Source organism: Ochotona curzoniae, unplaced genomic scaffold (assembly GCF_017591425.1).
Source record: "Ochotona curzoniae isolate NIBS_2020 unplaced genomic scaffold, NIBS_Ocur_1.0 scaffold_4506, whole genome shotgun sequence".
Taxonomy (NCBI): Eukaryota; Metazoa; Chordata; class Mammalia; order Lagomorpha; family Ochotonidae; genus Ochotona; species Ochotona curzoniae.
In genome coordinates this window covers 71,261,977-71,334,065 of record NW_024467119.1, presented here as the reverse complement: position 1 = coordinate 71,334,065, position 72,089 = coordinate 71,261,977, and the positions used below count along the sequence as shown (strand labels likewise).

The window sequence follows — 72,089 nt, the reverse complement described above, 5'->3', positions numbered from 1 at the left end:
GAACATGTACAGGAAAGGAAGGTAATGGAAGATGGAACGGAAGGGAAGAGAAGAGATGATGGACCGGATGGGAAAGGAAGAGAAGATGGACAGGATGGGAAAAGAAGGGAGGATGGACCGGAAGGGAAGCAAAGGAACTCAGACTGGAAAGGAAGGGAAAGTAACTTATGGGAAGATGGACCGGCAGGGATGGTAAGAGATGCTGGACGGTTAGGAAGGGAAAACAGAAGTGAGGGAAGACGTTCAGGAACAAAAGTGGAGGAAAGACGGCCTGGAGAACAGGTTAAACTGAATGGGAGGAAAGAAAAGACAGACGGCAAGAGAAGAAATTGGAGCACGGACCAGAAGCGAAGGGAAAAGAAGGCAAGGCGGACCGAAAGGAAGGGTAAGGAGCACAGAGCGGATGGGAAGGGAAGGGAACATGTACCAGAAAGGAAGATAATGGAAGATGGACTGGATGGGAAAAGAAGGGAAAATGGACCGGAAGGGAACATATGATGGAACGGATGGGAAAAGAAGGGAAGACGGAAGGGAAGAGACGAGATAACAGACAGGATGAGAAAGGAAGGGAGCATGGACAGGTTGGGAAAAATGGAGAAGATGGACCGGGTGGGGAAAGAAAGGCAGGAAGGGAAGGGAAAAGAAGGGAGGATGGACCAGATGGCAAAACAAGGGTAAATGGACCGGAAGCAAAGAGATGAGGGACCTAATGGGAAAAGAACGGAGAGGAACGTGAGGGGAAGGAAATTGAAGATGCAACAGAAGGGAAGACAAGAGATAACAGACCGGATGGGAAAGGAAGTGAAGATGGACAGAATGGGAAAAGAAGGGAAAATGGACCGGAAGGAAAGAGATGAGGGACCGGATGGGAAAAGAAGGGAAGATGGACAGGAAGGGAAGGATATTGAAGACGGAACAGAAGGGAAGAGATGGACCGGATAGGAAAGGAAGGGAAGATGGACAGGAAGGGAAAAGAAGGGAGGATGGACCAGATGGGAAAAGAAGGGAAGATGGACAGGAAGGGATGAAAATTGAAAATGGAACAGAAGGGAAGAGATGGACCGGATGGGAAAGGAAGGGAAGATGGACCGGTTGGGAAAGATGGAGAAGATGGACGGGAAGGGAATAGAAAGAAAGGAAGGGAAGGGAAAGAAGGGAGGATGGACCAGATGGGAAAAGAAGGGAAGATGGACAGGAAGGGAAGAAAATTGAAGACGGAACAGAAGGGAAGAGATGGACCGGATGGGAAAGGAAGGGAAGATGGACAGGATGGGAAAAGAAGGGAGGATGGACCGGAAGGGAAGGGAATGGAATATTGACCGGATGGGAAGCAAAGGAACTCAGACCAGAAAGGAAGGGAAGTAACTTATGGGAAGATGGACCGGCAGGGAAGGTAAGAGATGATGGACAGGAATGGAAGGAAACAAGGAAGCGAAGGAAAACAGGAAGGCAAATGGGGGAAAGACAGCCTGGAAAACAGAAGAATAATCTGAATGGAAGGAAAGAAAAGACGGACGGCAAGGGAATTGAAGGGATGGGAGCACAGACCAGAAGCAAAGGGCAAAGAAGGAAAGGCAGACCAAAAGGGAAGGGGATGGACCACAGACCGGATGGGAAGGGAAGGGAACATGTACAGGAAAGGAAGGTAATGGAAGATGGAACGGAAGGGAAGAGAAGAGATGATGGACCGGATGGGAAAGGAAGAGAAGATGGACAGGATGGGAAAAGAAGGGAGGATGGACCGGAAGGGAAGCAAAGGAACTCAGACTGGAAAGGAAGGGAAAGTAACTTATGGGAAGATGGACCGGCAGGGATGGTAAGAGATGCTGGACGGTTAGGAAGGGAAAACAGAAGTGAGGGAAGACGTTCAGGAACAAAAGTGGAGGAAAGACGGCCTGGAGAACAGGTTAAACTGAATGGGAGGAAAGAAAAGACAGACGGCAAGAGAAGAAATTGGAGCACGGACCAGAAGCGAAGGGAAAAGAAGGCAAGGCGGACCGAAAGGAAGGGTAAGGAGCACAGAGCGGATGGGAAGGGAAGGGAACATGTACCAGAAAGGAAGATAATGGAAGATGGACTGGATGGGAAAAGAAGGGAAAATGGACCGGAAGGGAACATATGATGGAACGGATGGGAAAAGAAGGGAAGACGGAAGGGAAGAGACGAGATAACAGACAGGATGAGAAAGGAAGGGAGCATGGACAGGTTGGGAAAGAAACAGAAGATGGACCGGAAAGGATAAGAAGGGAGCATGGACCAGATGGGAAAGAAAGGGAAAATGGACGGGAATTGAAAAGAAGGGAGGATGGACCAGGTGGGAAAAGAAGGCAAAATGGACCTGAAGGGAAGATATGATGGACCGGATGGGAAAAGAAGGGAAGACGGAAGGGAAGAGATAACAGACAGGATGGGAAAGGAAGGGAGGATGGACTGGTTGGGAAAAATGGAGAAGATGGACCGGGTGGGGAAAGAAAGGCAGGAAGGGAAGGGAAAAGAAGGGAGGATGGACCAGATGGCAAAACAAGGGTAAATGGACCGGAAGCAAAGAGATGAGGGACCTAATGGGAAAAGAACGGAGAGGAACGTGAGGGGAAGGAAATTGAAGATGCAACAGAAGGGAAGACAAGAGATAACAGACCGGATGGGAAAGGAAGTGAAGATGGACAGAATGGGAAAAGAAGGGAAAATGGACCGGAAGGAAAGAGATGAGGGACCGGATGGGAAAAGAAGGGAAGATGGACAGGAAGGGAAGGATATTGAAGACGGAACAGAAGGGAAGAGATGGACCGGATAGGAAAGGAAGGGAAGATGGACAGGAAGGGAAAAGAAGGGAGGATGGACCAGATGGGAAAAGAAGGGAAGATGGACAGGAAGGGATGAAAATTGAAAATGGAACAGAAGGGAAGAGATGGACCGGATGGGAAAGGAAGGGAAGATGGACCGGTTGGGAAAGATGGAGAAGATGGACGGGAAGGGAATAGAAAGAAAGGAAGGGAAGGGAAAAGAAGGGAGGATGGACCAGATGGGAAAAGAAGGGAAGATGGACAGGAAGGGAAGAAAATTGAAGACGGAACAGAAGGGAAGAGATGGACCGGATGGGAAAGGAAGGGAAGATGGACAGGATGGGAAAAGAAGGCAGGATGGACCGGAAGGGAAGGGAATGGAATATTGACCGGATGGGAAGCAAAGGAACTCAGACCGGAAAGGAAGGGAAGTAACTTATGGGAAGATGGACCGGCAGGGAAGGTAAGAGATGATGGACAGGAACGGAAGGAAACAAGGAAGCGAAGGAAAACAGGAAGGCAAATGGGGGAAAGACAGCCTGGAAAACAGAAGAATAATCTGAATGGAAGGAAAGAAAAGACGGACGGCAAGGGAATTGAAGGGATGGGAGCACAGACCAGAAGCGAAGGGCAAAGAAGGAAAGGCAGACCAAAAGGGAAGGGGATGGACCACAGACCGGATGGGAAGGGAAGGGAACATGTACAGGAAAGGAAGGTAATGGAAGATGGAACGGAAGGGAAGAGAAGAGATGATGGACCGGATGGGAAAGGAAGGGAAAATGGACAGGATGGGAAAAGAAGGGAGGATGGACCGGAAGGGAAGCAAAGGAACTCAGACTGGAAAGGAAGGGAAAGTAACTTATGGGAAGATGGACCGGCAGGGATGGTAAGAGATGCTGGACGGGAAAGGAAGGGAAAACAGAAGTGAGGGAAGACGTTCAGGACAAAAATGAAGGAAAGACGGCCTGGAGAACAGGTTAAACTGAATGGGAGGAAAGAAAAGACAGACGGCAAGAGAAGAAATTGGAGCACGGACCAGAAGCGAAGGGAAAAGAAGGCAAGGCGGACCGAAAGGAAGGGTAAGGAGCACAGAGCGGATGGGAAGGGAAGGGAACATGTACAGGAAAGGAAGATAATGGAAGATGGACTGGATGGGAAGCTTAGGGAAGATGGACCGGATGGGAAAAGAAGGGAAAATGGACCGGAAGGGAACATATGATGGAACGGATGGGAAAAGAAGGGAAGACGGAAGGGAAGAGACGAGATAACAGACAGGATGAGAAAGGAAGGGAGCATGGACAGGTTGGGAAAGAAACAGAAGATGGACCGGAAAGGATAAGAAGGGAGCATGGACCAGATGGGAAAGAAAGGGAAAATGGACGGGAATTGAAAAGAAGGGAGGATGGACCAGGTGGGAAAAGAAGGCAAAATGGACCTGAAGGGAAGATATGATGGACCGGATGGGAAAAGAAGGGAAGACGGAAGGGAAGAGATAACAGACAGGATGGGAAAGGAAGGGAGGATGGACTGGTTGGGAAAAATGGAGAAGATGGACCGGGTGGGGAAAGAAAGGCAGGAAGGGAAGGGAAAAGAAGGGAGGATGGACTATGTCAATCAGTGGATTTTTCAAAGACCTCATAGTGCTTGGAGTGGCGAGATTGACAGCGATTCATGACTGTTGCAACATCAAAACCACTCGAGCAAGAACCTCAGAGCATGCCCTACATCCGGGACTTGGGGAGGGTGGGAAATTGGGTGGGCCTTCTCCCTTAATACCCCCCTTTTAAACATGAAGGTAACAATATGGAAAACATACTAGTATTATCCACTTTCCTGTAGCCCTTGAACCTTCTTACTCTAACTAAGTATGTAAAGAATATAAAAATAAATTATATTTAAAAAAAAAAAAAAAAAGAAATGAACCTTGTAAGCCTTATATATAATTGGCCATAATTTTAAAGATATTATTATAACATTGTTTAAGTTTTTAACGTTAATACTTAATACATGCTGATGTTAGAATTGATATCTGTTCAAAAAGTTTTTTGAAGTGTGTATACATAAAAATGCTAGTAAATATCTAAAAATAAAAATACCTGTATCTCTAATTTTGAAAGCTGTTAAAAAATTGAAGCATTGAATTTTAGATAATCTCTGCTTAATTGGTAACTTTGTCAATTGTCTATCCACCTTCAGTAAGCTCTATTTTTGTTCCAACCACTGAATTTGTTACAATTCTTAAAAAGTTATATGATTTTATCAAGAGCTATATTTTCAAGGGTATTTTCTGATATGTATTTACTTTGAAATGTTTGGGTGATCATTTCTAAGTGATAAAAATTTCTTAACATGTTAGCATTCAAATCAGTCTGACTAAATGAATGAACATTATAATGATGAATCTTCAATTAGATGTTTTAAGGCCTCTTGGCATATTAAATAGGCTTAATTCTTCTGGTTTTGGGATTTCTAGATGGGCCCCTAGCAGCCTCAAAGTCAGAAGAATGTGTTTCAAAGGTTGTATCTTTCAGTTGGTAAAGTTATTTAATGGTAGGACAGACAACTGATCTAAAAAAAAAAAAAAAAAAAAAAGGGGGGCATTGCTAAAGTTTGATAGTAAACTATAGGTATGGTTTATTCATATTATTAAAAGCAAAATGTAATTCTAAACGATTGGTAATGTTAACACACTCAAGAGAATTGTCAAGTAGCTGTTACAAAAGTTGTTTTGTTTTATGTGTTACCTGATACACATGTACATGTTTATGTGGCAAGCTATGTAGTCTATTTTAATTGGGTTATAGATGAAAATATTCATAAATGTGAATTGCTAAGTTGAATCATTTTGAGAATAATGTATGGATATGCTATTAAAAAAAAAAAAAAAAAAAAAAAAGAAGGGAGGATGGACCAGATGGCAAAACAAGGGTAAATGGACCGGAAGCAAAGAGATGAGGGACCTAATGGGAAAAGAACGGAGAGGAACGTGAGGGGAAGGAAATTGAAGATGCAACAGAAGGGAAGACAAGAGATAACAGACCGGATGGGAAAGGAAGTGAAGATGGACAGAATGGGAAAAGAAGGGAAAATGGACCGGAAGGAAAGAGATGAGGGACCGGATGGGAAAAGAAGGGAAGATGGACAGGAAGGGAAGGATATTGAAGACGGAACAGAAGGGAAGAGATGGACCGGATAGGAAAGGAAGGGAAGATGGACAGGAAGGGAAAAGAAGGGAGGATGGACCAGATGGGAAAAGAAGGGAAGATGGACAGGAAGGGATGAAAATTGAAAATGGAACAGAAGGGAAGAGATGGACCGGATGGGAAAGGAAGGGAAGATGGACCGGTTGGGAAAGATGGAGAAGATGGACGGGAAGGGAATAGAAAGAAAGGAAGGGAAGGGAAAGAAGGGAGGATGGACCAGATGGGAAAAGAAGGGAAGATGGACAGGAAGGGAAGAAAATTGAAGACGGAACAGAAGGGAAGAGATGGACCGGATGGGAAAGGAAGGGAAGATGGACAGGATGGGAAAAGAAGGGAGGATGGACCGGAAGGGAAGGGAATGGAATATTGACCGGATGGGAAGCAAAGGAACTCAGACCAGAAAGGAAGGGAAGTAACTTATGGGAAGATGGACCGGCAGGGAAGGTAAGAGATGATGGACAGGAATGGAAGGAAACAAGGAAGCGAAGGAAAACAGGAAGGCAAATGGGGGAAAGACAGCCTGGAAAACAGAAGAATAATCTGAATGGAAGGAAAGAAAAGACGGACGGCAAGGGAATTGAAGGGATGGGAGCACAGACCAGAAGCAAAGGGCAAAGAAGGAAAGGCAGACCAAAAGGGAAGGGGATGGACCACAGACCGGATGGGAAGGGAAGGGAACATGTACAGGAAAGGAAGGTAATGGAAGATGGAACGGAAGGGAAGAGAAGAGATGATGGACCGGATGGGAAAGGAAGAGAAGATGGACAGGATGGGAAAAGAAGGGAGGATGGACCGGAAGGGAAGCAAAGGAACTCAGACTGGAAAGGAAGGGAAAGTAACTTATGGGAAGATGGACCGGCAGGGATGGTAAGAGATGCTGGACGGTTAGGAAGGGAAAACAGAAGTGAGGGAAGACGTTCAGGAACAAAAGTGGAGGAAAGACGGCCTGGAGAACAGGTTAAACTGAATGGGAGGAAAGAAAAGACAGACGGCAAGAGAAGAAATTGGAGCGCGGACCAGAAGCGAAGGGAAAAGAAGGCAAGGCGGACCGAAAGGAAGGGTAAGGAGCACAGAGCGGATGGGAAGGGAAGGGAACATGTACCAGAAAGGAAGATAATGGAAGATGGACTGGATGGGAAAAGAAGGGAAAATGGACCGGAAGGGAACATATGATGGAACGGATGGGAAAAGAAGGGAAGACGGAAGGGAAGAGACGAGATAACAGACAGGATGAGAAAGGAAGGGAGCATGGACAGGTTGGGAAAGAAACAGAAGATGGACCGGAAAGGATAAGAAGGGAGCATGGACCAGATGGGAAAGAAAGGGAAAATGGACGGGAATTGAAAAGAAGGGAGGATGGACCAGGTGGGAAAAGAAGGCAAAATGGACCTGAAGGGAAGATATGATGGACCGGATGGGAAAAGAAGGGAAGACGGAAGGGAAGAGATAACAGACAGGATGGGAAAGGAAGGGAGGATGGACTGGTTGGGAAAAATGGAGAAGATGGACCGGGTGGGGAAAGAAAGGCAGGAAGGGAAGGGAAAAGAAGGGAGGATGGACCAGATGGCAAAACAAGGGTAAATGGACCGGAAGCAAAGAGATGAGGGACCTAATGGGAAAAGAACGGAGAGGAACGTGAGGGGAAGGAAATTGAAGATGCAACAGAAGGGAAGACAAGAGATAACAGACCGGATGGGAAAGGAAGTGAAGATGGACAGAATGGGAAAAGAAGGGAAAATGGACCGGAAGGAAAGAGATGAGGGACCGGATGGGAAAAGAAGGGAAGATGGACAGGAAGGGAAGGATATTGAAGACGGAACAGAAGGGAAGAGATGGACCGGATAGGAAAGGAAGGGAAGATGGACAGGAAGGGAAAAGAAGGGAGGATGGACCAGATGGGAAAAGAAGGGAAGATGGACAGGAAGGGATGAAAATTGAAAATGGAACAGAAGGGAAGAGATGGACCGGTTGGGAAAGATGGAGAAGATGGACGGGAAGGGAATAGAAAGAAAGGAAGGGAAGGGAAAAGAAGGGAGGATGGACCAGATGGGAAAAGAAGGGAAGATGGACAGGAAGGGAAGAAAATTGAAGACGGAACAGAAGGGAAGAGATGGACCGGATGGGAAAGGAAGGGAAGATGGACAGGATGGGAAAAGAAGGGAGGATGGACCGGAAGGGAAGGGAATGGAATATTGACCGGATGGGAAGCAAAGGAACTCAGACCGGAAAGGAAGGGAAGTAACTTATGGGAAGATGGACCGGCAGGGAAGGTAAGAGATGATGGACAGGAACGGAAGGAAACAAGGAAGCGAAGGAAAACAGGAAGGCAAATGGGGGAAAGACAGCCTGGAAAACAGAAGAATAATCTGAATGGAAGGAAAGAAAAGACGGACGGCAAGGGAATTGAAGGGATGGGAGCACAGACCAGAAGCAAAGGGCAAAGAAGGAAAGGCAGACCAAAAGGGAAGGGGATGGACCACAGACCGGATGGGAAGGGAAGGGAACATGTACAGGAAAGGAAGGTAATGGAAGATGGACCGGAAGGGAAGAGAAGAGATGATGGACCGGATGGGAAAGGAAGGGAAGATGGACAGGATGGGAAAAGAAGGGAGGATGGACCGGAAGGGAAGCAAAGGAACTCAGACTGGAAAGGAAGGGAAAGTAACTTATGGGAAGATGGACCGGCAGGGATGGTAAGAGATGCTGGACGGTTAGGAAGGGAAAACAGAAGTGAGGGAAGACGTTCAGGAACAAAAGTGGAGGAAAGACGGCCTGGAGAACAGGTTAAACTGAATGGGAGGAAAGAAAAGACAGACGGCAAGAGAAGAAATTGGAGCGCGGACCAGAAGCAAAGGGAAAAGAAGGCAAGGCGGACCGAAAGGAAGGGTAAGGAGCACAGAGCGGATGGGAAGGGAAGGGAACATGTACCAGAAAGGAAGATAATGGAAGATGGACTGGATGGGAAGCTTAGGGAAGATGGACCGGATGGGAAAAGAAGGGAAAATGGACCGGAAGGGAACATATGATGGAACGGATGGGAAAAGAAGGGAAGACGGAAGGGAAGAGACGAGATAACAGACAGGATGAGAAAGGAAGGGAGCATGGACAGGTTGGGAAAGAAACAGAAGATGGACCGGAAAGGATAAGAAGGGAGCATGGACCAGATGGGAAAGAAAGGGAAAATGGACGGGAATTGAAAAGAAGGGAGGATGGACCAGGTGGGAAAAGAAGGCAAAATGGACCTGAAGGGAAGATATGATGGACCGGATGGGAAAAGAAGGGAAGACGGAAGGGAAGAGATAACAGACAGGATGGGAAAGGAAGGGAGGATGGACTGGTTGGGAAAAATGGAGAAGATGGACCGGGTGGGGAAAGAAAGGCAGGAAGGGAAGGGAAAAGAAGGGAGGATGGACCAGATGGCAAAACAAGGGTAAATGGACCGGAAGCAAAGAGATGAGGGACCTAATGGGAAAAGAACGGAGAGGAACGTGAGGGGAAGGAAATTGAAGATGCAACAGAAGGGAAGACAAGAGATAACAGACCGGATGGGAAAGGAAGTGAAGATGGACAGAATGGGAAAAGAAGGGAAAATGGACCGGAAGGAAAGAGATGAGGGACCGGATGGGAAAAGAAGGGAAGATGGACAGGAAGGGAAGGATATTGAAGACGGAACAGAAGGGAAGAGATGGACCGGATAGGAAAGGAAGGGAAGATGGACAGGAAGGGAAAAGAAGGGAGGATGGACCAGATGGGAAAAGAAGGGAAGATGGACAGGAAGGGATGAAAATTGAAAATGGAACAGAAGGGAAGAGATGGACCGGATGGGAAAGGAAGGGAAGATGGACCGGTTGGGAAAGATGGAGAAGATGGACAGGAAGGGAATAGAAAGAAAGGAAGGGAAGGGAAAAGAAGGGAGGATGGACCAGATGGGAAAAGAAGGGAAGATGGACAGGAAGGGAAGAAAATTGAAGACGGAACAGAAGGGAAGAGATGGACCGGATGGGAAAGGAAGGGAAGATGGACAGGAAGGGAAAAGAAGGGAGGATGGACCAGATGGGAAAAGAAGGGAAGATGGACAGGAAGGGATGAAAATTGAAAATGGAACAGAAGGGAAGAGATGGACCGGATGGGAAAGGAAGGGAAGATGGACCGGTTGGGAAAGATGGAGAAGATGGACGGGAAGGGAATAGAAAGAAAGGAAGGGAAGGGAAAGAAGGGAGGATGGACCAGATGGGAAAAGAAGGGAAGATGGACAGGAAGGGAAGAAAATTGAAGACGGAACAGAAGGGAAGAGATGGACCGGATGGGAAAGGAAGGGAAGATGGACAGGATGGGAAAAGAAGGGAGGATGGACCGGAAGGGAAGGGAATGGAATATTGACCGGATGGGAAGCAAAGGAACTCAGACCGGAAAGGAAGGGAAGTAGCTTATGGGAAGATGGACCGGCAGGGAAGGTAAGAGATGATGGACAGGAATGGAAGGAAACAAGGAAGCGAAGGAAAACAGGAAGGCAAATGGGGGAAAGACAGCCTGGAAAACAGAAGAATAATCTGAATGGAAGGAAAGAAAAGACGGACGGCAAGGGAATTGAAGGGATGGGAGCACAGACCAGAAGCAAAGGGCAAAGAAGGAAAGGCAGACCAAAAGGGAAGGGGATGGACCACAGACCGGATGGGAAGGGAAGGGAACATGTACAGGAAAGGAAGGTAATGGAAGATGGAACGGAAGGGAAGAGAAGAGATGATGGACCGGATGGGAAAGGAAGAGAAGATGGACAGGATGGGAAAAGAAGGGAGGATGGACCGGAAGGGAAGCAAAGGAACTCAGACTGGAAAGGAAGGGAAAGTAACTTATGGGAAGATGGACCGGCAGGGATGGTAAGAGATGCTGGACGGTTAGGAAGGGAAAACAGAAGTGAGGGAAGACGTTCAGGAACAAAAGTGGAGGAAAGACGGCCTGGAGAACAGGTTAAACTGAATGGGAGGAAAGAAAAGACAGACGGCAAGAGAAGAAATTGGAGCACGGACCAGAAGCGAAGGGAAAAGAAGGCAAGGCGGACCGAAAGGAAGGGTAAGGAGCACAGAGCGGATGGGAAGGGAAGGGAACATGTACCAGAAAGGAAGATAATGGAAGATGGACTGGATGGGAAAAGAAGGGAAAATGGACCGGAAGGGAACATATGATGGAACGGATGGGAAAAGAAGGGAAGACGGAAGGGAAGAGACGAGATAACAGACAGGATGAGAAAGGAAGGGAGCATGGACAGGTTGGGAAAAATGGAGAAGATGGACCGGGTGGGGAAAGAAAGGCAGGAAGGGAAGGGAAAAGAAGGGAGGATGGACCAGATGGCAAAACAAGGGTAAATGGACCGGAAGCAAAGAGATGAGGGACCTAATGGGAAAAGAACGGAGAGGAACGTGAGGGGAAGGAAATTGAAGATGCAACAGAAGGGAAGACAAGAGATAACAGACCGGATGGGAAAGGAAGTGAAGATGGACAGAATGGGAAAAGAAGGGAAAATGGACCGGAAGGAAAGAGATGAGGGACCGGATGGGAAAAGAAGGGAAGATGGACAGGAAGGGAAGGATATTGAAGACGGAACAGAAGGGAAGAGATGGACCGGATAGGAAAGGAAGGGAAGATGGACAGGAAGGGAAAAGAAGGGAGGATGGACCAGATGGGAAAAGAAGGGAAGATGGACAGGAAGGGATGAAAATTGAAAATGGAACAGAAGGGAAGAGATGGACCGGATGGGAAAGGAAGGGAAGATGGACCGGTTGGGAAAGATGGAGAAGATGGACGGGAAGGGAATAGAAAGAAAGGAAGGGAAGGGAAAGAAGGGAGGATGGACCAGATGGGAAAAGAAGGGAAGATGGACAGGAAGGGAAGAAAATTGAAGACGGAACAGAAGGGAAGAGATGGACCGGATGGGAAAGGAAGGGAAGATGGACAGGATGGGAAAAGAAGGGAAGACGGAAGGGAAGAGACGAGATAACAGACAGGATGAGAAAGGAAGGGAGCATGGACAGGTTGGGAAAGAAACAGAAGATGGACCGGAAAGGATAAGAAGGGAGCATGGACCAGATGGGAAAGAAAGGGAAAATGGACGGGAATTGAAAAGAAGGGAGGATGGACCAGGTGGGAAAAGAAGGCAAAATGGACCTGAAGGGAAGATATGATGGACCGGATGGGAAAAGAAGGGAAGACGGAAGGGAAGAGATAACAGACAGGATGGGAAAGGAAGGGAGGATGGACTGGTTGGGAAAAATGGAGAAGATGGACCGGGTGGGGAAAGAAAGGCAGGAAGGGAAGGGAAAAGAAGGGAGGATGGACCAGATGGCAAAACAAGGGTAAATGGACCGGAAGCAAAGAGATGAGGGACCTAATGGGAAAAGAACGGAGAGGAACGTGAGGGGAAGGAAATTGAAGATGCAACAGAAGGGAAGACAAGAGATAACAGACCGGATGGGAAAGGAAGTGAAGATGGACAGAATGGGAAAAGAAGGGAAAATGGACCGGAAGGAAAGAGATGAGGGACCGGATGGGAAAAGAAGGGAAGATGGACAGGAAGGGAAGGATATTGAAGACGGAACAGAAGGGAAGAGATGGACCGGATAGGAAAGGAAGGGAAGATGGACAGGAAGGGAAAAGAAGGGAGGATGGACCAGATGGGAAAAGAAGGGAAGATGGACAGGAAGGGATGAAAATTGAAAATGGAACAGAAGGGAAGAGATGGACCGGATGGGAAAGGAAGGGAAGATGGACCGGTTGGGAAAGATGGAGAAGATGGACGGGAAGGGAATAGAAAGAAAGGAAGGGAAGGGAAAAGAAGGGAGGATGGACCAGATGGGAAAAGAAGGGAAGATGGACAGGAAGGGAAGAAAATTGAAGACGGAACAGAAGGGAAGAGATGGACCGGATGGGAAAGGAAGGGAAGATGGACAGGATGGGAAAAGAAGGCAGGATGGACCGGAAGGGAAGGGAATGGAATATTGACCGGATGGGAAGCAAAGGAACTCAGACCGGAAAGGAAGGGAAGTAACTTATGGGAAGATGGACCGGCAGGGAAGGTAAGAGATGATGGACAGGAACGGAAGGAAACAAGGAAGCGAAGGAAAACAGGAAGGCAAATGGGGGAAAGACAGCCTGGAAAACAGAAGAATAATCTGAATGGAAGGAAAGAAAAGACGGACGGCAAGGGAATTGAAGGGATGGGAGCACAGACCAGAAGCGAAGGGCAAAGAAGGAAAGGCAGACCAAAAGGGAAGGGGATGGACCACAGACCGGATGGGAAGGGAAGGGAACATGTACAGGAAAGGAAGGTAATGGAAGATGGAACGGAAGGGAAGAGAAGAGATGATGGACCGGATGGGAAAGGAAGGGAAAATGGACAGGATGGGAAAAGAAGGGAGGATGGACCGGAAGGGAAGCAAAGGAACTCAGACTGGAAAGGAAGGGAAAGTAACTTATGGGAAGATGGACCGGCAGGGATGGTAAGAGATGCTGGACGGGAAAGGAAGGGAAAACAGAAGTGAGGGAAGACGTTCAGGACAAAAATGAAGGAAAGACGGCCTGGAGAACAGGTTAAACTGAATGGGAGGAAAGAAAAGACAGACGGCAAGAGAAGAAATTGGAGCACGGACCAGAAGCAAAGGGAAAAGAAGGCAAGGCGGACCGAAGGGAAGGGTAAGGAGCACAGAGCGGATGGGAAGGGAAGGGAACATGTACAGGAAAGGAAGATAATGGAAGATGGACTGGATGGGAAGCTTAGGGAAGATGGACCGGATGGGAAAAGAAGGGGAAATGGACCAGAAGGGAAGATATGATGGAGCGGATGGGAGAAGCAAGGAAGACGGAAGGGAAGAGACGAGATAACAGACAGGATGGGAAAGGAAGGGAACATGCACCAGAAGGGAAGGGATGGAGAAGATGGACGGGAAGGGAATAGAAAGAAAGGAAGGGAAGGGAAAAGAAGGGAGGATGGACCAGATGGGAAAAGAAGGGAAGATGGACAGGAAGGGAAGAAAATTGAAGACGGAACAGAAGGGAAGAGATGGACCGGATGGGAAAGGAAGGGAAGATGGACAGGATGGGAAAAGAAGGGAAGACGGAAGGGAAGAGACGAGATAACAGACAGGATGGGAAAGGAAATGAGGATGGACAGGTTGGGAAAGAAAAGAAGATGGACCGGAAAGGATAAGAAGGGAGCATGGACCAGATGGGAAAGAAAGGGAAAATGGACGGGAATTGAAAAGAAGGGAGGATGGACCAGGTGGGAAAAGAAGGCAAAATGGACCTGAAGGGAAGATATGATGGACCGGATGGGAAAAGAAGGGAAGACGGAAGGGAAGAGATAACAGACAGGATGGGAAAGGAAGGGAGGATGGACTGGTTGGGAAAAATGGAGAAGATGGACCGGGTGGGGAAAGAAAGGCAGGAAGGGAAGGGAAAAGAAGGGAGGATGGACCAGATGGCAAAACAAGGGTAAATGGACCGGAAGCAAAGAGATGAGGGACCTAATGGGAAAAGAACGGAGAGGAACGTGAGGGGAAGGAAATTGAAGATGCAACAGAAGGGAAGACAAGAGATAACAGACCGGATGGGAAAGGAAGTGAAGATGGACAGAATGGGAAAAGAAGGGAAAATGGACCGGAAGCAAAGAGATGAGGGACTGGATGGGAAAAGAAGGGAAGATGGACAGGAAGGGAAGGATATTGAAGACGGAACAGAAGGGAAGAGATGGACCGGATAGGAAAGGAAGGGAAGATGGACAGGAAGGGAAAAGAAGGGAGGATGGACCAGATGGGAAAAGAAGGGAAGATGGACAGGAAGGGATGAAAATTGAAAATGGAACAGAAGGGAAGAGATGGACCGGATGGGAAAGGAAGGGAAGATGGACAGGATGGGAAAAGAAGGCAGGATGGACCGGAAGGGAAGGGAATGGAATATTGACCGGATGGGAAGCAAAGGAACTCAGACCGGAAAGGAAGGGAAGTAACTTATGGGAAGATGGACCGGCAGGGAAGGTAAGAGATGATGGACAGGAACGGAAGGAAACAAGGAAGCGAAGGAAAACAGGAAGGCAAATGGGGGAAAGACAGCCTGGAAAACAGAAGAATAATCTGAATGGAAGGAAAGAAAAGACGGACGGCAAGGGAATTGAAGGGATGGGAGCACAGACCAGAAGCGAAGGGCAAAGAAGGAAAGGCAGACCAAAAGGGAAGGGGATGGACCACAGACCGGATGGGAAGGGAAGGGAACATGTACAGGAAAGGAAGGTAATGGAAGATGGAACGGAAGGGAAGAGAAGAGATGATGGACCGGATGGGAAAGGAAGGGAAAATGGACAGGATGGGAAAAGAAGGGAGGATGGACCGGAAGGGAAGCAAAGGAACTCAGACTGGAAAGGAAGGGAAAGTAACTTATGGGAAGATGGACCGGCAGGGATGGTAAGAGATGCTGGACGGGAAAGGAAGGGAAAACAGAAGTGAGGGAAGACGTTCAGGACAAAAATGAAGGAAAGACGGCCTGGAGAACAGGTTAAACTGAATGGGAGGAAAGAAAAGACAGACGGCAAGAGAAGAAATTGGAGCACGGACCAGAAGCAAAGGGAAAAGAAGGCAAGGCGGACCGAAGGGAAGGGTAAGGAGCACAGAGCGGATGGGAAGGGAAGGGAACATGTACAGGAAAGGAAGATAATGGAAGATGGACTGGATGGGAAGCTTAGGGAAGATGGACCGGATGGGAAAAGAAGGGGAAATGGACCAGAAGGGAAGATATGATGGAGCGGATGGGAGAAGCAAGGAAGACGGAAGGGAAGAGACGAGATAACAGACAGGATGGGAAAGGAAGGGAACATGCACCAGAAGGGAAGGGATGGAGAAGATGGACGGGAAGGGAATAGAAAGAAAGGAAGGGAAGGGAAAAGAAGGGAGGATGGACCAGATGGGAAAAGAAGGGAAGATGGACAGGAAGGGAAGAAAATTGAAGACGGAACAGAAGGGAAGAGATGGACCGGATGGGAAAGGAAGGGAAGATGGACAGGATGGGAAAAGAAGGGAAGACGGAAGGGAAGAGACGAGATAACAGACAGGATGGGAAAGGAAATGAGGATGGACAGGTTGGGAAAGAAAAGAAGATGGACCGGAAAGGATAAGAAGGGAGCATGGACCAGATGGGAAAGAAAGGGAAAATGGACGGGAATTGAAAAGAAGGGAGGATGGACCAGGTGGGAAAAGAAGGCAAAATGGACCTGAAGGGAAGATATGATGGACCGGATGGGAAAAGAAGGGAAGACGGAAGGGAAGAGATAACAGACAGGATGGGAAAGGAAGGGAGGATGGACTGGTTGGGAAAAATGGAGAAGATGGACCGGGTGGGGAAAGAAAGGCAGGAAGGGAAGGGAAAAGAAGGGAGGATGGACCAGATGGCAAAACAAGGGTAAATGGACCGGAAGCAAAGAGATGAGGGACCTAATGGGAAAAGAACGGAGAGGTACGTGAAGGGTGCAGGGTCTCAAGGCTTTAGTCCATCCTTGTCTACCTTCCCAGGCCACAGGCAGGGGAGCTGGATGGAAAGCCGGGCTGCTGGAATTATAATTAGCACCTGTATGGGATCCTGCAAGTTAGCCACTATTAGACTATTGTGCCCTTCTTAAATGTCACATTAGCTTTCAATACTGTTACCTTAGGGACTAATTTTGGATACGAACCTTTGTGAGGAGCAGTATCAAATAACCATCCCACAGGGCCAGCACATCCATCAATGCAGAATGAAGGCGGAGCTACCTTTAGGAAACAAATTAGCTTCTGAGATCATTTGGTAACGTTTCATCCAGGTGATCCTTCTTTATGAGCAACAGCACTGCTTGAAAAAGTTCACCAAGCTACATGAGACACAGAAACAGATAAAAACTCCAATCAGGGCCCAGCATGAAGGCTCAGCAAACACCAGCACCCCACTATGTGCCAGTTCGTGTCTCAGCTGCTCAACTTCCCATCAAGCTCCCTGCTTGTGGCCTGGGAAAGCAGTGGAGGATGGCCTGAAGCCTTGGGACCCTGCACCCGTGTGGGAGACTTGGAAGCTCTCACTTCCTTCCTTCAGATCGGTTCAGCTCCAGCTAATGCAGCCATTTGGGGAATGAACTAATTCTAAATCTGCTTTTCCAATGAAAACAAATCTTTAAAAATGTTTTTATACTTGAACCTACCTACAATCCAAACAGCATCAAGATCTCTAAATGAAATACTGACATGGTATTTTTACATTTTTTGTTTGTGATACAATTTTATAGGCACTGGGATTCATTGCCCCTTTCCCAAACTCCATCCCCATCCCCAGGCTTCCCCCATATTTTCACAATGTATAGTCCTTCCTAAGCAGTCATAAGTCCATCATTCTGCTTAGTGTATACTGACATTGTGGGTATGGACAGTGGTAAACAATCCAGTATTCTATTTAACAGTTTCTTTTGGAGTCCATCTTTGGTTTGGAAGTATTTAGTATTCGAAGTATATAGTATTTTTTTAAAAAAAGATTTATTTTTATTGGAAAGGCGAATATACAGAGAGGAGAGACAGAGAGCAAGATCTTCCCTCTGATGGTTCACTCCCCAAGTGACTGCAATGGCCAATGCTATGTCCGTCTGAAGCCAGGAGCTTCTTCCGGAACTCCCACGTGGGTGCAGTGTCCCAAAGCTTTGGGCCGTCCTCAACTGCCTTCCCAGGTCACAGGCAGGGAGCTGGATGGGAAGCGGGGCCACCGGGATTAGAACCGGCACTCATATGGGATCCCAGGCATGCAAGGTGAGAACCTTAACCACTGTGCCATTGTGCCGGGCCCTATAGTATTTTTAAAATACTATATATGTCCATGCTTATACTGTACAATACCACTTAAGAAAAGTTATTTGAAATATACTCAAGGAATTGGCATGTCAATTGAAAAATATCTCAAACAGTATTGTATTGATGATTTCTTCCCGAGTACCCTTAGGACCACCAACATCTAGATGTCCAAAAATGCACTCCTACTAACTGTGGTTAGGTTAGATTTCCTAAGAGAATCAAAACTTTAACATAACATAAAGGGATTAGGTAGATACTGCTGTTAAGTCTGCAGTATGAACTTGAAATGTCCTCTAAAATTTCCATTCCTTAGAAAACTTTCGAGAGAGCAATAATTAAGAATAGGGTGAGGGGCCCGGTGCAGTGGCGCAAGTGGTTAAGGTCCTCGCCTTGCACGCCCGGGATCCCATATGGGTGCCGGTTCTATCCCAGCAGCCCCGCTTCCCTTCCAGCTCCCTGCCTGTGGCCCGGGAAGGCAGTTGAGGACAGCCCAAACCTGCACCCGCGTGGGAGACCCAGAAGAGGCTCCTGGTTTCGGATCGGCATAGTATCGGCTGTTGCGCTCACTTGGGGAGTGAATCATCGGGCGGAAGATCTTCCTCTCTGTCTCTCCTCTCTGTATATCTGCCTTTCCAATAAAAAAAAATAATAAAAATAAATCTTAAAAAAAAAAAAGAATAGGGTGAGGATATATTAAAACTGAAAGAGAAGGATTTGCTGAAGAAAAGTGGACAGGGCTTGATTCCAGGAATAGGAAAGGGCAGGCCGATGGCAGAGGGGCACCTGAAGACCCATGGACATGGAGAAGCAGCAGACAGTGCAGTGTGCTCAGCAAACAGGCACCCCAGTGGATATCAGAGATCCATGGGTGGGCATGTGGGAAGCAGAGATCACAAGCAATGCAGGTGAATCCAGCTGATTTTTTAAATAATCAGGTTACAAGCAGAAGCTGTGATGGAGCCATATTGGATGGGTGTGGAACAGGTGGATTTCACGACCCAGACCAGTACTAATGCCACACATCAGGCACTATTTTAATACTACAGCAAAGACTCTGGTTTGGAGGAGAGCTGCACATGTGCCAATTTAGGGGAGAATTCACTTCTATCTCAACATATTTCATTGTTCTCACCAGGAAAATAATACCAACTTAGTATCCCATGGGTTTCATCCAAAATAGGTCTGCAGCAACCCAGACCTAACTGCCAGTAGATTCCAGCAAATAGAAAGAAAAATCCCTGAAACAGGCGCCAATGACAGCCATGTGATCTAGTTTAAGTCACAACTGGTGTCACCCTTATTCCAGGCTCTGCTAGACTTTATGTGGGAGAAAGACCAAGCAGACAACGGAGTGGCCACAACACTGGAGAGTGGCAACTTGGAAGCCCTGGCTGTGGAGGCCACAGAAAGAGCATGGGAGCCTGGGACAAAAAGTGCTGGAGGGAGGAGCATGAGTGTTGCAAGCAAAGAAACAGGCAATGAGCAGGATCAGTGAAGTTGACCAGCAGACCTGCCTATGGATGAATGGATGACAGTTTAAAAAGTGACTCAAGAACAAAGTGCAAACCAGAGGTGTAAATGCAGAGGGCAAAAGAGGTCCAGGAATACAAAAGAGAAAAAGGCTATTTTCAATTTCAGAATTAATGGAGGAAGACATCAAGAACTGTTGAATAAAGTAGTTTTATAAGGATTTAAAATCATTATAGAGCTCCTTAAAAATCAGAAACACACAGTGAGCTTAAGGAATGTTCGGAATATGTGACACAGGAAACAGCAACACTGAAACAAAATCAAACTGAATTATTAGAAATGAAGAATACAGGGCCCGGTGATGGCTCAACTGGGTAATCCTCCATTTTCAAGTACCATCATGCTATCTGGGCACCAGTTTATACCCTGGCTGCCCTGCTTCCCATCCAGCTCCCTGCTTGTGTCCTGGAAAAGCAGTTGAAATCGGCCCAGAGCCTTGGGACCCTGCACACTTGGGAGATCCAGAAGAGGATTTTTCTGGTTCTCCTCTGGACATTAGGGCAATGGACTTGATATCTATAGAATCTCTGGAAGTATAGATACAGAAAACACTTTTTATCAGTACATGGAGCTTTCTCCAGGACTAATAACATGATAGTCCACAAAACAAGCCTAAGCAAAATTTTTAAAAATCAAAATTGTATCAGATGATCATGGAATGAAACAGGAGACCAGCATGTAAAAATGTCCCAAAAGATATTCAAACACCTGGAAACTGAACAACATGCTGTTTAATGAGCAATCGGTTACAGAGGATGTCATCCAAGAGGAATGAATATATCAAACTTTCAGGACGCAGTCAAGACAGTGGTAAGAGGAAAGTTCCTTTCAATTAGTCCCGATGTCAAGACACTAAAAAGACACCAAGCAAACACGCTAACCATACACCTGAAGGAGCTAGAAAAACAGCAAAATAATCCCAAGATGAACAGGGGAAAAACAAACGAAGATAGGAAATAAACCAGAAACCAAAAGAACACCACAAAATCAAAGAGCTAATTTTTTTGAGGAAATCAGTAAAATAGATTCACCAATAGCCCAACTAATAAAATCAACAGACACAGAGATTAAAAACAAAATATAGCAAATACCACAGATTTATACAGAATAATCAAGAATTACTACAAGCAACTATATGCCAACAAATCAGAAGACCTAGAAGAAATGGATAGCTTCCTGGACATACAATTCACAAAAATCGAACCATGACTTAATGAAAAATCTAAATAGACCTAAAACCAGGACAAGGATTGAATCAGTAACTAAATCCCCCTGCACCAAAAGCCCTGGCTTTACTGCTGAATTCTACGAAACATTTCAAGAACATACCCAAGTCCTCCACAAGCTATCCAAAACAGAAAGAAGCAATCCTTTCAAACTGTATGAAGCCAGCATCACCTTAATACCAAAACCAGATAGAGAACTGCAGACCAATATCCTTGAATATAAGACACAAAAGTCCTTAACACTTAACATAAGATACAAAATTGCAGAACATTAAAAAGAAAAAAAAAAAGACTGTGAAATTTACTCTGTCCCTGGATTGGCAGAATCAATATCAAAATGTCCGTATAACCAAAATATGCAATTTAATAATTCCAATCAGAATCCCAACTACACTGGCACAGAAATGAAGATGATCAATGAGAATAGAAACCCCAAACAAAACATGATGGCTCCACTAATCATCCCCTTTCAAGTGCAAGGAATCAATGTTTGTGTCCTGGCTGCTCCATGTCTCATCCAGCTCCCTGCTTGTGGCCTGAAGAGGCAGCAGAGGACGGCCCAAAGCCTTGGGACTCTGCACCCATAGGCAAGACCCAGAAGCAGCTCCTGGCTTTGCATCAGCTCAGCTCCGGTCACTGCAAGCCACTTGGAGGCTGAACCAGCAGATGAAGATCTTTCTCAGTCTCTCCTCCTCTGTAAATCTGCCTTGCCAATAAAAATAACTAAATCCTTAAGGGAAAAAAAAAAAATTCTACCATGTGCAACAAAATGGCCCCAATGACCATTATGCTCAGTGAAATAAGCCATGCCCAAAAGGACAAATATCTGCTCTTTTGGATATAAGGCAATCTTCACACAAAATAGATGATCAATAAATATAGCTAAATATGTACATATTCTCATAGATGAACTGTATAATGGAGACTAGCACACTGGAAAGTATAAGTAGGTTGCATCATACATCTCTATCTCCCAATATGACTCACATGAAACCGTTAAATACATCCTGACAAACTGATACCAGATTTTCTGCCATTACCTATACCAACAATGCCATGATACACTTAAACAGAAGAATGTTCAACTCATGATGGTCATTATTACTACCCTAACAATATGGGGGAAATTAGTGGCAGAAGTGCAGAAAGAGGAAAGAGGTAGGAGATAGAGGAGGTATTCCTGTATCTAGAAACAGTATCATGGAAAATAATATAAAAATACTTTAAGTTCCCAGATTGTAACATTAACTATTTTTTAAAGACTTATTTTTATTGGAAAGTCAGATATACAGACAGGAGGAGAGAAGGCTCTTCCATCCGTTGACTCTCTCCAAGCAGTGGCCAGAGCTGAGCCACTCTGAAGACAGGATCCAGGAGCTTCTTCCTGGTCTTCCACGTGAGAGCCGGGTCCCAAGGCTTTGGGCCGTGCTCAACTGCTTTCCCAGGATGGGAAGCTGGGCAGCCAGAACAAGAACCAGCGCTCCTATGGCATCCCTGCTTGTCAAGATAAGGACTTTAGCCGCTAGCCTAAGGTGCTGTACTCAAATATTTTAAGATTTGGAAAGTCAGATATACAGAGAGGAAGATCTTCCGTCCAATGGCTCATTCCCCAAGTGGCCACAATGGCTGGAGCTGAACCAATCCAAAGCCAGGAGCCAGGAGCTCTTTCTGGGTCTCCCACATGGGTGTGCAAGGTCCCAAAGCTTTGGGGCTATGCTCAACTGCTTTCCCAGGCCACAGGCAGGGAGCTGGATGGAAAGCGGGGCTGCCAGGATTAGAACCGGTGACCATATCAGATCCCAGCACATTCAACACGAGGACTTTAACCACTATACTATCATGCCAGACCCCCCAAACACTAATTTTTAATATATCACTGAAGCTGATAATAATGATTGCATTTCATATAATCATCGAGAATATGAGTTTCAAGTTAATGGGAAAACTCCTATTTTCAGAGGCCCACATTTAATATAGCAGTTAAGATGCAGCAGAGTGCTTGCTTTAAGGTGCCATATTATGTTCATGATTCCACCTTCCTGGTAACGCCAAGTTCTGGGAGGTGACAGGTGATGACCAAGTAGTTTGGTAACTTACACCAACCGGAGGCCCAGATTGGTCCTAGCTTCAACAGGCCCAGCCCCAGCCAATACAGGGATCTGTGGAGTAAAAAAAATCGGAAATCTCCCAGATTTTCAAATACAATAAAAAAGCAAAACTGATGTTCTTTTGATTCCAAAGAGTGCTGTGGCACAGCAGGCTATCTTCCACCCACAATGCAGGAATCCTTGCTGTTCCACTTTGATCCAATTTCCTGCTTACAGCCTAGGAGAGCAGCAGATGATGGCCCAAGTCCTCAGGGCCTTGCACCCATGTGGGAGACCCAGAAGAATCTCCTGGCTCCTGGCTCCAGACTGGCTCAGCACTAACAGTTGCACCTGTTTGGGGAGTGAATCAACAAATGAAAGATATTCCTCTCTGTCTCTTCTTCACTATGTAAAGCTGACTCTCCAACAAAAATAAACAATTTTTAAAAAGTAGTACATGACATATTCTGATGAACAGGGTACTAGGACCCCAGTCATCTATAGAAACACCAGCTTTTTCTATGCTGCATTCAGGTATCATCCTACCAATTTGGGTCTTCCTTTTTCTTCCTCAGGTAATTTTTAATTTTGATTATTTCAATAGCCTCCCATCAATTTCTCCTGTAACAAAAAAATTTTAAAAATTAAAAATCTGATTTAGTAAACAGTGAGCAGTCACTGTTGTTTCTTCCTTCAGAAGGGCAAATGAACAGCTGACTTTTTAGGGAATTTTAATGCCTCATCAAATGCAAGCATGTCTTGAATTGACTAAATTGTAATATTTAATTTACATATCAATTTTCATAGGAATTTGTTTCTTTTGTATCTGAGTGCCCTATCACCAGCTCTATTTTAACTCAATTTGTATCCCCATTAGAAATTTCTACTACTCTTAATTCCATTGCTATGACTTCCACAAAGTTCTCAGCCTTCAATTTTTCTCAATTACTCCTTCCAAAATGAGCTCATAATTAAGACACTTTCCTCAAATAAGGTTAACTATTCTTTTTATCTGTTAACAATTCAATGTTACTTAAAAACTTATTTTGGGACCAGGGAATAAATTCAAATGATACTACAACTTGACATAACACTGATCTTGCTTCACATTTCTAGAATAGTAAAAGTGACTTCCCAGTTTCTTGTGGATAAAATGGAAACAACAGAAAGTCGAGAGGAAATATCTGATTTAGTAAAGGTAAACAGATAATGTCATTATCAGGAAAAAAATGAAAGAAATAGAAAGAAAATACCACTTTTTAAGATTATAAAAGTTATATTTATTCACGATGCTACATTTATTGCATTCCCTTAGAAAAATGGAGAACTATTTATGTACCCAATTTGCACATATAAAACTTTATACAAATTATGTGTAGCACAATAAAGGCCCCTGGTACAGCTAAAATCCTGACACTACAATTTGGGTATTCCTGCTTCAGGGACTCCAGTTAATCAAATCTGTTCCATAGAAAATAAAAGCTGGCATTATACTCAGTCTTGCTGCAAACACCTACAAATTATCTTAAAATATAATAAAATAAAACTTTATTTACTCTAAAACTCAAAAATATTATAAATTGGCAGAGGATATATTTTGATACCAATCAATTTAACAGTATGACAAATTCACATCCTTTTTTTCTGGTTGGGTCTTTCAAAAAAAGAAAAAACTTAGTTCTGACATAATCTTTCTAAGTTGTGGCTGCCTCAGAAGGTCATTTGTCAAAATATTTACCAAATTATTAAAAAAAATAATAACAATATTCCTTTTACAAAATGGTACAATAACACCTTAAGGAACCAGAAAATACTAAATGTCTTTGGCTATACAACTAAAAAGCCACTGTTCCAACAGAACATGGCATATTCACTTCAGAACCAAAAGATAGAAACAGAAAGCGTAACAGAAATATGCATAAAAATCAATTATAATTTTTCTTGCTTTCCCCCCATTCTACCCACATAATAAGCAAGGAGAATGCAATTTACATCTTCATCCCAGAAGAGACTCCATAGCACTACAAAGAAAATACCCAAATTTCTGCAAAGGCAAAGTGAATTAAAACAGTTACACAACTAAATGAAGACCTGAAGAGATAAATGCTGTGTTATTTGTAATTTCCTTTTTTTTTAAACTTGTTTGCTTGTTTGTAAGTCTGGCCAAGTGTAGAAATTACAGCTGATAAACAAAAGTCACAAATCTTCACAAATGGAGCTATTATAGAAAAATAAATCAAATGAAACATTTATTAATAAATGAAGCCTATTTTTATTTTCAAGTGTTAATGATAAAAAAATCTCAGCACAGCTGTTGCATTTAAAAAAGAGAAACTACCATCTATGTTTCTAGCTCAGTAAACAGATGGATCTGATGTCTGAATGACATGACAATTGAGCATTGTACAGTACATCTTATGAAGACCCGTAAATTAAAGAACTACTGGTTTAAGGTTAGTGATTATGAAACAAAGAAGGATTCATAGTTTCAGCTTCTTTTTCCTTCCTCGACCATCAGGTGCTCCATCCATTTTACGTTTCTGTGTCTACAAATAGATAAGATAGATTGTTTTTATGACAAAATATAGACTTGAAATACAGTATCACATTACAACATTTGTATGAACTTAGTAACTGCTACACAGCCTGGGGACCCTATAACCCATGTGCGAGACCCAGAAGCTCCTGGTTTTGATTCAGCTCAGCTCTAGCCATTGTGGCCATTTGGGGAATGAGCCTACAGGTAGAAGATCTTTGCTCTCCTTCTTTCCACTAATCTGATCTGCCTTTCAAAAAACTAGCATCTTTGGGGGAGGGGAGGAACAAAAAAGGGGAAAAAATTCTACCATTTGCAACAAAATGGCTCTAATCAGTGAAATGCCAACCCAAAAGGACAAATATCCTATGTTCTCAAATTTAAGGCATGAGGTTCTTCCCACACTAGGCAATCTCTCAAAATAACCATGATGTTTCAGAATAATTTATTTACTAATCCAATAAAAATATTATGTAGTAGGTCTTTTCTCAAAGGGAATGGGTAATAAGAAATATTTTGTAGGGCCGGCATTATGGTGTAGTGGGCAAAGTCACTGCCTGCATCACATACAAGCATCAGTTCAAGTCCCACTGCTCCACCACTAATCCAGCTCCCGGCTAATAGCTCGGGAAAAGCAGCAGAGTATGGCCAAATGATCTGAGGCCTATAACCTGGGAGAGAAATACGGGTGAAGTTCTTGGCTCCTGGTGTTGGCCTGCCCTATCCCTTGCTACCACAGTCATCTGGGGAGTGATAAAGTGAAATTAAAAACTCTGGCTCTCCTTTCTGTAACTCTCTCTCAAAAAATAAATCTTTTAAATGTATATGTACTGTGGATTTTTAAAAGGATATTATATAAATACAGTATGTTATATGGACACATTCATTCATCATGCCTGCAAAATTAGATATTATTAAAACATAAGTCTTTCCTTTAAAATGTTTGCCTTCACTTCTCTAAGACCATTCAGACCAAAAGTAAAAGCATAGAAGCTAGCAGTAAAGGCTGCAAAGTTAATGCTTTCCTAATGTTCCTTATTCTAAAACTGTAACTTGTATTGATTCCCAAGACATAAATTCCTGGATTGTCATGACTCCCCTTAATAGATTACCATCATGTTACTTTCCCCAGACAATGCAATCAACTTAAACTTACACTTTTAAATGTATTATCACTGTGTTAAAGGGGGAAATGCCGAACACATCAGTGATAACCTAGTAATATTGAAACATTTACAAAGGAAAATATAGTTTACATAATCTTTACATATCCCTGAACACTTACTGCAGGCTTTGGTCCTCGTTTCTTTTTCTCTGCCTTCTCCTTTTCTTCTAGTTCCATGTTTTCTCTTTCAATCAATGTAATCAAGGTATTACACCTCCTCTGGAGTTCCTGAGTTATAAATCAATTTATATGGTAAATTAGTACTTTTCATTTACAAATTTGTGACTCCAATTTTGAAATAAAGGTACACCTTAACAAAGTACTACAAAAATCATATTCTTATTAAAACAAGGAATTTTTAGATACACTTTATACTATGAAAATGAAAACAAAAAACAAACAAAAAAAAAGAAAATGAAAACAAAATGCCAATGTATTTATTACTTCATTTTTGTAAAGGCAGTCTATTGCATATATTTTTCATAAACCTCTCCTTCACTTAGGAATTAAAGCAGTAAAAATGAACACCTCATAATGCAATTACAGCTTGATGTCTAAGAATTGAGTGAATAGCACAGAATAGGGTCAGAATCAACTAAAATTTTAAGGTGTGCACTGTTTCCATTCAAGTATTTTCTCTAGAATTACAGTATCTGCCATACCACACGCAGTTCCCAAATTTGAAAAACAGTTGTCAACAGTGAGTTCTTATCTCTTACCAGCAATCTACGTAGGCTCCAGAGGATTTTTTTTTTTGTATCTATTTATTTTTATTTTATGACACAGTTCCATATGCTCTGGGATTCCCTCCCCTATGTAATTATGACAGTATAGTCCTTCAAAGGGTTGTAAGTCCATCATGGCAGAAGGATTTTAAAGCATAATGTGGAAATAGTAAAATAACCCTAAAGTAAACAGCAGGTCTTTCACATCACAGTTGGCTAGCAGCTCCTTTCCTTACAAAGCAAATGCACATGACACATAGACAAAACCATCATTCTAAAATACTTTATAGAATACAAGTGGCAGATTAACCTACTGTGCCACAGCATTGGCCACTACTTCCAAACACTTTTTTGGTCACCTTAATTAAAAAGTATGAAATACAGGCAGGTGTTGAGCCTGTAGGTTAAAACCCCAGTCAAGACATCTGTGCTCTACACTGAATACCTGGGTCCAATACCCAGCCCTGCCTCTAGCTCCTGACTCTAACTTTCTATCCCTGTAGACCCTGGGAACTAAGATCTGGCTCATGCAGGTAAGTTCCACTCACTCATGTGGGAGGACCAATCAGGTCCTGCCTGTGTGGGTATATGGTGAGTAAAGTAAGTATAAGAGGACATTTAAAACCAAAGAGTTTTGTCTGTTTGCTTCTCACACAATTGTTTTCAAAGATGAACACACTTATCCAATCTTACATATTTACACAATAAGAGCATAAGCACTCACCATTGCGGTTCTGGATTTTAGAAACCAGTCAAATCTGAACTGAGGAGAATTTCGAATACACTGCCGCAACTCATCATAAACATTTTCCTTGTCAAATCCAAGCTTGTGAAGCATGCAAATCAGAAAACGGTCCTCTTCCTCGGTGTAGTTCTTGCCTTTATTGGTACCATATGATATTCTCAGCTGATGAAAAGGTGCTTTGTATCGCCCAATCTATTAAAAAGCAAGGTTTTTAGGTTATTAATACAAGCCCTTTTATAATCTGCATTTCAAGCTCAGCTTCAGCAGAATTTAACTATTATATTTCTAGTAAAATTTTTCTATCTATAATGCTTCAATTACATTACTTAATACCTTTGTCCTAAAAGATATTTATAGTCTTTTATATTATAATGGTAACAGAAATAGTCTTAGAATCCTGTGCCTCGGACCCAGATGTTGCCAGTCTAACATACTCTACTGACAATGTCTGTAAAGGTTAAGCAATTTTGTTAGAAAAAAATTTTTTTTTCTTGAAAAAAGTTTATTTAACTCACATATTTACTTTACAATTTACCATTTACTTAATAATTGCATTTATTAATACACAAGTTACCTTTGTATCAAGTGCTTTTTTGATACTTATTCTTCTCTGAATTCTTGCCTCTCCCCTTTCAATCTGAGCCATAATTTTCTCTATGTCCTGAAGTTCATTGCATCTTTCCCAGAACACAGCTGTAGAACAGTGGAAGTTGGGTTACAGGGAATGGATGGAGAGGATAAAATATTGTAATATGCTGGCATATATTGCTATAGTTTATTTGTAAAGAATTAAACATTTTCACTTATCCTATATTTAATAATAGAAATTAAGTCATACAATTTCTCAAGTTCCCTTAAATGTAGAAAATGAACTGAATGGGATGACTAAAGATAACTTCTAACTATTTCTACTATTCTAAAAGTCTAAGCAAACTCAGCTCAACCTAACCATACATATTCAACCTGGCAATGCAACTTACTTCATGAAGACAAAGAAAACTAACAATTTGAGCAGTTATAGAGAAATAGAGATGAAAACAGCTTCTCAGCGATCGATTCTGACTTTGTAGACTACAGTTAAATATGGTTTCAAAACAAGCAAATGTCAAATTTAGAGGACATTTTCCACTGTTTAAAAAAATACTAAGATGGACTGGTACTGTGGTGCACTGAGTTAAGCGGCCTCCTGTGACACAATCCCATCAGGTCCAATACTCTGCCAATGTGCCTGATAAGGCAGCAAAGATGGCCCACATTCTTGGGCTCCTGCCACCTCATGGGAGACCTGTGAGAAGTTACAGGCTCCTAGGTTCGGCCTAGCTTAGCACTGGCCATAGTAGTCATTTGGAGAGTGAACCAGAGCATGGAAGATCTCTCTCTCTGAAGTTCTGCCTTTTAAATAGTTGTTTTTTTACAAAGCAATAATTTTAAATACCAAAAGTGAGTTATTGGTTGTAAAGTCAACTTACTTTTAGTTTATAATTCAAAGTAAGAAAAGATATGACTTGTCCAACTACTCATTAAATTCCAAAAGCGTAACAATCTTTTACCTATGAAAATAATTAGAAATTACCTGAGTATTCAATGACTTCTTCTGGAGTTTTTCCTTCTACTTCTCTTGCTATATTTTCAATATCATCACGACCCCATTTCTCGTTAGCTTTGATAAACTGGTTAAAATCTCTCTTATTCCAATTGGTAAATCCCTTCACATTAACAGAAATAAATTAATTACAGCACATTACGCTAGGCCAAAAAAATGCTATGAGAATTTACTAATGATTCTAAATATTACAGAAAACAAAATTCTAATTTCAGCTAGTCTGTTTTTAACTTTTAGTGGTAACTTCATGTACATAGGTGTGCATTAGCAACATATCTACATTACTGCTTAGATGTCCCAACAACTAAATGTGTCTGACGGTAACAAGTGCAACATGAAAAGGAGACATTTTTGCTGAGCTCCAAATGATTTTCTGAGGTTTCCAGGCAAGTAAAATATGCTAAGGAAAATGAACTGAATAACATGAAGTTTAAAAAAAAAATGAGAAAATGATGCAAGGTTAAAGATCAAGTACCAGAAAGTCATGAATTAACCCAGAAGGATATTGAGAAAGTAATAAACTGAAACTTATGATTAACAATGGCAATGTGGCAGTAATGGGGAAGATTCAAAGGAAAAACAGAAAATACCAACAAGTAAGGTGTCAAAATCTTCTCAAATACCCTAGCAGCTAATGACAATATAAACATGCCTCCAACTACCCAGGCCTCACTTACTCCAATGTCATCTTTGAAAGCAGAAACATGCCTTTTATGACATCTACTCAACCCAAGTACTTTTCATAAAATGCTTTGTTTTAATAAATTAACCGTTAATAAATTTTGTACTGACTGAAGGCTATATACCTGTGTTAGAAGCTTCTCTTTTTCTTCCAACTCTTCATCATTCAAGGGTTCAGCTTCATCAATTTTAAGTTGTTCTTCTTTCTGTGCCTGTGCTGCATTTGGCAGGTCAGGACTTCGAGGTACCTAGAAGATGTTTTTCTATGCAATCAGTCAGTTAATTTTAAGATTATGTAATGAACCAAATTCCTAATAAACTAATTGACACTTTGCAAGGTCCAATTCAACCATTAAAGGAAACACTGATATCATGCATTTCTTACATCTTTTAAAAACCGGATAGTTATTCACAAAGTTTTTCTTTTTAAAACTTAACAGATTCAACTTTATGAACTGAACATTTACGACAAGGATAGAGTAAACCAACACTCTTTTCCCAATTAGGCTCAAATTAAATAGTGTTTTTATCGTCCCTCCACTGAAGGACAGAAAGTGGAGACCTTCTCTTACCTTGTACCCAATAGTCTTCCTGTAATACAGAATTTCTTTTTCCAGTAATTCAAACAAACGTGGGGGAAAGAATTGAAAATCCTGAACGTTGGGCTGTTTTGGAGGTCGAGGAGCCTGACAGAAAAAAAAAAGAAGAGATTATAACCATCAGAAAGAAATTCCACTTTCAATCTACTCAGTCCTCATTTGATACAACTATGCCAATTCTCCAAGCAATCAGATGTACCTTTCAATTAAGATGATCTGACTTTAATCAAATTTGTTATAGAACATGAGAAATAATAATTTCCAGTCTCATTATTTTTAGTTGCTTTTTGTGCTATGCCAACTCACCTTGGGAGCTTTTGGTTCACTAACACGAAGAGCTTCCCTGAAATATGCATCAACAGCATAGTTGGCTTTCCTTTCTCGTTTAGGTGGTTCAATCCACTCTGTGAATGCAATCTAGCATGTGGGAAACAATTTAAAGCAAAAATTCATTAACAGTAATACTTGTAAAACTAACATACTAAAACCTTCCTGGACTGCAAACTGTATGGTGCTCTGGTCATCTTTAATTTGGTCCATACCAAGCAATTAATACATAGGAAAGCATCCAATAAACAGCATAGGCATTCAGTAACTATTTCTTGTCCAAACTAAAAATACTGTGATATGAAACACTGTGGGATGCTGGATTGTCTGACATTGTCTACCAGCAATGTTGGGCACACGCAAATAACAGACTGATGGAATTATAACTCCTCATGAAGGACTATACTATTGTAACTATGGGGAAAACCAAAAAGGGGGTGGGAATTTGCGGGACTGCAGGAATCCCAGACTCTATGGAATAGTACCATAAAATTCAAAATTAAAAAAAGAAAAAGTAAACGAAATTGGGTCCCCTATGGAGAGGAAAAAAAAAAGTGAAATGCTACAGCATGTGTGGTACAATCCAAGAAAAATGGAGATATTTTCAGCACTTACAAAAATTGTTAGGAGCATTACAAAAACTTTGTAGTAAAACAAAGCTTATTTTGGTGCAAATTTTAAAATCCAAGCAAAACTTTTTAAAATAGGTATAAAAAATACCTTTGAACATGAGCATTTAAAACCTGCATCTATCCAAAAGTTAATAAGGTAAACAAGAAACAATTTATTTCTTTATACTATCTATTTTATGGGGGTTTTTTTTTTGCCAATTATTTTCATTTTCACATCACAAATCACTGTATTCAGACACAGAAAAAAATATTTTACTCTTAACAGTATGTACTGAACTTCATTACATAAACTTTAAAAACATTTCAGAGCATCAAATTAAAAGCATTATACATAATTAAAATATTCATATATAAATATTTCTACTTGAGACAAAATTACAAAGCATAATATCCAACACTTAAAATTCTAAGCTTCCAGTGAAATGAAGATTTTCATTATCCAAGGTTCCTAAATACCTTTTGCTTTTCTCTATAATCTTCTCCTTCAAAATTATAAACACTCGATTCTGTATCCATTGTAAAATTTCGAAGTGAGCTTTCACCCATCTTGGAGAGTTTCTCATTCATCTCTGCAGTCTAGAGAACAAAGGAACACCTTGGTCAATCTGAGTACCCAAGGGCATGAGATCAGTAATGAGAGAGAGAATTCTACAGAGGAAAAAGCTTCTCATCACACCACTAAGCCTATTTATAACTCAGATAAAAAGTACTACCACCTAATCTACGTCTCACCTTCTTTGCACCTCTTTCCAAAATACCATCAATATCCTCATCAGTAATCTCGCTCTCCTTTGAAGCAAACACATGTGTTGCCCCATGCCGAATCATCTGCAGCATCTCATCTTTCCCAATTTTGTTCAGATTCTGATCCACAAGTCTTCCTGAAAAAAAAAATTATGTTGCATGATATTAATCGAGCAAACTGTATTCTACTGGAAAACTGAAATTTTGTAGTTTTAATGTTATAATTGTCTTTAAAATCATTATTCTTTATCAAACCATTCAATTTCTACACGATTACAATCTTCATCAGGTAAGCTCTCAAATATTACTGAAGGTTACATATTGAGTAAAGCAGCCAACTGTGTCCTATTTCAGTATAGAACACTGTTCTGTGTGGTGTGGTAAACAGTAATTTGGGGACATTTGAAAGTAAAAATTTGCACACAATTTTAAAACCCACAGGTTACAACCAATGTGCATATAAATAAGGTTTCTGATATGTGGACTTATTTCTAATATTACAAAATCAGATTCTTCAGTACAAAAGATTTCATATCACCAAATTTCATAAAGAACTGAACTGTGCAGCATTAATTTCTGAAAACCTTCTGATTCACAGAACCAAATGTTTGTCTTTTAACTTGGAAGAAATTATGCCTTCCTCTAAAACTGATCTTAAAAAAAAAAAAAACTGATCTTACAGGGGCTAATGATATGGTATAGCAAGTTAAGCTTCTGTCTGCAGCCTGCGTATGTTTTACAGGAACAAAAGTTCAAGCCCCCACTGTTCCACTTCCAATCCAGCCCCCTTCTAAGGCGCCTGGAAGAGCAGCAACAGAGGGCCTTAGTGCTTGGGGCCCTACACCCATACAGGAGGAACAGATGAAACTCTTATCTTCTGGTGTCAGCGAAGCCACTGAGGCCATTTGGGGAATAAAGAGTGAACCAGGGGATGGAAGATCTCTCTGTAATTCTGAGTTTAAAATTATATAAATAAACAGTTAATTAAAAAAAAATGGTTCTGCAATGACTGAAGTATATTCAACCAATCCAAAATAAAAATCCCACTGTTCTCATCTGGAAGTCCTATTTTTAATTGTTTATTTGGTGACCCCTTCCACTACACTGCAAATTTATTCAAAGAAACATTGTCCTGAGATCCAGAAACAAAGCCTGGTATCTGATAAGTGGGCAATGAAAGTTGCAGATAAGAAAAAATAATGAAGCCAGATTTCCTGACTGATTTTTTTTCAGTAGCGAACGGAATACTCACAGGTGCGTGAAGTTAGAGCCAGCACCCCTTTATAAAGTCTTATCGCCCAGAATAGTCACATGTTTATAACATTTTGATCCTTAAAAAATCCAACAGCAATTATTTCAGCTCCATTTTAATAGATGAAGCAAAAGAATCAAGTTTTGAAAGGTAACTGGTTAGGCCAATATTCAAGCTTCAACTTTCCTAATCCCAAAGCCCAACTTTTTAAAAAATGATTTGTTTTATTTTTACTATAAAGTCAGATATACAGAGAGGAGGAAAGACAGAAAGAAAGCTCTTCCATCCAATGATTCACTCCCCAAGCAGCCACAAAGACCAGAGCTGCACCAATTCTGAAACCAGGAGCCCAGAGCCTCTTCCAAGGTCTCCCATGCAGGTGCAGAGTTCCAAGGCTTTGGGCCATCTTTGACTCTTTTCCCAGACCACAAGTAGGGTGCTGGATGGGAAGTGGGGCATCCAGGATCAGAACTGGCACCCATAACGCAACTTCTTAATGTGAAAATGAAAAGTTGTTTCTCTAGAATAAAAGTCATCTTTGTTGGCTATGAGAGTCCAACTCTAATACATGGTAACAATCAAATTTAAAAATTGTTAAAATAAAAACAAACTCTATCACCCAACCTAGTAAATTGGTGAAGTCCCCCAGCTCACCTTGTTGAATGACTATTGAGTCTAGCCTGAGCTTCATCTCGGCTCGTTCTACTATTCTTTCTTCCACAGTGTTATCAGTTATGAAGCGGAACACTCGGACTGTCTTGGTTTGTCCAATTCTATGAGCTCGGTCCTAAGTAAATCATGTTATTTTGTACATGGTCAAAGTCACTTTAATATTCGAATGGGTATAACTAACAAAACTAAAATATCCAATAAATTATTTGAGAAGATATAATAGATACATATTATTTCAACATTTCTTAAACTGTCCAAATCAAATGGGCTCAAAAAAAAAATAGGTTACGTAGCCACCAGATCTACGAAAAATCATCAGATGAAGATAAGCAAGTTTCTAGACAATAAAAATCAGATGAAATCTTTTACTTGGATTTCAATTCAAAATGTTTTCCTATCTAAATTAAATCCTAATTTACATTGCTATTATAGAAGTTATTCAAAAAATTGGATTTCACATGCAATGTAAACAAAAATTTAAGTCTTTAAGCATTATCAGTTAACACCTGTGGTGAAAAATTTAACACCACTATCCAAAAATTTAACACCACTATCCAAAACATCTCAAAATTCATCAATTTTCACTAGTTACTTTTACAAGGACTACAGGACGAAAATGAATGATGCTAGAAGTTTAACAAAACTGGATATCTGGAAACCACTATCATGGATCAAGTCATTAGCAGCATCAAGAATCTACAAGCTTTTATATTAACCTACAGATCATAAAGTCCTCAATGTAAGAGCTATCTTTCTAATCTATCCATAGTTCCTTACAGAACAAAAATTTTAAGAACCTAAAATGGCAAGACATGGTGGGTTGAGCCAACACTTACAAAACAATATCCTCTATATACATCTCCTACACAAACGCCAGTTTCTAACATCTGCTGCTCTGTTTCCAGGCCAGCTTCCTACTAAAGCACTGCTACCTAAGACAACAGTGGTGAAGTGATAGCCCCTGTCGCCCACAGGAGAGACCAGAATGGGCCAGGCAGAAGCCAAGACCCATCTCCAGCTACTTCAAGTCATTTGTAAAGTAAACCAGCAAACTGAAATCTTCTTCCCTCTCTCTTCTTCCGTCTTTTGCCTTTCAGATAAATCTTAAAACATGGCAATCTTAAAACAGGCAATACTGAAACCACTTCCCTTACCTTTTGGGACACAATTTAACTGTAATTTACCCTTATAATCATATGTGATCTATGCTCTCAGTAGTAATTCTGGGAATACTTCCAAATATGGCTCAGTAAAATTTCCTGACAATCATCAAATCTCTGTCCCCTTGTACCAGTAAGAATCACACTTAAACCATCGGTAGGCATATCTTAGTTAAAGATGTCTTCAAAAAAATCCTCACACCAGGTAAAACAAAAATAAAATTATACTATATCAAGTTATCTGTAGAATCAGCTTTTTCTATATTAAAAGCAACTAAGCACAGAATGTATTTATTATTCTTACCATAGCCTGAAGATCTACTTGAGGATTCCAATCTGAATCATACAAAATTACTACATCAGCTGTAGCAAGATTGATGCCAAGACCACCAGCACGTGTGCTTAACATGAAAACAAATTTTGTGCTGTTTGGTTCATTGTATGCATTAATGGAATCCTACAATACAAATAAAATGAATGTCAGACATTTGAATTGATTTTAAATAAATCATTATCATCCCAAGATTTCACTCACTTGTCTCTCATCATGGGGCGTCTGCCCATCCAACCTGCAATACTCATAATTTCTCCACATGCAATAATCTTCCAAAATGTCCAATACCCTTGTCATCTGACTGAAGATTAGCACTCGTGAACCTGTTGGGTGAATATAATAGTTTGGTATTACAGGTTTCAAAACAAAGATGTACTTAAAACTTTAAAACTAGAAAGCACTAAGATTAACCTATTATTCCTCAATTCCAAGGTATCTATAGCCAAGACAGAGTCCACATTATTAATTATCCAAATCAATCACTTTCCAGCACTCTCATCATGGCACAGATACAACAGTATTTATACAGCATACTAGGGTAAGCAGAAAAGTGTTTCCCCTGGTAAAACAGGTCTTGCCATTCCAAGACTGGAACAATCATTATGTTGTTATCCTACATATCTTAAAAGTTCATAAAGTATGTATTATGAAGAAACTATGCATGGATTTATAAAATGTCAGACCATGATTTTCTGTGGCACTTTACATATTTTAAAATAACTTTTCTTCACTCAACAACTCTTACCAACATATAACTAACTCACATTCACCACCATCCAACTCCATACCCCTAGTGTCATTCCTGTTCTGAAAATCCACTCCTATTTGAAGTATCATACATGTATGCCTTGATTCTACATTGATCATCCTTCTTTTATCTGCCAGCATTCAAATCACATGTGTTCCATTTATGTAGTTGAACAACACCTTGAGTACAATGCATAAAGACAAAAAGGGATCATTTGAAAAATAGTGCTTACACATGGGTTTCAAAATCTGCACACTAAAAACCCTCTGTAAATTCTACTTTCCATGAATTTCCATGGTACCCATGAGGGTACTTGAAATACTCTCCTAACAAGTGACCTGGGAACTCTGAACAAGAGAAGCATTCTTGGCATTTTATGACAAAAAGCTGATATTCCTAGAAAAGCATATATAAAATGTGACTCTCAAATATGGGAGGTGTGGCTGTTTTATTTCCTACTCACTTTCTAAGAGACTAAGGCCTTGGACTTGAAGAGAAGCAAGATGCAGTCCTTGCAGTGGAGATGCCCTGCAACTGCTTCTAGGTAATAGGACTTTACAATAAATCTCATCTGAGCAAGGAACAAGCAAACATGTACCAAAGAATGGACTGTTGCAGAATTACAAAAACACCACCACTGGCTGCCTCTCCCTGCATAGAGATAACCACCCATGTGGCTGGAGCATGGGGATGCTATGTACGTCCTTAGTCAATAATACAGCCTGACAGCTGCCACCAAGTGTTCTTCAATTTTCAGTGAGTTATTCTCTGACTTTCAATATGACTTATAACTGTGTAAATCTGAATTGCATGAATCTGATTCAATGCCATGTACTTACCCTGTGACAGAAGTATAAATCATGTATTCAGAAGTAGGCCTGAAAAACAGCCAGTTCTAACAATGACGGGCTGTTTCTGGGCTTAAATCCTCAGTTTGACTAGCTGAATAAATTTCAACTTTAATGGTTCCAAAAGTTAGCAGGCCTAACATTAGGGCTGGGAGAGGCAGTAAGCTCAGCTAGGATAAGACTTTCCTAATCTTTCACATTCCAACACTAGAACATGTCAAGAGCAGTCATCTCCACACACACCACTCTCTTGTTTAATGTTTTCATTATTTTTCAATTAGATACCAGCAACAAATACCTTGTTCCTTTAATTTAGGGAGAAGTTTGTCTAACACAACCATTTTGCCACTGTTGGTAACTAGATGCATATCTGTTGTATAAGGTGGACCAGGCTCAGCTCCATCAAAGAGATATGGATGATTACAGCATTTTCTCAACTGCATCAGGATGTTCAATAACCTCATTTTGTCCATCTTCCCTGCTGAATTTAGAATGTCTATATCCTTCATTAATATCCGAGTATACCTATAAGAAGAAAATTATTTTAAGGGAAAATAATCTCTAACCAATCCCAGATACACCCCTCCCCATCTCAGCCACTTGTCAGAAACAATCTAAAAGCTTTTTGGTGATTCTAAAAGTTAACATTTTTAGCCACGTTTTTCCTTCTTTATTGTTCAGTGCTCCTAATACTGACATTCATACCTTGGGTACTGCCTATCAGTTCCTTTGTTTTTAAGAATAAGCGAAAGGAAGAGGAACAAACAGCTCCCATTTTAGGATTGGTGTAGTGGCATACATATCAGGTTAAGCCACAGCCTGCAACCTTGACATCCCATATGGGTCCAGGTTCAGGTTCTAGCTCCTCCATTTCCCAATCAGCTTTCTGCTGATTAAACTGAGAAGACAGCAGAGGATGGCCCAAGTCCTGGGGATCCTGCACTCACATGAGTGACCCAGACAAAGCTCTTGGCTACCGGCGTCAGCCTGACAGAGGGTCAGTTGTTGCCGACTTTTGTGGAGTGAATCAGCAGAAGGAAGAACTTTATCTCCACTCTCCTCTCTCTGTAACTCTTCTACTCAAATAAATGAATCTTTTTTTAAAAAGAATTGGGCTATTCGTATGTGGGCACCAGTTCGTGTCCCAGCACGTAGACTTCCCATCCAGCACTTGCTTGTGCCCAGAGAAAGCAAGAGGACAGCCCAAAGCCTTGGGACCCTGCACCCCAAGTGGGAGAGCCAGAAGAAGCTCCTGACTTAGGGTCGGCTCAGCTCCAGCCACTGCAGCCACTTGAGAAAACAAAATACGGAACTGAATACACCTGATATGATGAGGACACCAAAACAGGCTCTATTTCCCTTCTTTGAATAGAACACTTTTGTTAAAATATATCAAGATAAGTTTCATTTAATTGTATCTACTTCCATTGCTAATTCATATTAGCCTTTTTTCTCCCAAAAAAGCACTAAATCAATGGTTTCTAGCCTTTCAAATTTCAGACATCCAAAAAAATCTGTGAAAAAAACATATTTTAGCAATTAACTATAAAAACTAGTCAGTTTTTCAACATAACTTTGCCCTATGTTTTCAAATGCCCTGTGTTTTCAAAAGGAGCTACCATGGGCTTCCATGGGCTTGGTGTAATGGCTCAGTGGTTCACTTCTCGCTTTACAAGTGTCAAGATCTTATTATGGGCGCCAGTTCATGTCTCAGAGCTCCACTTCCCTTCCAGCTCCCTGCCTGCGGACTGGGAAAGCAATAGAGGGTCAAACAAAGCCTTGGGACCCTGCACCCACATGGCCGACCCAGAAGAAGCTCCTGATCAGCTTTGGATTGGGTCAGCTCTGAAAATTGTGGCCACCTGGGGAGTGAAGGAGGAAGATCTTTGTCTCCTTCTCTGTACATCTGATGTCTTTCCAACAAAAACAAACTAAGTCTTTAAAAAGAGAGGGAAAAAAAACCTGCCATGTATCATCACCACCATTTTAGAAAGAACATTTTATCTGCCAAAAAACCCTCTAGAATGGAGAACCTTTTCAACTGATAAATACAGCAATAAGGAGTAAGAGAACATGTATTTTCACACTTCACAATCTACTGCAACAGAGGCTAGCACTATTCCATGACTCACAATTTGTCAGTTTTGTTTTACCACAACAAAACTAACAAAAAATTCAAAGGGTTTTACATGCAACTCTGTTTAAACACCAAATTTAATTTTTGGATTATCCTTCATCCTTAACCTGCCATCTGAAAGCTCAAGACTTTGTACCATACATTTGCTGGGCTGGTCTTCAATTACATGGGTAGAAAATTCTTGGCCAGTTAGTTGATTTCAATTCAGCAAACAAGAATTTCTCGAAAATACAAATTAGGAAAACAAACCACTGCACAAATGAAATTTAGAAGAAAATCTGAATGAAATCCAACACATCTCAGAATACATACCATTCCCTTTGCATTTTGCTAAGACCCACATAGATCTTTACTTCCTTCTTCGGGGGCAAACTCTTTTCAACATCAGCCTTGATTCGCCGGAGGAGAAATGGACGCAAAACCTTAAAAAGAAAAAGAAATCCTTACCTCTGATACTGGTATCATTTTTAAATTATTTAGTAAATATATTTTTAAAACACTCTTTCTGCTTGAGTATCAAGCCAGTTTCAGGAGTTTTCCTTTCCAAATATAGTTTACAACTAAGATTTCTAAAGAGCAATAATAAAATTTATTCAATATGTGATGAGAATAATTTGCTATGCTCTCATAAAACACTAAAGGACACAATAAATTTTAATGATGGTATGTTCAGTATTTATCATCCTTCAAGTTTAAAACTAGCCACTTACATACAGACTGACGCTGCTTAAAGAATGGCTGCTTCCAAATAAATATTTTTGTGGCTACCTTTTAAATTTACTATCAATTTATGAAAGCAGGCAATACTTTACGAAATACTTAATTTATGAAATTTGTGAAAATTGTATGAAAGATTTTGTGAAAAACAATCTATGAAACAATGCTTAATTATGAAGGCAAATACAAATTACAGGTGTAATTTATCAAATTTTCACCAAGTAAACATAACTAGTATCTAGTTAAACCTAACCACCTTAGAAATCTTTCTTGAGTCACTCCTAGTCACCAATCCTCCTCCTTTTCCTTAAGGGTAAACTTTTTTTCCCCCCCAATTTACTCGTTTTTACTGGAAGGCCACATGCATGCAGGATCCCAAGGCTTTGGGCCATTCTCTACTGCCTTCCCAGGCCAGAAGCAGGGAGCTAGATGGGAAGTGGAGCAGCCAGAACTTGTACCAGCACCCATATGGGATGCTAGTGCACACAAGGCTAGTAGGATTTGTCCACTCAGCCACTGCACTGGGCTGGTAAACAACATACATAGCTTCGAACACAATATACTACTTTAGCCTATAATTTTTAACTTAACACACACAAAGTCATTCAATATACACTCATTTATATCCATTTTCTTTATTCAACATGTTTTTGAAATTTGTGTTGCATTTTAAATGTTTTTTCCTAATTTGTACCATTCTTTGTTCTTTTTGTTATATTCTTACATTGCTTTATAAACATAACAGGTGTATCACAAAATAAATTAAAAACTCACAAGAAAAAAAATCAGCGAAATGTTTGTTAACACTACGTAAGAGAACTTCAGTTGTAGTCCACAGGCATCAACAACCACTAGGTGCATTAAGACCTCTGCCCCACTTGCTGCAATATGCAAGTTCCCAGCTAAATGCAGCTGGATAAACCCAGATAAAACTGATGAAGAAACTATGCAGTCAATCCTTAAACTCTGGATTTATTATTAAATTATGTACTAGCTATTAACATGTATGTGGAGGAGGACCTTGAGGGTGTTGTTTGGCAGCATTAAAAAACTGGTAATTATGTAGTTTAATGCCTAAGCTCCCTCATGACACCTTAATCTGCCTTGGATTATCACAAGTCATTTATATTGAGAAGCAGAATATCCCAGATCTTTGTGTCCTGGCATGACAATCCCTGGGGCACTGTTTACATGCCTGGGAAAGCAGCAAAGGATGTCCCAAATGCTTGGGCCCCAGTACCACTTAGGAGATCCAGAAAAAACTCCAAGCTCCTATCTTCAACCTGACCCAGGCTCCACTTGTTAGGGTCTTTTGGAGTGGGTAAAACAGCAGATCTTTTTCATTCCTTCTCTCACTGTAAATCTGCCTTCCAAATAAAAATAAACAAATCTTTAAAAGAAAAAAACTGCTTGATTCTGTTATGTGGGTTGCTTATTTGCTTCATCTACATGCAAATATCCTTTTACTAAAGAAAAAAATCAACAGCACAGAATTAAGAGAAAAATGCAAAAAGAAACATCAAACTCCTCTGCCTGCTTTTCCACCTAAATCAAAATCAAATATTTAGCTGTCTAAATGAGTCAAATGTGTCCAAGAAATTATAACCTCTGTATATTTTTTAAAAAAATCTCAATATATAAAAATCTGTCTAATATCCGTGTCTTACACCAGGTTCCAATCAAGGGTGGGTGTTGCTGCAGTGGTACACAATGTTAAGTTACCACCTAAAAGACTGGCATCCCATGTAAGCACTGGTTTAAGTTCCGGGTGCCACAACTCTGATCCAGCTCCCTGCTAATGTGCCCAGGAAAGCACTAGAAGGTGGCCCAAGTGCTTGGGCTCCTGCGACCCATGTGGGAAACCCAGATAAGTTCCAGGTTCCTGACTTCCACCTGACCGAGATGCAGCCACTGCAATCATCTGCAGAGTGATCAAAAATCCAGTGTGTGCTACCTATCTATAACTCTGCCTTTCAAATAAATAATTTTTCAAAAAAAAAAAAGAATACTTAAGGGCCTGGGCACAACAGCCTGGTGGCTAAAATTCTTGCCTTGCATGTGCCAGGATTCCATATGGGTTCCACTTCGTATCTCGGCTGCTCTACTTCCCTTCTAAATCCCTGCTTGTGGCCTTGGAAAACAGTCGAGGACAACCCAAAGCCTTGGGATCCTGCACCTGCGTGGGAGACTTGAAAGCAGCTCCTGACTTGTGATCCTTCTGATCGGCGCAACTCCAGCCATTGGCTACCACTTGTTATCAGCAGATGGAAGATCTTTCTGTATCTCCTCCTCTCTATGTATCTGCCTTTCCAATAAAAATAAATTTGAAAACATACATATACTTTAAACACTTCTTCATATACTTACCATATGAAGTCTTTCAACTAGCTTCTGATCCCCAAGGCAGTTGTTTGTATCAAACCAGGAATCAAAGTCCTAGATTAACAAATAACAATATCTTAAATACTGTATAATATAGTTACAACTCCAATTTCCATAACCAATGTATTTATGTTCTGATCCACAACTCATTTATGCTAAGTCTATGTTTTCATGTGTCACTGCCACTAATTTCAACAAGTCCTTTAGGCATACAATTTAAGTATTTTTTTCAAAAATATCAATATTAGGGGGCTATTATATGAGTGTGGGGAAGCCAGTGTGTTGGCAGAGCAAGCTCTGCCTTTGGTACCAGCACCCCCTATCGGGGTCATTTTGAGTACCAGATGCTCCAATTCCATTAAGCTCCCTGCTTACATCCTGGCAAAGCAGCAGAGGCTGGCCTAAGTTCTTGGGCCCCTATACCCAAAGGGAACCAAAAGAAGCTCCTGGTTTCAGGTCAGCTCAGCTCCAGGCGTTGTGACCATTTGGAGAGTAAATAAGCAGATGGAACATCTCTATCCCTCCTCCTCTCTCTGTAACTGTCTTTCCAATAAAAATAAATATTTTAAACAAAAAATATCAGCATGATGTTTCCATTAAAAAGTTGGAAATGATAGCTAAAATATTCAATCAACCAAAGAGTTCATACGGATAAAAAAAAATGGTGGTGAGTCCAGCATGGTAGTCTAGTGGCTTAAGTCTTTGCATTCCATGCGCTGGAATCCCATATGAGCAAAGCTTCTTATCCCGGCTGTTCCATTTCCCTTCTAGCTCCCTGCTTGTGGCGTAGGAAAACAGTAGAGAATGACCCAAAGCTTTAGGCCCCTGAATCTGCTTGGGAGACTTGGAAGAAGCTCCTGGCTCCTGGCTTCAGATCAGTATGGCTCTAACCATTGCAGCCACTTGGGGAGTGAACCAGCAGTTGGAAGATCTTTCTTTCTCTCCTTCTCTCTGGAAATCTGACTAAATCTGATAAAAGTAAATAAATATTAAAAAAACAATATTTGAATATCACCTATTAAAAAAAAGTGTGGTGGGCCCGGCGCCATGGCGCAGTGGTTAAGGTCCTCGCCTTGCACGCCCGGGATCCCATATGGGCACCGGTTCTATCCCGGCAGCCCCACTTCCCTTCCAGCTCCCTGCCTGTGGCCTGGGAAAGCAGTCGAGGACGGCCCAAAGCTTTGGGACCCTGCACCCACGTGGGAGACCCGGAAGAGGCTCCTGGCTTTGGTTCCGCATAGCATCGGCCGTTGCGCTCACTTGGGGAATGAATCATCGGGCGGAAGATCTTCCTCTCTGTCTCTCCTCTCTGTATATCCGCCTTTCCAATAAAATAATAATAATAATAATAATAATAAAGTGTGGTATATGTACATGCAAAGGAGTATCACTTTAACTATTATAAAAGGGTACAATTCCATCATTTACAAAATTAAAAAAAAAAACTGATTATGATGGAAGACATCACCTTGCATGAAATAAGCCAAACAGAACTATTACACATCTCACATTCTCACTTACATGTGGGAGCTAAAAATTAAGAAAAAAAAAAGAAAGAAAGAAAGAAATGAAAAAACAAAACACAGGGCTGGCATTGTGAAGCAACAAGGTAAGCCAGTGTGACAATGGCATCTCATCTGAGTGTCAGTTCAAGCTCCAGCTACTCTACTTCTGACCCAGCTCTCCACTAAGGCACCAACATAGTGGAAGATGGCCCATAAACTTGGGACCCTGTCACCCCGATGAACTCTGGCTTGTGGCTTCTGCCTGGTCCAGTCCAGATTGTTGCAACCATTGAGAACAAACCACCCAACTCCACTAATTCTGCCTTTCAAGTAAATAAATCTTTGAAAAAACTATATGTGTGTATAAGTATTGCTGCAAATAGTTGATTCAACTTCATTTTATATCTTTACCAAAGCAACAATGTTTAAGAAAGATATATTACCATAGCTTGTAATGATACATAATTATTTTTAAATTTACTGTCTAGTGAGTGAAATGGTCATAGTTTCACTTGATGGTTTATGGCACTTGCCTATATTCCCACACAACTAGGGTTTTCTGATATTTTAGTTGTTGAATTATTTAATTAGAATGCAAATCAATTAAAATGTTATCTTAAAAAATAAAAATGAAGGAAGAGACTATCCTTAGTCTCTAAAATGTATCTGTGAACTGTACTGAATCAGTTATCTTTGTAATATCAGAGTAACACGAGAATGGATAAAAATTCTGTCGTAGTGATTATTCATTTGCTGTGACCTTGAGAATAACAAAGTATTAATTCCTTAAATTAAAAAAAAAAAAAAACCTGGGCCTGGAACAGTAGCCTAGTGGCTAAAGTCCTGGCCAGAATCCCATGTGAGTGCCAGTTCATATCCTGGTTGCTCTGCTTCCCTTTCAGCTCCCTGCTTGTAGCCTGGGAAAAGCAGCTGAAGATGGCCCACAGCCTTGGGACCCTGCACCCGCATGGGAGACTAAAGAAGCTCCAGGCTTCAGACATGCTCTGCCCCAGCCACTGCAGCCGCTTGGGGAGTGAACCAGCAGACGGCAGATCTTTCTGTCTCTACTTTCACTCTATAAATCTGACTTTCCAATAAAAATAAATCATAAGAAAAAAAAAAAAAAACCTTAAAGGATGTCTTAGAAACAGTAGATAACAAAAATTCTCGAAAAGCATCCTTCCTGATGTTCATAAAAGCTCAAAAACACAGAAAGTTACATTATAATTTGTTTATGACCCACTCACTCAAATCCAAGGTTTCCAGAAGAATGTCAATTCTAATGAAACTAAGTGACACTGATATTAAAACACTAAAACAAAGTTATAACAAAGATTAAACATGTATTACTGCAGAAACTCTATATTGTCAAAATACATAAAAATGAAAACTGCATTCAGAGTTTGAGTAAATCTTTTATAACAAGGACTTCCCACTCATATTATTTTAATATGATCTTCAACACTATACCCCAAGAGACTATTTTTCAGAATTCCATTTGCATAAGTGTACTTAACAACATGGAGTTCTTTGAAGCCCAAGCCCCACTCCAGTTACGGGAAGAAAAGATTCAAAAATGAACTTTGGTCCACCAAAGAAAATCCTGCAAATACACACCCAACACCACTTTAGACATACATATTATGTTTAAGGTACAACTAATGGTTCATACACTTGATCTTACCCAAAAGGCTGAGAAGCAATACAACTAATGGTTCATATAGCTATTTAACCACTGCTACTACTTCTAAGACTGCAAATAATCTCTCCATGTATAAAAATTAGTCATTAGAGTTAAATCATAATGTAAGAATGGCTATACAGATTTCACATTTGAATGCTATCTTTTAAATTTAAACATGCAATTTGAAACAAAAATTCACTTCAAAAATACTTTTACACAATATATTGAAAACACGGAATAAAGTTAGCTGACCTATCAAAGAGGACTGATAAGCTTTGTCACTCTAGGTCGAGAAATCAGTGATTTGAAAGAAGGTGGAAACCAAACATCCAAAAATAAATTCTCAGAACGCAGAGATAATTTAGGCTACCTCAGACTAACACTAAAGCATGAAAAATGATTTTTCGAAGCAGAGTTGAAAGGCAAGCCGCTTCTATTACTGAAATACACAGCCATTACAGAAAATGTTATCAATCAAGAAAAAACTTACATCTGCTGAATTAAACACATCTGGCAGCAAAAAATTAAGAAGTGACCAAAGTTCATGCAAGTTGTTCTGCAGTGGCGTTCCAGTTAACAACAATCGATTTGTAGTCTTGAATTCCCTCACTATTTCTGACAACTGAAAGGAAATAGCCAAGACACATGATTACAATATAAACGCAAACTAATCCAATTCTTAAATATGAGAACTTTTAAATACTGAATTACCTTAGATTTTTCATTTTTGATCCTGTGAGCTTCATCTATAACTAAGTATCTCCAATTAAATTTTTTGAACACAGATTTTTCCTTGATAAGCATTTCATAAGATGTTACACATACATCCCATTCTCCTGGCAATAAAACATCTCTGACAAAAGCAGCCTGTGTAACAAGAAAATTAGATCACTGAGATACCAATTACACATGAAATTTACTGATAACTACTAATCTATTACATAAATACAGGAGGACATATTAAAAAGGGACAGCTGCTAAAACAAACTTTTCTATCACTAAAGTAACTTCATTGATCACTTAAGTGTCAAACAAACTAGTGTGGCCCAAGCACAATGGCTCGATTGGCTAATCCTCCACCTCCAAACACACTGCATATGGACACCAGCTGGTGCACCCTGGCTGCTCTGCTTCCCATGCAGCTCCCTATTTGTGAGGACAGCCCAATGCCTTGGGACCCTGCACCTGCATGGGAGACCTGAAGGAAACCCTTGGCTTCAGATCAGCTCAGCTCCAGCCACTGCAGCAACTTGGAAAGTGAACCAGCGGATGGAAGACCTTTCTCTCTGTCTCCTCCTTATCTCTGTACATTTGCTCTTTCAATAAAAATAAGTCTTGAAGTAAATAAATAAAAAGAAACTGGCAAAGTAGATACCTGCAAAATTTAAGACTAACTTGGAAAGATACCACTAGGTCTTGAAATTCTTAGGATGCGGCTTTATGCAAAGAGTAAAAGGCACTGTTAAATTAGACTAAAGCATAGTGTATAATAAACTTTCATTCTCTCAGGATTATTTATACATTAACATATTATCTTATTCTCATTTTACAGATGAAAAATGGAAACCAAAGATTAGGTAACTGAATCCCAAAACACAAAAACAATTTGGTAACTTAAAATATCCAAAGTACCTATAAACAGAGAAAGAAAATAACAACAAATCATCATTCATACATTGAGGAAAAGCAAAAATCCCTATTTCAGACTATATGAATATATTTCTAAATCTGAACTCTTGTATTTGAAATTCACAATTTCCAAAACTGTTTTCACTGGAAAAGGTTATTGAAAAGTGATCAAACTTTATTCTGGTACGATTCACAACTCACGAAGTTCTTGTGTATCTTTTCAAAACTGTTGCAGGAGCAGGCATTTGGCACAGCAGTTAAGACACTCCAGGGATGCCCACACCCCCCACTATAGTACCTGAAGTCCTAGCTCTGGTTTCCATCCTAAATTCCCTGAAAATTCACAACATAGGAAGCAGCAGAACTGCACCACACAGGAGAAACAGACTGAGTTGCAGGAGCCTAGCCAGACTTGGCCCACCTGTCACTGCCAGCATTTGGAAAACTCAACCTGCAAATCAAAGTGCTCACTCATATGCACATTCACTCTCTGCCTTCAGATAACTTTTATTTAAAAAAAAAAATTGGGCCCGGCGTGGTGGTGCAAGTGGTTAAAGGTCCTCGCCTTGCACGCCCAGGATCCCATATGGGCACCGGTTCTAATCCCGGCAGCCCCGCTTCCCTTCCAGCTCCCTGCCTGTGGCCTGGGAAAGCAGTCGAGGACAGCCCAAGGCTTTGGGAACCTGCACCCGCGTGGGAGACCCGGAAGAGGCTCCTGGCTTCAGATCGGCATAGTATCGGCCCGTTGCGGCTCACTTGGGGAGTGAATCATCGGACGGAAGATCTTCCTCTCTGTCTCTCCTCTCTGTATATCCGCCTTTCCAATGAAAAAATAATAAAAAAATAAATCTTTAAAAAAAAAAAATTGCTATTCTCTTACTCCTACCACTATAAAACAACTAAAACTCTAGCTTCCTAAATCTTCCAGTACCTTATACACTAAAAATCTTTTTAAAACAAGACATTTCTAAGACAGAACAAAGCCCGACCTTGTGTACACAGAAGAGAAGAAAAAAAAAAAAAAAAACAGAAATATTTGTCCCACCTATCTTTATCTATGCCCATATGGTCATGTGGGTCTCCCAATCCTAATCAGAGACCCATAAGGCCATGCATCCCTCTGAACTAAACAAACATAATTAATAACATACTAATGAAATCTTTAAAAAATTTACTAAACATTACTAAACCTAAAATTACTAAAACAAAATACTAAAAACTTACTCTTTGTTCTTTATCTCCTATCAAACAAACAGACCTAAGCGTTGGTACCCATCTCTTGAATTCACTCATCCAGTTGTGCAATGTAGACTTCGGTACCAAAACCATATGAGGACCAGGAATATTTCTATAGTGTTTCATGTACCCAAGGAGAGAAATTGTTTGAAGAGTCTTTCCCAGACCCTGAAAGATTTCAAAATAATCACCAATGAAAAACAAACAAATTACTGTTTTCATACTTATAGCTCCCAATAATATATATAAGGGTAGTTCAGAGTTTGTAAGAAATAGAATTTTAAAGTACATTCTGGTGCCAAAAATTTCAAAATCCATTCACAATTTTTTTCCTAATACACATTCTACACAAGTTTATTACAGCACTTTCACATAGGAACATTTTAAAGGAAACACAACAATATCTAAGGCTAACATACAGCAAGAATATAGTATGTTTTGAAGCCCAATGGTATTGTGTCATATATCATTTGTAAGTCTATTAAAGAAGCTCTGCTTGCACTCCCACAAGCCCAAAAAATTTAAGTGATTTTACCCGAGGTCAACAGCAACAACAAAACTGAAATACATTTCTTGTGACTCCAAACTTTCTGCAAGGAACTGCCTTAGCACTAAAGTAATGAGAAAACTTAAAATCTTCATCGTAAGTAGTAAAGAAGAAATAATACATAATACATTTCATGAAAGAACTTTAAAAGCTAACAACCTGGGAAAAATTAGGGCTTACTAATGAAAAACATTTCATGGCCTAATTTTTTAAAATAGAACTGCAAGGATATTTAGACTATCTATATTATGAGAACCAAACAAATACAAACAACACTAGTTCAACATGCAAAAAAGAGAACTGCAAAAAAAATGGTCAAATCACTGTGTTACAAAAGCCAAATGAAAACAAGTTTCTTGAGACCAGTGATCTTGTACGATAGGTTATTAAATGGACACCTGTGACACTGACATCCCATGTCAGAGGCCAGCTGAAGTTCTGGCTGCTCTGTTTCCCATCCAACTTCTTGCTAATGCATGGGGGGGGGGGGGGGGGGCAATGACCAGCAGTCCAAGCACTCAGCCTCTGCCGCCCTCATGAACCAGGATGGCATTTCTGACTCATGAATGGAATCTCTTTTTCTCTCTGCCTTTCAGATATATAAGCTTAAAAGATAATTCACAATAGAAAAGACTCCACTTACATAATAAAGCAAGTTCATTTTATCAGTTCACAGTAATCTGATTAACTGTTTCAGATTAAAATAAAAATAGAAGACATTATCTGACTTTTGTAATCTATAAAATATCGAAGTTTCGAGATGAGATCGGGCACGTTCAGGATGGTATGGCCGTAGACAATATCGAAGTTTCAAAACAGTTTTAAAAAACCTGTGAAGGACTTACCATCTCATCTGCCAGGATACCATTGATGCCATTCTCATACAAAGAAATGAGCCAATTTAATCCTCGGACTTGATAATCTCTCAGTTTACCCCACTTTACATCTAAGGATGAAAAAAAAAAAAAAAAGGAGGGGGCATTTTAAAGACAAGAAGTAACAAGGCATCACTTTAAAAAAATTTTTTTTTTAATTTTTATTAGAAAGTCAGATATACAAAGAGGAGGAGAGACAGAGAGGAGGATATTCTATCCATTGATTCACTCTCCAAGTGACCACAATGGCCAGAGCTAAGCCAATCCACTTTCCTTCCAGTTCCCTGCTTGTGGTCTGGGAAAGCACCTGAGCAAGTGACACAGAAGAAGCTCCTGGCTTCAGATCAGTTCTGTTTCAGCCATTGTGGCCACTTGGAGAATGAACCAGGATTGACAGATCTGCTTATCCAATATATATATTAAAAAAAAAAACCCTAGGCACACTGTAGCTACTCCTTCTTTCTCCCTCACATACCCAAAATGTAATGTTATACACATTTAAAGGAACTGTCAAGTTTCTAATGAGCCATCTGTCCAGCTGAAGTTCAAATTCACTGGTACTTCAAAGTTACAATTAATTCAGTCACAAATCCAAATAGCATGACTTCTACTGAACTTTATACATTTGTTTTTTAATGCAACTACCAGGAGTACACAAAGCAATTAAAGTGACCAGAGGAGGAGATAACACAAAACAAATAAAACAAAACAAGCTAAATTCAGTTAGAGCAGAGGAAAATCTGTGATTCCTCCAAATAAAGATAATTTAAAAGCAAAACTCAAACCTTGTTAAATACGCTTTCTTAAACCAGTGACAACAACTATTATTTCATTAAAAAACCAAAGCATTAATACAAAACACCAGGAAATAACTCAGCAAAAGTCACGACTTTTTTTTTAATTAGTTTCTTATCCTGAAACAAATGCAAGCTACAAAATTATGGCTTTGCATATACCTTACAGCACTGACAGAATATTCTATATATTTTTGAAACAATTATGTAACACTCTGTCATCTACATCAAAAGAAATTATAACTTATTTCACAAGCAATTAAAAACAAACTTTAAAAATTACAAACAAGACAATTCTCTAACATAAAGGAAGTCTTATCTCACATTTTTTTTAACTAAGTAATTAAATATCTTTAACATACATGATGGAGAGTCTTCAAATCGAGTGCAAACATTGGTGGCTTTGGAGCTTTCTGTTAACAGTTCTTCATCTTCCTCTTGCTCTGTTCTACGATGTCGGTAGCTGTGAAGTTAAAAATAAAAATCAACTGTGTTTTCACTTTAATCTTAACAACTATTTCTTCATACTTCAAAGGCTGACCAAGGCCGTACAATAATTTTTACACAGCTATCTAAAACCAAGACAAAGACAGTAATTTAAAACTCAAATGTTCCACATGGTTCCCTAAGTTGCACATAAAATTGGTGTTAAAATATGCTAATATCATGTACTGGCCAGTATCTGATAAGCTCAAACATGAGAGTCCAATTTCAAGGCAACATTCCACCATAAAAATTCCATGTCAGTCACTTGAACTATGGATACGCAACAAGCTGGAGGAATCCCATGGGGGGAGGATTGGGGAGGAGAAGGGGGAATTCCAGTACCTAAAAAGCGTATCACATAATGCAACATAATAAATTGGAAAAAAAAAAAAAAGAGAGAGATAATTAGCTTTTACAAATCCATTGTTTACCCACATGGCCAAAACTGCTTCTCTGTTTTTATTCTGTAATTTAGAATAACTGAACAATTAGGCTTCCATTTTAGAGGTAATGCATATTATGTAAATGCTGCTTGGAATGTCTCTGCCAATCTTAACAGATATGCAGTTAATGTGCACTTTCATAAAGGCTTTGACAATTTCCTGTCCTCCACAGATACCATAAAACTTAGATTATTTTCCATAATTGCACATACTCTACTTTGGTGCAGTAATGCTTTTGATTTTCTACTGTTATTGGCAATTGGTGTTTATAAATAATCCAATGATTTTTTTTAATAATTTTTCTTTACAATGGTACAACAAATTGAATGGCATTGGTTGGTGCGTTTTTCTCCCCTACCCCTTCTTTTGTAAAAGTTAAGTAATGAGCAACAGCTAACACTAGTCAATCACATGCTACTAGCCAAGCTTTGCTTATTGTTTATTGTTGCATACACTGTTTATTAAAAACCAATGAAAGTACCTTTATGACAAACTTGAATTTGCTTTCATATGACTGTATAAGTTTAGCCTACAGTGAAGCCAGTCCCCATTTCTCCTTAATGAAGCTTATATTTTTAACTAGTAAAAAATAAATAAATAAATAAATAAATAAATTCCATGTCACTCAAATTACCTTCTTGCCAAAATTCTAAACTACATTTTTAAAATTACAACTCTGACCAAATATTGTAGAACAAATATTTAGTTGTTTAAGCAATGATTCCACCTTAGGATTTATCAGAATTATTTAAAAAATTAAAGTTTCCATGGCCAGATTTTAATATTCCTAGAGTGTGCCTATGGAAAACATTTTCTGAAATTGTAATACTGCCCTATTTCCTGCTCCCTAAACAGTTCAGATCAGTACGACTCATTCCCCAATGCTGAAGCTTGCAACTTTACACCTTAATCTTCCAACAAATGTTTCTGTGACCTATGTCTGGATCAAGATCTCTACTCGGGCCCGGCGGTGTGGCCTAGCAGCTGAAGTCCTCTCCCTGAACGCACCGGGATCTGATATGGGTGCTAGTTCTAATCCCGGCAGCTCCACTTCCCATCCAGCTCCCTGCTTGTGGCCTGAGAAAGTAGTCAAGGACAGCCCAAAGCCTTGGGACCCTACACCCGCGTGGGAGACCCAGAAGAAGTTCCTGGCTCCTGGCTCCTGGCTTTAGATCGGCACAGCACTGGCCATTGCGCTCACTGTGAATCATTGGACGGACGATCTCCTCTATCTCTCCTCCTCACTGTATATCTGACTTTGTAATAAAAATAAACAAATCTTAAAAAAAAAAAAAAGATTTCTAGTCATAGTTTAACTTCTATCAAAAGTCAACACATGGAGCCACCACTGTGCATGTGGGTGAAGTTACAGCCTGGGACATGCACATGGCTACTGGCACAGAGTCCCAGCTACTCTATCTACTTCCCATTCAGCATCCTGCTAATGAACCTGAAAACGCAGTGGAAGACAGCAAAAGTTCTAGAGCCCCAGTACCACAAGGGAGACCTAGACGAAGCTCCTAGCTCCTGTCTTGGCTTGGCCCAATCTGGTCCTTATGGCCTCTCCCTTCTAAATAAACAGATCTTTAAAAACAAAGGTAAGCCTGATGGAAAGTAAACTGTCTTGGCCCTGCTCAGTGGCTAAACTATTGCCTTGTAGGCAAGTGGGATCCCAATATGGGCGCTGACTCATGTTCTGGCTATTCCACTTCCCTTCCAGCTCCCTGCCTGTGGCCTGGGAAAGCAGTCGAGGACGGCCCAAGGCTTTGGGACCCTGCACCCGCGTGGGAGACCCGGAAGAGGCTCCTGGCTTTGGATCGGCATAGTATCGGCCCGTTGCGCTCACTTGGGGAGTGAATCATCGGACAGAAGATCTTCCTGTCTCTCCTCTCTCTGTATATCCGCCTTTCCAATAAAAACATAATAATAATAAATCTTTAAAAAAAAAGAGCATTCCTTAAAAAGTAACACCAAGGGCATTCTTGCTTGTTACACGAGGGGTCTTACATTTATCCCCTCTGCCAATTTATTATTTCCACAAACTACAGGAGAAATTTAATGTTATTCTTGTAAATCTCCTTCACAGTATAAGACAGCTTGAAGAGTAAGGAAATCTATTAACCAAGACGTCTTTCCTCTCATTAACACTATTTAATAAGTAACTTAAGCTGAATAGCATTATGTAATTATGTATTCCATGCATTATGTATGCCTAATAAAATGAAGTTTTTAATACCATACTATTTTCAAAATTCTGCATTATACTTCCCTTCCCTAGTGCATGACACTGACTATGCTTAAACAGCTGCAAACATATCAAAGCTAAAACAACTTAAATATATGTAATGTGAAAAACCGTCTTTATAATTAATGAGAATGGATGCAGGGGCCAGTCAGTGCAATGGCTCAACTGACTAATCCTCCACCTGTAAGTGCCAGGATCCCATACAGACACTGCTCTATGTCCAGGCAGCTCCACTTCCCATCCAGCTCCCTGCCTGTGGCCTTGGAAAGCAGTTGAGGACGGCCCAAAGACTTGGGACCCCGCACCCCCAGGGAAGACCCAGAAGCTCCTGGCTCCTGGCTTTAGACCAACAGAGCTCTGACCATTGCAGCCACTTGTGGAGTGACCAGCAGATAGATCTTTCTCACTTTGTCTCTCCTTCTCTCTGTAAATCTGTCTTTGCAATAAAAATAAATAAATAACCCTTACGGGGAAGAAAAGATGGATGTAATGCTCTAGTTACACACAATGGTCAAAATATGCCACCCTGGAAGAGTGCAATACTCCAGATAAAGTTCAGGTACTCTGTCTCTGATGACACACATTCTATACTTTGGGAGCTAGAAGCGAGGCAAATAATAATGCTACCAGGTAAAAATTATACTAAACTTATAAATTCAACACATACAAGTTATTTCCAATAACCACCCATAGATAGCATAAAACTAAACTTTCAATTCATATAAAGATAATTAAGCACTAACAAAAATATCAAACTGCTATGATTTAGGACATCATAAGACACAAATAATCAGACTTTTAATAAAAACCCTAATACATGTATGTAGTTTGGGAGACTATACCATACTCAAGACAGATCCAATTTGAGTCTAGAGTACCACTTCAGTATGATTAAACAGGAAACTTAAGTTCTAATATATTTTTCTAGAAAATGGTGTAACCTCTGAATTCTGAATGTAATACGGTTTTCACAACTCAAACTATAATGCAGCTTTTATAAATATTAGGCATATTTTTAGGGTCCGGCACGAAAGCAAAGTGGTTAAAGTCCTCGTGTTGAATGCTCCAGGATCCGATATGGTCTCCGGTTCTAATCCAGGCAGCCCCGCTTCCCATCCAGCTCCCTGCCTGTGGCCTGGGAAAGCAGTCAAGAAAACAGCCCAAAGCCTTGGGACCGTGCACCGTGTGGGAGACCCAGAAGAAGCTCCTGATCAGCTCGGCTATGGCCATTGGGGTAACTTGGACAGTGTACCAGTGAAGGGAAGATCTTTCTCTTGATTACTCCTTCTTTCTGAAAATCTGACTTTCCAATAAGATTTATTTATTTTTATTGGAAAGTCAGATATACAGAGAGGAGAGACAGAGAGGAAGATCTCCCGTCCGTTAATTCACTCCCCAACTGACCGCAACAGCCGATGCTATGCTGATCCGAAGCCAGGATCCAGGAACTTCTTCCGGGTCTCCCAAAGGCTTTGAGCCATCCTCGACTACTTTCCCAGGCCACAAGCAGGGAGCTGGATGGGAAGCTGGGCCGCCGGGATTAGAACCGGCGCCAATATGGGATCCCGGAGCGTTCAAGGCGAGGACGTTAGCTGCTAGGCCATGCCACCGGGCCCAAAATAAATAAATCTTTAAAAAATATTAAGAAGTTGGAACCAGCAATGTGTCAGGGCAAGTAAATTTGCAATTGTGATAGTGTCACTCCGTGACTGCTGGTTCAAATCCCAGTTGCTCCACTTCTGATCCGGTTCCCTACCAACAGCCTGGAAATAAGCAGCAGAAAACAGCCCAAGTGCTTAGGCCTCCACACCTACATGAGACCTAAAGTAAAAAAGTTCTTGGCTCCTGGGTTAAGCATAGCGCAGCTCTAGCCACTGAGGCCACCTGGGGAGTAAACCAGCAGATGGAAGATTTGTCTTTCTCCCTCTACCCCTCCATAGTTCTTTCAAATAAACAAATCAGAAAAACAGAAGTTTGGATCAACTACAAAGCACAGAAAACTGTACTCACTCGCCAACTGACAGTAAGTTCTGTTTCTCATCTTTTTTTATTCTTGGACGTCCTGGTTTCATTTTCAGAGGTGAGGTTGGAGTCTTCTGAGCAGCAGGCTGAATGAAGTGCGCAAACAGCTCTGTCTGCTTTAACAAATACTCAAATCTATTTGCTCTGTCAGTTTGCTGTAAAAATTTAAGCACACATTTTAGCACAATCTAAGGAAGCAAAGTTTCAACATGTGCCCACACAACAAACCCAACAATAAAACAAACCAATTTATTGAAACATGCAGCAAGGATGAGTCTCTATACCAAATAACTTATACCAAACACAAGAATACATCCTTTAAGAGTCCTTCTATTTAAAGGATATGACATGTTAACTAGTTATGCAAGTGACAAGGGCAAGGGGGCAAGAACCGACTACAGACAGGATGTAGCAAAGTTTTTTAGCAGGATGGCATCTGAGGCACTGTGCATTTTTGCAAAAATTAATCGCAAACATATTTTAGGCAAATTACATTTTAATACAGCTGCAAATGAAATTAAACATGAAGACCTTGTGAAGTACAGGTTAATTTATTCAGAAGTGTGGAGAAACACACTAGTTATTCATCTTGTAGGTTGTGCCAAATTTTTATTGGGCTTGAAGAGATTACATGCTTTCCACAGTAATGTCTGTAAATGACCAGCCTCAGTCGCTTTATACTTATCAACATTTTAAGCTGTTTTTATTAAAGTACTGAACCAAGAAATCTGTGTGAGGATGTCCATAAACATTTGCAGTTATATTTCTTATAATATTATATTATAATATAATATTTCTTATATTTCTTATCATATAACAAAAAGAAAAGCCAAGAACATGCTGCTAGAACATATTAGGAGGAAAAAAAAACAGCTATTTGAATTATTTTTGAGATCTGCATAAATAAGCTCTGAAAATAGGTAAAACTGCAGACATTCATGGAAAATGCCATTATACAGCATCCAAAAATATCCAAATATTCAAAAATATGGGGTGTTTTTGCTATTTGTGTCAATGGGGAAAACAGGCAAACATCTTGCTGCTTTTGAGAATAAAAAGTTTACAATTAAAAGAACGAGATCTTCAAACACTAAGGAAGTGCTGAAAGGACAAAAACCAACATCTTAAAAAAGTAAACAATTCTTACTACAGCACCAACAAGGACATGAAAGAAACCAAATAATCAGAGATTTAAAATGAGTAACAATGAACTCTTTGAGACAGGAGAAAATGAATTTAACAAAAAAAGAACAAGATATTTATATACCTAGAAATAGAGAGGAACTAAAAACTAAAAACAAAAAGTGTGGCGAAAGCGCAGAAGTTCGATCAGAGTAGTGAGATTTTAAACTAGCTAAATGAAGACGCTAAGCAGGGTACACTGAAATTCCAAGAGAACAAAAGCCACACATTCTGTCATCAACCAGCACTACTATTTCGTTTCTGAAGTAGTGATCATTAACATCCTGTATTCAAGATTCACGAGATAGACTTATGATTATGAACTAGCAGATTAAAGTAAGCTTAGTTCAAAGAAAGCTCTACAAATGAAACGTAAAAAGCATATCAAAAAACAAAGTGAAGCTGAGAAACAGAAACTTGGGACAAATAGAGTTCCAGTAAAAGTTCTCTGTGAAGATGAAAACCATTAAAGAACCACTAAAAATTTCCATAATGAACTGAGATTTGTGTCATAAACACTCCTCTGTAAAAATATGAAGAAATCTGAAAGAAAGGAGACAAATAACAGTGCTGAAATTGTTGAGTACCGAATTAGGGACACAGGGAAACGGTAAGATATATATTTACAAAACTCAATTTGCAAAACCATTAAACATAGGAGATCCTAGGCCTGGTGCCATGGCTTAGGGAAGAAGACCTCTATCTGTAGCAACAGCATCCCATATGGGTACCAGTTCCTGTTCCAGCTGCTCCATTTCCAATCCAGCTCCCTGCTTATGGCATGGTATAACAGAAGAGGATGGCCTAAGCCCTGGGGCCCCTGCACCCACTGGAGACCTGGAGTGTGAGCATGAAGCTCCTGGCTTCAAACTGGCTCAACTCCGGCTGTTGCATCCATTTGGGGGGTGAGCCAGTGGATCACTTTCTGTTTCTCCTCTCTATATAACGCTGCATTTCACACAAAAATAAAGCTTAATATGAAAAACGGGAGGGGGGGGTGGAGGATCCTGTCATAGGAATATTGGATATATTTTCTTCTTTTCTTTTTTTATTGGAAAGCCAAGAAGCAGACAGAAAGCAGACAGGCCCCAAGTGGCCTGGCAATGGCCTGAGCTGGGCTGATTGGAAGCCAGAAGTCAGGAGCTTCTTTCAGGTCTCCCAAACTGGTGCAGGGTTCCAAGGCCTTGGCCACCCTCCACTACTTTCCCAAGCCATAAGCAGGGAGCTGGATGGGAAGAGGAACAGCCAGTACACGAACCGTGCCCACGTGGGATGCTGGTGCGTGAGAGACAAGGACTTTAGCCACCAGGCTACCACGCCAGGCCCAGGATAACAGCAGATATTTGAAGTAAATACGACCAATGAATTCAGCTTGATATTCTGAATGGGAATTAAAAACAAAAATACTGATCTCCAGCTCAGATAAAGATTTACAAATATCTGGTTTAAAGATTTTAGATGAAAACCAATGATAGGACTCCAATTATCAAATTTTAACCTAGAAAGACAAACAAATAATCACCTAAATGGAATATAAGAAAACAAAAGTCTCCCAAGGCAAGCAAAGATTTCTCAGAGGCGTTCAACCTTAAGAAGAGCAAGATAAAGTAGTAAGGAAACTAAAACTAAGCCACAATATTGGCAGTTAAATAGCGCTGATATGACTTAAAGCAGACTGTTTTGGGTTTAAACAGCAGGTACTCCTGAGCTGAGTGTTAAGACATCACCTGGGAGACCCACCTCGTGTATGCACACATAGGAACAGTGACAGTTTAAGGAGCTGGGTACCTGCCCATGCATGTGGGAGACCAGGGTTGAGCTCAGGCCTCCTGGTTTTGACCTGGTCTAGCCTTAGCCGTGGCAGTCATTTAGGGAATTAACCACTGTATAGAAAGCAACCTGTCCCCTCTACAGCTCAAACAAAATTTTAAAAATTAAAAAGAATTTTAATTCATATGACTTCAAAGATAAAGAAAAAACTTAAAGTACATATCAACATTATGTTTTTGGTTGGGTGACACGCATAGATTCAGGACTTCCATATCTTGGAATGCATGTTCCCAAGTCCTTGCTCCAGCTCCTGCTACCAGCTGCAGCTCCTGCTAATGTAGTCCCCAGGAGGCAGCAGTGATGGCTCAAGTGGTTGGTTCTTGTCAGTCAGGTGGGAGATCCAGTCTGAGGGTCTGGCCCAGCCAGCTCAGGCTGCTGTATTCAGAGTGAATGATAAGCACAAGTAAAACATGTTTTTTAAAAAAAAGAATGCTGTGAGCTAGACAGAATAAACACAATTCAATAATGACTTGTCCTCTCAGTAAAATTCTTAAAGGTATATTAAGGCAGCCCATTTGTATCCCATGAGCTCACAAAAACACTTATATTTGACTTACACAGGCAAGTACAACACACAAGTTACTGTATACCACAATCCACATAATTCCATGTTTGTGCAGTAACTATAACAAGTAAACATAAGGGCTGGTCCCTCTGACAGCGTCATTCCATACTGGGACCCACTCACATATTGGCTGTTCTGACAGCATTCCAGCTCCCCACTGTGTCTAAGCAAGCAATGGAAGATGGCCCAAATGCTTGGGCCCCTGCCACTCACACTGGAAATCTGGATGGAGTTCTTGGCTCCTAGCACTGGTCTAGCCCAATCCAGGGCCACTGTGGCCATTTCAGGAGTAAACAGCAGTTAGAAGATCTTTCTGTCTGTCTCTTTCTCCCTGTTACTCAGTCTTTCAAGTTAATACTAAATAAAAGTACACAAGGATTCACCTAATGAGAAGTTTCCTTATTAAACACTCTATGAATGTACCAGAACATACCATTTTCTCTTCATAGGTAGGATCTGGTTCTTGGGTTTCTTTTTGCTTTCCAGGTGATGCCTCATCAAATACTTCCTGGCAGGAAGGAAAAATCATGGAATTGTTCCTCAAAAACAGACAACACAACATCATAGAGAATTTCTCCCACAACACACTCTAAATAAAATACTCCCGCTCCATACTGCCCCTCAACTTTCTAGATACTCAAGACCACTGTTTAACCTGAAAGGAAACCGGATGAAACAAAACTAAACACTACAAGGATAATAACCATTTAACCCAATGAAGGTAAGTTGTACACAGACACCACCAAGAATAAAGCAAAATATTATCTATATCATCCTAAAATAAAACTGTTTCCAACAGTTTTGCCCAACTGTTTCTGGACAAATCTGCTTCTCTTTCCAAATAAAAGCTATGAAGTCAGATTAAATAGTACATATGAAATAAATTCCCTTGTCATCATGAAACTGTATTATAGTGCTACTGCACAAACACACAGGTAAGACAGTATTATCCACTCGGGTTACTATCTTGCAGAGTAATACAAAATGCTTAACACACAATCTAACCTTAATACTCTACAGCATTCTCTACACTGTTAATGCCCTACAGTAATCTTCAAATTGGTAATAAATATGCTATTTTGGCAAATTTATGCACAAATCTAGCTTGACAATACATACAAAAAGCTATTTGCGACTACTTAAAAAGGTGCAGTCTAGTATGGTACTAAGTGGAGCCAAACGCCCTCAGCTTAAAATCAGCTTCATTGCTGAGCTCCTTAGGCACTTCCTTAAACACATCACAAACCTGATGACAAAGCCACTGAGTTTTCCAGCTTACAAAATTCTGCCTAACTATCAAGAATAATCAGCCTACAAAAATAAAATGAACTTTCCAATAGGTCATCATATCTTTCAATCTTAAAAACAAACAAACAAAAAACCTCTGGATCCAGGCTTGTGAAGTCCTACAGTTGTTGATACACAGTGTATCTAGCTATCCAGTCTAGTCAATGGCTAACGCCTCTACATGCAAACACCAGATCCAATATGGCCACCAGTTCTTGTCATGAGTGCTCCACTTCCCATCCAGCTCCCTGACTGTGGCCTGGGAAAGCAGTCAAGGACAAGCCAAAGCCATGGGATCGACCCTGCAGCACCGTGGGAAACCTGGAAAGCTCCTGGCTCCTGGCTTTGGACTGGTTCAGCTCTGGCCACTGCAGCCACTTGGATAGTGAACCTGTGGATGGAGGATCTTTCTGTCACTTCTCTCTGTAAATCTGACTTTACAATGTAAAGAAAAAAAAATCTTAAAAAAAAAAAAAAGGTAGCAAGAAACAATGAACAAAAATACCATACTGTCCATAATACAGTAATAACTAAAACAAGAACGTGTTCCCTTAGCCCAACAGCACCAAGAAAAAAGGAAAAACTTAATATGAAAAGCTGGATACTGCTTTTTGAGAAACCAGCTGTTAGGGGGAAAAAAAAAACCCTGCATTTGTTTTTTTATTTTGGAAAAATCTGCCATAAATTCTACATTCAAAAAAGAAGGCCATCTTTATTCCAACTCTGAGACATTAATGTTGTCAGATTCATATGTGCTCAAACAAGATTTCTAGCAGTGAATCCCAGTAATTCTAAATCAAGTAAAAACAGAAAACAAAATCAAAACAAATTCATGGCAAAATGGGACAAAAATTAAATTACTGATGTTAAGAAGTTAAATCATTCTTCCATAAATAAAAATGGAAAGCATCTTTTGTTTTTCCACAGAGCACAGAGAAAAATGTGTGGGAAAGGTTCACTTTGGGGGGCTGGTCAGAGTTCTAACGTGAGTATTACTTAAAGACTCAACCTCCTCACTGGGGCAAATTGAAATAACACTAATTTCATATGGTAGCTGTTGTCACATTCATAGTTTCTCTAAGTTTAATTCAATCTTAATTTAAAACCCAATTTAGTTCAGCCATTACATTTACCCTCCTTTCTGATATGTAAACACCTCTAATAAAGCTTTTGTTATGCCAAAATGTGGAATGGCAGATTCTTTTGAAAAGCTAAGGCAAACACTTCTGCAGAGAATCCAGACTTACACACCATTCATCCCTGTGCCATAGGCTCCCACCTTAAGACAGGAGCCAAGAATCCAAGTGAAGCAGCCCTGATACACTTAGAACCTCAAGGGGGGAAAGGCAACACGGAATATTCTAGTTTGAGACAAACTTCCATCACTGAAAAGCACAGAATCCCAGAATTCCAACTCCATTAATGCCTGAAGTTCCTTTGTGAAGTAGTGAGGTAGTTCACTCTAGCTACCCAAATGAAATTACTGTGTAGGATGGGCACCTGGCAAGTAAACTGAGCTACCAAGTCCTTATTGGTGTTAATTCCCCTTCAACGGTGTTACAACAGTGCTGTTACTTCCAATCTACGTAAAGAAGTGGGTGGGGGACTTCAGGGGGAAAAAGACACCAGAGAAATTTTCGGCCTGTGACTATAAAACATTTTTCAAAACAGGTCCAAGACCAAAAATAAAAACTGGAAGGAGCATTCACTTTGACCCCAGGGACAGACCCAACAGACTGAGCTGGCAGCGACCCCATCTTGTCACCCCCACAGCAATGTCACCATCCCTGGGGCCAACCCCGGCCCAGAGGTAAACCCCAGACCAACGAGAAGTACCAACTTTTTTGTTGTTTTGCTTCTGCAGACAGACCTGAAAAGGGGAAATGCACTAGATGCCGAACCACCCCGGCACCCAGGACTCTCCCGCCGCCCCCCCAACCCCATGGGAGAGCAGGCTTGCACGCAGCTGCCCTCCCGCCGGCCCTCTCGCAGCAGCAGCAGCAGCAGCTGCGCCCCGCACCCGGCCATCCTGTTCTCGCCATTGTCTGGGCCCAGGACAGAGACCGCCCCCACAAGGCCCCAATCCTCGGAGGCGCCGCTTTGCAACGACCCCCGCCCACCCACACACCTCGCCCTCTCCCAAAGTTTGATGGAAGCCGCCACCCACATGTCTAGGTAGGAGAGGGCATGACGGGAACCTCCGGGGAGGGTCGGAAACAGAGAAACTCCCCCGTGGCCACGGCAAACATCAACAAGCTCCGTTCCGTGTGCCAAACGAGACGCGACCGCGTCCACGTGAAGTGACAGAGGCGCGGCCCGGTGCGCGGCGGGGTCAGGTGCACCTCCCGCGCCCTCCCCGCACCCCCGACCGTCCTCACCTCCATCTCGGCGTCCGCGGAGCCCGCGCTGGCTGCAGGAGCGGCCGCCGGCGCCGCGCCGCCCTCGGGGCCGCCTTTGTTGCAGCCGCCGCCGATGCTGCCGCCGCTCCCGCCGCCGGCGCCCGAGGCTGCGGGCTTGGAAGGCGCGCTCTCGGGAGGCGGGGGTGGCGGAGGCTCGGCCGCGGACATGATGTTCCCGTCTGCGTCAGAGAGCCGGACGAGGCCGAGGCCTGCGGCGGGCTGCCGGCGCCAACACAGCCGACGGAGGAGCGAGAGGCCCAGCCGAGTGCTCGCCCGCGCCGCGCGGCTCCGCCACCGGCCTCCGCCGGGCCCAGCTGCCGCCGCCGCCGCCGCCGCCGCCGCTCTGCCGCGGGACTCCGGGTTCGACCGGCGCTTACCTCACGGCGGGAATCACGTCGGCAGCGGTGGGCGGGGCCGGCCGGGTCACGGAGGTCAGGGAAGGCGGGCTCCCGTGAGGGCAAGGGCACGGTGAAGCGAAGGAGCGGCGGAAGCGGGGAGGCGGCTCCGCGTCCCGAGGCCCCGGCTGTGGCAGACAGCCTCTACCGCGCCAGCATCCGAGGCTACGGCCTACGCCGCCGACTTGGAAAGCTCGCGAGACTGCTAGGGGGCTGGCGGGCTGGGCCCGCAAGGCGCATGCGCGTTCTCCTCCCGTCGCCCTCGGCTCCGCCTCTTTGGGACGCCTAGCGGGCTCCGGGGCGGAGGGAGGGCGGGGTCTCGTGGGTGACGTCGCGGTGTGCGTCGGCTCTTGGAATTGACGCAATTGATGTCTTCTTAACGGCTATGTGTCTAGGGCCGTGCTGTGTTCTAGGCATGGTGCCGGCGCCCTCCGGGGCGATGGGAAGGATACGGGCGTCCTTCGGGGCTATGGCGAGGGTGCAGGCGACCCCCGGGTCCAAGACGAGGGTGCAAGCGTCCCCTGTTGCTATGGCGAAGGTGCAGGCGACTCCCGGGCCAAGATGAGGATGCGGACACCCACCGGGGCTATGGGGAGGATGCGGGCGTCCCTCGGGGCTATGGCGAGGGTGCCGGGGCCCACAGGAGTGTAGGCGACCCCCGAACCCTGGGCGAAGGTGCGGGTGCCCCTTGAGGCTATGGCGAGGGTGCAGGCGCCACCACCCTCCGGCCGGTCCACGGTGAGGTTATTCTGTGTTTACCGATACCTGGAGGTCTGTGCTGTCCTTCACACGTGTGCAAATGTGCTGCCGCGAGTGAGAGCTGTGACACCTCAGTCTTGGCGAAGTTTTGGTATGCCAGAGTGATGTATGTGGCTTAAGAAAAAACGATCTCTGTTGCTGCAATTTTGTTTTGCTTCTCTTGTTTCTAAATATCCTCTGCTTCCCTGAGAGTTCATGACATTCCTTCTGAATTTGCCTGCTGTTAAGCAGTTAACGCGAACACTACTGTATGAGTGAGAAAAATGAATCACTAGATGAACAGAAGATGGGTTATCTTCCTCCAAAAGAAATAAGTGCACTTTTTTTGGAAAAGGTGAAAAAAATTAACATGGTTTAGTGTACTGCCTTTGTAATCGAATCATCAATAGACTGAATGGAGAAACATTGAAAGTTTAAGTTTAGGGCCCAGCACAGTAGTCTGGCTTCTAAAGTCTTTGCCTTGAACATGCCAGGATCCCATATGGCACTGGTTCTAATCCCAGCATCCCTGCTTCCCACCTAGCTGCCTGCTTGTGGCCTGGGAAAGCAATCCAGGACTGCCCAAAGTTTTGGGACCCTGCACCCATGAGGAAGACCTGGAAGAGTTCTTGCCGTTTTGGCCACTTGGGGAGTGAACCATCAGACGAAGATCTTTCTCTCTCCTCTGCCTCCTCTCTGTATATCTGCCTTTCCAATAAAAATTTTAAACAATAAATTTTTTAAAGTATGATTTTTTTTAATCTTTTTTACTTATCAGTTCCATGGGCTCCTGGGATTGATATAGTTACATAGGCTCCTGGGATTTCCCTTATGCTCACCCTAAATCCCACCCCCCCACCAAGTTCCCATATATCGTTACTCAAGTATAGTTCTTCATACACGATCATATGTCCAACATTGTGGGCATGGACAATGGCAGAGAGTCCAGCATCCTGTTAAGATAATGACAATTGTAAGTCCATCTTTGTCTGGAAGTGGAGATGCATACTACATAGTATCCTCACATCTGGATATGTTAGTCTCCACAGTTACTGTACATCCCCTTAAATGAAAAGTCACAATACAAAATCAACAATAGGAAGAAAAAAGAAATTAACAACACCATGAAGTAACATGCTACTCAATGACTAATGTGTCACTGAAGAAATGAAAAAGTCAAGAACCTTCTTGAAGAAAATGATGCTACTGTATGATCTATGAGTCATTGAATAATCAGAAGAAACTTTTGAAGAGATGAAACTAACACAAAAAAATAAAAGTCCATGAGATACAGTTTTTGCTGGTCTTTGTTGGTGAAATGTGTCTCCTGTGGGCAATAAATAGATAGGTTTTGTTTTTTAATCCAGTCTACTAATCCATGACATTTGAGCTTAAGCCATTTACATTCAGGGTTAATATGTATGGTGGTACTTTGGTCTTGTCATTTTAGGAATGGATTGTTCATTGATTTAGTCTTCTGTTGTTATTTTACTGTGATGTTCTTCCCATTTGCTTTTGGTTTTGGTGGGTGCTATTCCTCTTTATCAAGAGAACATCTTGCAGTATTCTTTGTAGGGCAGGTTTGGAAGAGGCAAATTCTTTTAACTTTTCTTTACTATGGAAGAATTTTATTTCATTTTCAAAGACGAAATAATTGGAAAATGTTTCCTGTCAGCATGGAGAAGCAAACAAAAAGCTGGAAGCAGAGCTGGATCAGGCCAAAAAAAGTATTCAAGAATTGAAAGACACTATTAAGATGCCTTACATAAGAGTTATGGGAGTCCCAGAAGGTGCAGAAAGTGAAGCTGGATTTACAGATATATTCAATGAAATAATAAGGTAAAATTTCCCTAATATAGAGAAAGAATTGGAAAACAAGATCCAGGAGGGGCTCAGAACTCCCAACAGGCTTGATCAAAAGTGATCTTCACCACTACACATGATCATCAAGCTCTCTTCAATTGAACATAAGGAAAAGATCCTTAAATGTGCACATGAAAAAAATCAATTGACGTATGAAGGGATACCAATTAAACTCACAGGAGACTTCTCACAGGAAACTACAGGCCAAAAGAGAATGGAGTGACATATTCCAGATTCTAAAAGCAAAAAATTGTCGTCCCATGATAACACATCAAGAAAGTATGATTTTAAAGTTAGCACACCCACAGAACTATTGATCCTTTAACAACAATGCAGAAAAACAGCAGTTTTGAAGTTGTACCTGGAAAACATTTTAATATTTCATTTATTTGCAAGGCAGAGAGTCCAGGACAGAGTTTTTTTTCTCTCTCTCTCTATTTTGTTGATAATCTTTACATAGTTGATTAAAGCACAAAGAGTCAAGGGCTAGAGAAAAGTGGGTAAGACCATTGTTACCACATTCATTTTTTTCCTTCTTGTATCTGGAGGAAGAGAGATAAGGGAAAAGCCACATCCACCCTACCACGCATTCCAGGGTCCCTGATATAGGGCATGCTCCAATGGATCCACTCAAGCGGTTTTGGTAATTCAACAGTTCTGAATTACTACTGATCTCGCCACTCCAAGCACAATGAAATCTCTCTAGAATATACTGGCTGACATAGTCCACCTTAGAGTCTCCATTTGCCTAGATTTTCACTGCCAACCCTTGGCTGGGGTAGTTGATCGATTTGTTCTGTCCTCTATCCTCTGTTGTGGTACCAAGTGTTCTCTGCAGGCTCCAATGTACTGCCATATCCTTCATGTGCATCTGGATATGCTGTCCACTGCTCTAAGTCACTGAGGAGGCCCAGCTCTGACATAGGCATTCGATGGTTACACCATGAACCCTGCAGTTTTCTCCTAGTCCAGTGGTTAAGCTTGGGGAATCCCCAAAGAAATCTCATGTGAGATGATCTTGTGTGTGTGCTTGCCAGTTCAAGGACCGGTGTTGTCTATCTCCCAAATCAGCTTACATATACACTGGTGATTGCGATTGCTGGGTCAATTCTGTCTCCAGCCCTGTCCTCTAACAAACTAATGGGTGTTATAGTCCAGCCCTGTCCTACCCACCTCACACTTGGCCACATAAACCAATGGGAGCTACAGCTTAGTTGGGGTGACTCCCAATAAGCCCCAACAGGCCCGCCCCTGCCTTGGTTCCCATGCTGGGCAATATGTACAACAGACTCTTCTGTCCCACATCCCATTCAGTTCTCATACATGTTAATGGGCATTGAAGCTTAGTTCATCCCAACAAGCCTCACTATCCAGCCCACACACCTGCCAGTAGGTGCCACTTTCTATCTAGCTATGTCTGCCCCAGTCCTGATTCTCATGCTCTCCAGTGGGAGTGGTAACCCAAGAGGGAGGTACCACTATTTCCCTACTAGGCCCAATCCACCCCTGGATTTTGCACCCTCCAGGTGATTCTGCAGTTTAACTTCACAGAATTTGCCCCTCTCCCTGTGTCAGCTAATGCTGCAGCATAGCCCAACCAATCCACAGCCATTCTGACTTGTGCATGCACCAGTAGGAACAGTCAACCCAGTCTGGCTTTCCCCTGATCCAGCCCACATGAGGCCAATAGGTGTTGTAGTCCTGCCTGATCTGGTCTGCCCATCCCAGCTCACAGTCAACTAGTGGGGGTAGTGGTCCAACAGGAGAGCACCATGCAGCCCCCCTAAATATGTTTGTTCGCTAACCACCAGTCTCACTTGTGGTGGTTGGGCACTGCAGTCCAGTCTGGAATGGCCTGCCTCAACTCAGCATTTGCCAAGGGGTGCTATAGCCTGACCATACCAGGCACCGCCCCCAATTCCAGTTCACACTGGTGGGGGATACAGCCTAGCCCAGACTAGCCCAGGAAGCTCTCAATATTGGCCTTAATGTAAGCTAACTGGTATGGTGGCCCAACCAGTCTGACCCACACACCATTCTGGTTCTCGGATTTGCCAGTGGGTGATATGAACTGGCCTAGCAGGGCTTGCCCCAGATCTGAGCTAAGTATGCTGGTGGGTTCCAAAACCTGGCCTGATCTGTGCTGCTTCTTGTCTTGGTTCTTGCACTCACCCTAGGGACTGTGCCTCAGTGGAGGAGTTTCCCAAACTCCTCCATCAGAACCTCTCCCAGTGCCAGATCTCACACATGCCAGTAGGTCCATGGGCCAGCCCTACTTATTACATCTTCCATCCTAGCAGAAATGGTGACCTTTCCTGATTGGTCCTTACCCTTTCCAGTTTTAACTATTAGGTTCTACAGCCTAGCCAAGCCTGGTCCACACCCAGACACAGCTCCCACACGGCTCAGTAATGACAAAGACCTAGTCCGGCCCATCCTACATTCATCCTGATTCTCACAAGCTCCATTGGGTGCTGGGGTCCAGCCCAGATGGGCACAACCCAGAGCCAGTCCACACCCATGCCAAGGGAGACTGCAGACATGTCCAGTCCAGTCCACAGCTCCCACTCAAGGACAGAGATTTTAAGCTTGCTGGTTCACTCCTCAGTTTCCTCCAATAGGTACAATGGGCCAGCCCAAAGCCAGGAAACAAAAGCTCAAATCAGGTCTTCTACATGGGTGACACTGACCCAAGGACTCAGCCATCATCTGCTGCCTCTCAGAGTGTTGGAATAGGGAATGGTACCTGAACTGGAACTAAGCATAGAAAGAATAAGTGTTATCACTGCTGGGCCAAACAGCCATCCCGGGAAAATGTTTTAATAGTTCATGAGTATAAAAGCATATTCATGAAAGACTTAAAAGTGCTTGTTGCTGATATTTCCTAATTATTTTTAATGGCTATGTTTTTAATTTTTCTAAATTTATATATTATTGTTTTGAGAAAACTAAAAAAATTTTCTGGACCCAGCATGGTAGCCTCCTAGCAGCTAAAGACCTCCCCTTGCACCCACCAGGGTCCCTTATGGATGCTGCTTTGGCTGCCCCACTTCCCATCCAGCTCCCTGCTTGTAGCCTGGGACAGTGGTCAAGAATGGCCCAGAACCTTGGGACTCTGCACTCCATGGGAGACCTGGAAGAGCTCCTGGCTCCTGGCTTCGAATTGGCTCAACTCTGGCCTTTGCAGCCACTTCAGGAATGAATCAGCAGAAAGATCTGACTCTCCCCCTTTCTGTATATCTGACTTTCAGATATATAAAACTAAATAAATCTTTTTTTTTAAATTTCCAACTTCTTAAATGTTTATATAAAAAATTACCTATTAAGAGAGAGATCTGGGCCCAATGCAGTGGCCTAGTTGTTAAAGTTCTCACCTTGAACAAGCCAGGATCCCATATGGGTGCTATCTAATCCCTGTGGCCCCAGTTCCCATCCAGTTCCCTGCTTGTGGCCTGGAAAAGCAGCAGAGGATGGCCCAGTTCCTTGGGACCCTGCATCCACGTGAGAGACCTGGAAGAGCTCCTGGCTCCTGGCTTCGGATCAACGCAACAGTGGCTGTTGTGGTCACTTTGGCGGTGAATCATCAGACAGAAGATCTTACTCTCTGTCTCTCCTCTTCTCTGTATATCTGACTTTATAATTAAAATAAAATAAATATTTTAAAAAGAGAGAGAGAGATCTTCCATCAGATGGCTCACTTGCCAAATGTCTGCTTATCCAGGCCAAAGCCAGGAGCTTCATTCATCCCAGTCTCTTATGTGGGAAAAACGGGGCGAGTACTTGAGCCATCTTTCAGTACTTTCCCAGGCAGATCAGCAAGGAGCTAGACAGAAAGCGGAGCAACCCGACTCAACTTGGTGTCCATAAGGGATACTGGTGTGAAGGCACAGCCTGTCACGCTGTGCCACAACATGGCCCCCTCCAGCTTTCTTAAAGTTATAAACTAACTGACCATAGAAGGCACCAGCATTGTGGCATTTGAAACACTGGCATTCCTTGTGGATGCCCATTGGATTTTTTTTTTTTCCTTCAGAAGCCAAACTAACAGCTAAGCACGTTATAGAACTACTGTAGTAGTAAGAGACGAGGCTGAGGAATCAAGACAGCCAAGATTCCAGGGCGGCTCAAAAATCGGGAGCTGTGTGAATGCAGTCATCTAGTCTTTCTAAAATCAGTTTTTTCATTGTTATTTTGGCTTTATAATGAGGCAATATTCTTATCGTGGTGTCATGAGAATTAAGAGAGCTAATCCATGTAGAGGCTTGATACAGTGCAGGACATATAATGAGTGAGTGCAAATATTCATATCTGAAGCTCCGAAGTGCCAGGGACTAATTATGAGAAAGGAAACCTAATGATTTTTCTTTAGGACAGAAGACGGTGGCAAGAAAGCTCAAGGACAAATTAGTGCTTTAATCATGTTCCCAGAAGAGAAAAATTGCTACAATGTAAAACTATGATGTCAGTGTTCTGTCTCAAATATTAAATGTCCATTGTTTACACCTCAGATTCCTTTGGTTAGTTTTTGTGGCTAGAATCTTATGTGCTCTACTGAAATGCAGCAGACCAAAGAAATGTCGCCAGAGCATAAAAAGGTCAGAGCAGGGAATCACTTAGCACTGTGACCTTGAATGGTAACTGAAAGGAGTCAGTCCAACTTTTATCAAGAATCAAGTAGGAACCACAGTAGGAAGGCTATATAGGTCTCTCCCACGCATGCTCATCTTCTGTTGTAGAATCCTGAGAAAGTCTGGTCACTAGGACATAAAAGAGTATAATGTTTGTAAATATGCAGGGATGGGATTTCCCACACCAGATACCAGTGATCGTAACTTCTTTTCAGAATGCTCCAACACTGCTCACTTGTGAATGGTGCAGATTCCAATTAAACAGAAACACTAGAGGCTTTCATACATAAGGCTTGAACACATTCTTCCCGTTTTCACACATCAGAGAGTGACTGCACCTGTTAAATGTACTTACATGTATTTACCTACTCAATTCAAATTGGTCAAGTTCCCGATATTTTTTTTTCCTGTATGTGAAGAATTGTTTCTCTAGTGGATTGAACCTAGGTTAAAAATATTCCTAGGAACTAAATATTAATGAAATTTAAGTAAGTGAGAAGATAGGAAAATATAGGCCACACAAATTAATCAAAGGAAATGGAAGTGAACATATTCTTATCAAGTGATCTTCAAGAACCAAGAAAATTACAAAAGACAATGGTGAACATGTCAGTCTGCCAGAAAGACAGCAATTTAAAATGTTTATGTACCAAAAAGTAGAATTGTCAGCTAGAATGATAAATGACAAATGAACAATTATCTGGAGACTACAGCATGTCTCAATTGATTACTAGAACAAATAGGAAAAAAACCAACAATGATACAGAAGAAATCCACAACTTATAGAGTATCATTGAATTCATAGAACTCTGTACATAACAATATAAAGATTCTCAAAAATCCACATAAAAGTAGCAAGATAGGCCATAAATAAATCTTGACAGGTCTAATGGAGTTGAAATCTTGAATGTGCTCTCCAGCCACAATGAAATCATATAAACCTGTGGGGCGATAGAGTACCTGAGCCCAGCATGGCCTGCACTCCATCCTGGCTGCTCCACAGGTCAGTGTGCTAAGGTTTGTCCTGGGCCTGCCTAGTCTATCCCCTTACCAA

The 72,089-nt window shown here is 41.7% G+C and overlaps 1 protein-coding gene across 2 annotated transcripts; it reads right to left on the bottom strand.

Moving 5' to 3' along the window:
• Positions 1-24,927: 24,927 nt before the first annotated feature.
• On the bottom strand, positions 24,928-63,675 carry SMARCA5 (SWI/SNF related, matrix associated, actin dependent regulator of chromatin, subfamily a, member 5). Of its 2 annotated transcripts, XM_040967505.1 has the most exons (24): positions 63,391-63,675; positions 60,159-60,233; positions 56,137-56,303; positions 51,315-51,415; positions 50,129-50,229; positions 48,725-48,904; positions 46,583-46,738; positions 46,362-46,493; positions 42,668-42,736; positions 39,896-40,005; positions 37,745-37,971; positions 36,052-36,173; positions 35,821-35,973; positions 34,339-34,471; positions 32,421-32,569; positions 32,145-32,264; positions 31,036-31,146; positions 30,703-30,816; positions 30,256-30,378; positions 29,420-29,552; positions 28,421-28,539; positions 27,826-28,038; positions 26,497-26,604; positions 24,928-25,221 (listed from the first exon to the last, which is right to left on the bottom strand). In XM_040967505.1, the coding sequence occupies exons 1-24, from the start codon at positions 63,577-63,579 to the stop codon at positions 25,156-25,158; spliced, it is 3,171 nt and encodes a 1,056-aa protein (XP_040823439.1). In that variant the 5' UTR covers positions 63,580-63,675; the 3' UTR covers positions 24,928-25,155. The 2 variants fall into 2 exon arrangements, with proteins under 2 accessions (XP_040823439.1, XP_040823440.1); XM_040967506.1 differs by lacking the exon at positions 60,159-60,233.
• Positions 63,676-72,089: the final 8,414 nt, after the last annotated feature.

Bases quoted from the DNA above. Each gene is read 5' to 3' on its own strand.
- SMARCA5 (XM_040967505.1), bottom strand. From the start codon at position 63,579: ATGTCCGCGGCCGAGCCTCCGCCACCCCCGCCTCCCGAGAGCGCGCCT. The intron at 40,006-42,667 runs GTAAGTATATGA...TTTCTTTTTAAG, and splicing joins TAGTTGAAAGACTTCATATG to GTTTTGCGTCCATTTCTCCT. The intron at 28,540-29,419 runs GTAATTTCTAAT...ACTGTTCTACAG, and splicing joins AGAAGTCATTGAATACTCAG to CTGTGTTCTGGGAAAGATGC.